The sequence below is a fragment of the Myotis myotis genome, unplaced genomic scaffold (genome assembly GCF_014108235.1).
Source record: "Myotis myotis isolate mMyoMyo1 unplaced genomic scaffold, mMyoMyo1.p scaffold_m19_p_8, whole genome shotgun sequence".
Taxonomy (NCBI): Eukaryota; Metazoa; Chordata; class Mammalia; order Chiroptera; family Vespertilionidae; genus Myotis; species Myotis myotis.
The window spans coordinates 90,414,694-90,486,782 of record NW_023416390.1 but is presented as its reverse complement, the minus strand read 5'-3'; the positions used below and the strand labels follow the sequence as shown (position 1 = coordinate 90,486,782).

The 72,089-nt window shown below is 40.0% G+C and overlaps 1 protein-coding gene and 1 pseudogene across 1 annotated transcript; both read left to right on the top strand.

The window, feature by feature from the left end:
• Positions 1 to 58,270: 58,270 nt before the first annotated feature.
• LOC118662118 (ubiquitin-conjugating enzyme E2 variant 1-like) lies at positions 58,271 to 58,588 on the top strand. The gene has a single exon (XM_036320703.1). It carries the CDS (start codon positions 58,271 to 58,273, stop codon positions 58,586 to 58,588), a length of 318 nt encoding a protein of 105 aa, XP_036176596.1.
• A 9,699-nt stretch (positions 58,589 to 68,287) lies between these two features.
• On the top strand, positions 68,288 to 69,188 carry LOC118661099 (annotated as a pseudogene).
• The last annotated feature ends 2,901 nt before the right edge of the window (positions 69,189 to 72,089 follow it).

Here is a 72,089-nt window from a genome sequence, read left to right as displayed (position 1 = left end):
GGAACAATTGTCAGGCTGATTATTTAAATAAATACAATAAAATCCTGTTGACCTATGACTTGAGAAAAATATCATGGCAGAGCAGCTTTGGACAGGGTTATGCTGTTGGTGGCAGACTGCCAATCTCAGAACAAGGTTTCCCCATGATTTTAAATTCAGAGTGAAGCTACTTTTTTGTTATTATGCATTAATCTCTTAAGTTAATTTTAATGTCCTCAAGATCTAAATCTTTTACAACTTAGAGATGAACTAATATAAAATATTCATTGGTTCTGAATAGAACTGAACAATTTCAACTCTGTCCTACAAGCTTTTGCAAATGGAAGAACATCTTAGATACCATTCTGAGTTATAACTTAAAATAATTTCATGCATATTTAGAAGTTGTATATCCGTGACTGTTTTTTTTTTTTTTTTGGAGCAACATTTATTATTAGCTACAATAGGTTTCAGTTAACAAAGCAGCCCTGCATTGTGACTTAGCAGACTATTTGTCATCAATTAAAAAAAGTTAATCTTGCTGAAGTCTTTCAGTTTGCAAATGGTTTTGATACCATTGTAATGAGCTAGATTTTAATAAGAGTAAAGGAGCAAAGGGGATGTCAGACATTATAGGCATGCCATTTGGGCAGCTTCACCAGGAAGCGGCATTTCATCACACTTCCCAGGGAACTGGACAAAGGGAAGATAGACACATGTCCAGTAAAGTTGGGGTGACTGGGGAAGGTGACTGTCAGTCACAGGTGGGGACAGAAATCATCGGTCATAATGGGCGTGGCCAATGCAAGTGGGCAAACGTTTGGGGAAAAGTAATCCCCTAAACAATGGAGTTCTCTCTTGCTGCCCCTGGGTGCTCTGGGTGCTCTTGGCTTTTGGCTTGTGGGCTCTGGTGCCCATGTTCCCTCCGTAGCCGTGTGGCCCTGTGCATACCACATGCAACGGACTGATGGACAGCAGCTGGAAACACAAGCTAAGCCAGTCTGATGCTGGACTGGACCCAGTTTCAATATGAAAAGGAAACTTTGGATGCTGGCTCTGATTTTAGCTCTGCTGACGCCCCAGCTGCACTTCTTCTATAAATGGACTAAGTAGATGTGGCTTTGGAAACTCAGGGGTGTGTTTCTATGAAAATAAAGCTCTCTGCTATATTACATCCTCCCGTGGGAGTCTCAGAACATTCCTTTTCTCGGGACAGGCAAGAACTCCACCCCCGGCAGCAATTGGGGGACACAGGAGATCCAACAAAGGGAAGAACTATTAATGGGTAGGAGAGGGGCTCGTTGCTACTGGAGGCATGCTGCCCACCGGCCGTGAGTTTGACTTGCTTGGAGGGGATTACTTATTTCCAAATGTTTGCCCACTTGCATTGGCCAAGCCCATTCTGACCAATGATTTCTGTCCCCACGTGTGATTGACAGGCACCTTCCCTGTCATCCCAACTCTACTGGGCATGTGTCTAGCTTCCCTTTGTCCAGTCCCCTGGGGAGTGTAAAATGCAGCTTCCTATCATGTCTGACCATCCCTTTGCTCGTTTCCTATTATTAATAACTAGATAATTACAATGGTATCAGTTTTATATACAAAAGACCTTTATTTTAATTGTATTTAATACACTTACTCATTGCTATTTTTACCAAAGAATTAACAAAAAATAACTTTTTTTCAATAGAAGAAAATATATATCAATTTCAGATATATTCATTTAAAATATGTAATTTACCTTATTTCCAAAATTTAGGACTAGAAACTTTTCCATTAGTGAAATCATTGTGTCATTTTACTCCATCTAAAGTGTTATTTTTCATATATTATCAAATGTATCCCCCCAAATCTCTATTAATTAAGTATTACTGTGTGACTCTTTTACGAATAGGAATCTAAGGCTCCAGCTCTTCTCTGCCTAGTGTAGAATCGCACAGCCTCAGTTTCATTAAATATCTTAACCTCCCGCCCCCTAAAGTGCTCAGTTTCTACTGCATTTTATAAAAGAGAGCCTGTACTTCAGGTGTGTGTGCCCCAGTAACACAACTTACAACTGAGTAGATGACTCCACTAATTTTTTTCCTAAAATAAACCTCTTCAGTTGCTAGAGACATGACACTCTTTAAAAAATTGTATTGATTTTTAGATAGAGAGAGAGGAATGGTGAGGGAGAAAGAGAAATATCAATGAGAGAGAAACACTGATCAGCTGCTCCCTGTATGCCCCCTACTGGGGATCAAGCCTCAACCTGGGCATGTTCCCTGGCCAGGAATCAAACCAGCAAGCTCCTGGACACTCACACAACTGAGCCACACTGGCCAGGGTGAGACGTGTCATTCTTAAGCAGGCATCTCCAAGAGACACATGGATCAAATTGTTTTCATAAACTGTTTTTTCACACACAAAAAATTACTCTTTCTAGTAAAACCCTTTAGGGGACAGCCTTGTTCTCCATGGAGCTATGAGAAACTTTTAGTGAGATTAAAAACAAGCAAGCAAACAAACACGATTTTCTAAAAGTCTGGGTTGCAAGACTTTTTATTTCTTAAAAATAAAAAACATGCTCTTGAAAAATGTTGAGTGAGGACATTGTCTCAATATTTACTAAGGAAATAATTATCTAAATTAGTTTTAGGATTCTGTGAGGATTACACAACCACTATCAACACTTCCCAATAATTTTGATGACAACCCTAATTAGTTAATCTACACACTTTTTAAAAAGTGAGCCAGACATTTATATGTTGTCTTCCTATATAATAACAAACAATTGCTTTGGCTAGAATTGATCATTTATAACATGTTTGTCTCCCCTTTTTCATTGTGTATAAATATCTCAACTGACCTTAAACTGAGTCCATGCTTCTTTATTTCTCACAAAATCTATCCTGGCTAGAACTGGCAGAACTTTAGCTATTATTCTTTTTTTTTTAATATATTTTATTGATTTTTTTTACAGAGAAGAAGGGAGAGGGATAGAGAGCTAGAAACATCGATGAGAGAGAAACATCAACCAGCTGCCTCCTGCACACCTCCTACTGGGGATGTGCCCGCAACCAAGGTACATGCCCTTGACCGGAATCGAACCTGGGACCCTTCAGTCCGCAGGGCTACGCTCTATACACTGAGCCAAACTGGTTTGGCAGCTATTATTCTTAGGCGATACTCAAAGCCTGTTTCAATGGTCAGAATGTTTAAAAATAAAGAAAACAAATAGAAAAAATGATGACAAAAATGCTATGAAAAGGATAGACATCACAGAACACAGAAATAAGATCTAACTATCTTCTGGAACCATTTTCCTAGTCTTAACAATGAGTGTTTGCCCCATTACTTCCCCCGGTTGTGCCCTGTAAATCATGCTCTCTCCTTGGCGCTGGCACTCTTCAAGTGCCATATGTTGTTCTCATTATTGTAACTTGCCTGGGGCTGTTATGAGAAGAATCAGATACATGCAGAAATGGAATGAAATAAGAATGTTTATGGATAGTTTTCCCCTAGCTATTGCTAGGTCATAATAAACATGTTAATTCTTTCAATTTTACTTCATGAACACCATCCTTCCAACTTCCACTCAATCTTTTTTGGTGTGAGTGATCATCACAGCCATTACCATCCTCAAGCACTTACTGGATGCATGCATGTGAATGCAATTTGTTATTCAAAGCAAATGACACAGCCTAGAGTTATTCACCTTGCATTCTAATTTTAGGAGAGGGTCTAAGTGCAGGAACATGCATCTTCCAATGCTCTTACCTATAAAAGAAAGAAAAACTGCGTGATGAAGCTACACATTAAGATGATGGATGTGTGACTCATTTCCTGGCCTTTAGATTTGTAGTTGTGGTCATGTAAAGCACTACAAGGTAACCTTTGTAACTTTAGACAAGGTTTGGACTAGTTAAGTGAATTATTCAGACATTTACTAAGTATTTATTTTATAACTTAGAAGAACAGTTACAATGCAAATAGCCAAAAGAAACTTCCCCTCCCTCAAATTATATACAGGTAAAACCTAAAATAAAGCCATGACCACACAGATAAATCCTATCTCACTCACTTATTCTTTATAATCCGAATTTAATCCATACACTTTCCCCACTTTGAAGATTAAAAGTTAGGCTTGGAAAGGCCATTGGAGTGGAATCGCAATGTAGCGAACAGCTCATAGTTTTAAATTATGTTTCCTATCTGTTGTCTCTATGGTGATGACAATTCAAGATGGTAAATAAAAGAGTCTTTTTAGAAGTAAAAGAAATTCACAAACTATGTTGGAAGTTCAAGAGGAAGAAATCACAGAAGGACAGAAGAGATAAACAGAGGAGACAGAATCTGAAGAAATACTGAAGATACTAGGTTTAGAACAATATATTTGGAGAGAGAAGCTGAAGGAATCTTGATTAAGGAAACAACCCTTATAAAGAAAGGTTTGTGTGCTCTTTATTCCGTTTGAAGAAAAATGGTAGTGACAGAGATACGATTTTCAAACCCTGAACATTTCTCCTCTTTCCAGTGGAAGCTGTGTGCTGCTGCTGTCCACCCACCGTGTGGAACAGAAAGATGCGGGTACTTCACGTCTCTTCACTCAGTTTAAAATGGACTTTAAAAGCTACCACTCTGCTTTGGAGCATCTTCAAAATTATGGAATTTAATTCACTTCAATTCTCTTTATACCCACTTTGTAATGTCACTTTGTGTGGAACTTCAGGATCTCCCATTTTACCTAATGGCTTCACAATTTTTAATGTGTGTTTTCAAGTCTGAGTGGAAGCATTATTGGAAACCTACATGTTACTGTAAGGATCAAGTGAAGAAAATAATAACAATGCTATGAGCAGATTTCGGACAAGGAAACCTTCTCCTTTAGCCATGACACAGTAAATCCTGACCTCCTCCATAGGCTGGCCAGCTTCTGTCTGTCAGCATTACACAGACCTTTAAATTGTCACCGTTTAAATATTGAAAAGATAGCTCAAATAAAATTAGAATGAACTTACCATTACTTTTCAAAACAAGTAAATTGTGAGGCCCTGTTGGTGGAACCATTTAACTAGCTCTTGCATCTGCTTGGCTAGTAAATTACCAATGTGACCAAGGTGGCGGCGTGATAGCAACAGCAATGGAGCTCCTCTCCCCTCGGTCAGGGCTCACTAAGTGCCATCTGGTGACCTGGCGTGACATGGAGACTCGAGTCCCCGGGCTTCACATTGATCCAGCAGTCCTCCTTCCTCATCTGCTCCTTCCTGTCTCCTTCACTTCACTGATTTCCAGTGGAAGATGTAATCCAGGCCTATTGGGTAAGGAGTGTGCAGTTCACCATCTACCCCTGTGCATCACTATTACTTCCTTTTGCTCACAAGTCCTCTGTGAGCCTCAGCTTTCTCCCTGCAAAATTCTGTAAGACTCATTCAGTTGGAAGAGCCTGTGAAATAAAACTTTAGAGCCAAATCAACTGGATGAAAACGAAATATCTAGAGATAAGACATTTAGTCATTTGGTACCTTCAATATCAAATTATTATATTAACTAGAGGCCCAGTGCATGAAATTCTTTGTTGTGTTTTTTTTTTTTTTTTGGGGGGGGGAGGGCGGGGGGGTGGTTCACAGGTTTACACCTGATTAAATCTGATTTCTAGGAACATTAGCATTTTAAAATTAAAATTGGGATTTTAAGTAAGAAAAAATGCCTCTGTTGAACTAAGACAGCTCACCACTTTTACCCAGTCTTCCTTTCCAGGTGTGAAGGTAAGGGTTTCAGTGTAAAATCATCTGGGGGGACTGGTGGGCAGCCCTAAGCCTTGCCAGTGATTAGGGCCAACCAGATTCTCTGCCTCCCCACCTCCTTTTTCCCTGGCTCCCTCAGCACCCCACTACCATGCTGGTCACCAGCCATGTTCTGCACCACCCCTGGTGGTCAGCAAATATCATAGCGAGCAATTGAACTCCTGGTCTCCCAGCTGAATTCCTGAGGGGGCACTTTGCATATTAGCTATATATATATATACTAGAGGCCCGGTGCACAAAAATTTGTGCACTCGGGGGAGGGGAAGGTCCCTTAGCCTGGTCTGTGCCCTCTCACAGTCTGGGATCCCTCAGGGGATGACCATCTGCTGGCTGAGGCCTACTCCCCAAGGGATTGGGCCTAAGCTGGCAATCAGACATCCCTCTGGCAGCCCGGCTGCCATTGGGGGATGTCCACTTGCCAGCGGGGAGCAGACCTAAGCTGCAGTCGGATGGCTTTAGCTCTGCTGAGGAGGCCGGAGAGGCTCCCACCACCACCGCTGTACTGGCAGCCATCAGCCTGACTTGTGGCTGAGCAGAGCTCCTCCATGTAGGAGCTCACTGACCACCAGTGGGTAGCTCCCGCATTAAGCGTCTACCCCCTGGTGGTCAGTGTGTGTCATAGTGACCAGTCATTCCCAGTCTTTCTGCTGTTAGGGTCAGATTGCATATTACCCTTTCACTATATAGGATAGAGACCTGGTGCATGGGTGGGGGCCAGCTGGTTGGCCCTGAAGGCTGTCCCGGATCAGAGTGGGGGTCTGGCTTGGGTGCCTGGCCAGCCTGGATGAGGGGCTGATGGCTGTTTTCAGGCTGCCCGCACCCCCTTCAGGGTGGGGGTCCCCACTGAGGTGCCTGTCCAGCCAGGATGAGGGGCTGAGGGCTGTTTTCAGGCAGGCCAAGCCTGCAGCTGAAGCTCCCAGTCTCTCATTTTTTTTCTTTTTCTTTTTTATTCTGGGATTCATTTACCTTCTGTAATTGAAACTTTGTTGCGACTCCAGCTCTGAGGCCGGCTGGCTGAAAGCAGGTATCTGGGATTTGTTTAGCTTCTATAATTGCAGCATTGTTGATTAGAGTGCAGCTCAGAGCCAGGCCGCCACAGGCGGGAACCTTGGCTTCCTCCATCACTGGAGCAAGCAAGCCTCCTGTTCGCTTCAGCTGCCTGGCTGCCGGCTGCCATCTTGGTTGTCAGTTAATTTGCATATCGCCCTGATTAGCCAATGGGAAGTGTAGCGAAGGTATGGTTAATTACCATGTTTGTCTATTATTAGATAGGATAGATCTCAGGTATGTCTTTATTCTCAACCAATCTATTTTTCCTATCCAAATGTTAATTAGCAGAAAATTGACAAATCTAAGTAATATATTTTATTTTCCCAGGTCTAAAGATCTTGCAAAACTACTAGGATACTAAGTAGCCAGTTTGGAGAGGGGAGAGAGCGAGAGATAGATAGTTACCCATTTGTGAGCCCCTCCTATGGGTCATTTGTTTAACATATTGTCAACACATCTACAAGGAAGCTAGGATTATCCTGAATTTTCTAATAAGCTGCTAGAAAGTAGAAATCCTATTTTATTTGAATTTGGAATCCTAGTACTCCAGTGCTGGCACATGTTGGTGTTCATTTTTTAAATAGGAGAAGTGATAGAGTAGGCAGTTGGGCCTGAGCAGAGCAGGAACCACAGTGCAGATACATACTGTCACCAGGGCAGAAAGTCCCAGCTCCCTAGCAAAGGACAAAACTGGGAAAACAAGTATTGTAGCCTAGGACCTCACCCCCAGGGCACTCTTTCTTCCCCTGGTTTGTCTCTATCATGCAGTTTGACCCCTTTAAAAAGGGAACAAGGGGCAGGTGAAAAGCCTCATACTCCCATAAAAGGTCAGGACAGGCCTCGATTGGCCAGCTGGAAGAATGAAGTAATTAGGCCCCCACAGCCAAAAGGAGTGCCAGCATTCTGGAGCAGCATTTTGAGCCACCTGCTCTATTTTTTTTTTTCTTTCAAGTGTACTTTAGCTTTGCTTGATGAGTAAAATTTCTCTTGCATTAGAGCTCTTGGCTCTGAATTCTTTCTTAGCTGAATTCAAGGACAGAGGTCTAACTTCACATTCCCTGTTAACAGGAGGGAGTAGAGTGAGTCATTAAATCGCTTTCTCAGGGCCCTAGAATAACAGGAAGCAGAGAAGGGACAGGTCATCCAAAGCACTCACCCTTAACCACCGCCTTCTAGCCATAGGTTTTGTCTGCACATCTCTAGTCAAAGCCAGCCAAGTAGAGCTAAGCATCGCCCTTAAGCAGAGGGAAAACAAAAGAAAATTGCAGTGTTTTAAACCTTGAACATACTTCATATCCAAACATTTCACTCATTAAAAAATAACTATTTGCTGACAGTAGATCCAGTGAAAACATGAGTAAAAAGTTTTTACAACCAAGTCCCATTGTCTCAGCTCTGTGTAGTTATGTTGACCTATTTTTCAGTGAACTCACTGAAATTAGAATTCACTTATGTCAAATGCACTGTATTTAAACAATGACTTGTTCTACATGGTATTTGGGGACACACATGACCTCCTGGGTGGTACTCATGGTTCAGATAGCAAAATGCTATTAACACCAGCTGGCCATTCTTTAGCAATATCTTCTATAAAGCACTTATCGCTAATATAAACTACTTTTATTTATTTATTTTTATTTTTTTCATCACCATTTATCCACCCTACCCTCTTCTACTTCCACCCCCCACCATAAACACAATCACAACAATATATGGATGATTCATGGACTTGCTGGTATACAGATTAGGTACTCAGAACAGGCAACAAATTGATGAGTCTGTCACTTGACATTGTTCAAATGACTGAAGAATCCAGGAAATGTGGTGACATTTGTCAAACATGAGCAAGCACATTGCCTCTCTCCACATTTCCTCACAAACAGACAGAAGCAAACTCATTCACTCAGTCTCTCACTCACTTTTATTCGTTCTTATGCTTTTATGTTTCCCCTCAAAAAATGAACACTTTTAAACACTGTAACCTATCTTATAAAACTTAGGTATTCAAAGATGAGAAAGGCATAGTCATTTTCCTAAAAACTCAACCTGAACAAAGAAAAAGTGACAAAAAATATATATAGGGTACATTATAGTAAATGCACTGACAGAGATTTTAATATATAAAAAGCCAGGGGCCGTCACTACCAAAACAACCAGAGGAACAACCGAACAGCAGGCTGTGTGGAGTGACAAGGCCGGTAGAGGGGGTTAGTGAGGGACAACCAAAGGACTGAACAGAAGGCTGCATGGGGCAACCAGGCTGGCAGGGGGGTTAGTGAGGGACGACCAAATGACTGAACAGCAGGTTGAGTGGGGCAACCAGGATGGCAGGGGTGGCAGATGGGGGCAACCAGGTTGGTGGGGGGGCAGTTAGGGGCAATCAGGCCAGCAGGCAGAGGTGGATAGGGGTGATCAGACTGGTGGGGGGGGGCAGTTAGGGGTGATCATGCAGGCAGGTGAGCAGTTAGAAGCTAGCGGTCCTGGATTGTGAGAGGGATGTCTGACTGCTGGTTTAGGCCTGATTCCTGGGATCAGGCCTAAACCGGCCATTGCACATCCCCTGAGGGGTCCCAGATTGGAGAGGGTTCAGGCTGGGCTGAGAGGACACCCCATGCATGAATTTCATGCACTGGGCCTCTAGTTATAAATAATATCATAAAGAATCACAGATTAGGGACAAGACACTGAAATCAGCTGGGCTCCTATGGTGTGTGTGTGTGTGTGTGTGTGTGTGTGTGTGTGTGTGTGTGTGGTGGAGAAGCATTAGAGTGAATGGTTGATTTGCAAGATGCTCTGTCAGGGCATGCTTACTGAGAGCATTGATATCTGGATCAGCCTTAAAATACATGCTAAGTATGCAAGGCAAAATGAAAAGATAGATTGGCAATCTAATAAGCACATCAAATGAGGTGACTAAAAGTATGAGATTTCCTTGGAAATATAAGGAGTAACTCTTACAAGAGAATAGTAAGGGGTTTCTTATTGCTAGAACATAACATCAAAGCAAGAATTATTCAAATAGAATCCTGTCTCAGTAATACAGAACCAAAGCACAGGTAATCTTTTGTACCATTTTAGGAGTTTTTATATTTACTACTATTATGTAGTATTTGGGCAGCAACTTAAGTATTGGAAGCAGGGGAGTGGCATGGTCACATTCGGTTTATAGAAACACAAATCTATAATAACTTCCCTATTTGGGTTTACACAATTAAAATATCATACTTTTCAAGAATCTTAAAAACTTTCTGCAAACACATCAATACTAATAAAAGCATAATATGCTAATTAGACCAAACGACCTTCTGGATGTCCTTCTGGACAATGCCGCAGTGACAGAGGCTGAGGCAGATGTGGTTAGGGGTGATCAGGCAGTCAGTGGAGCAGTTATGGACAATCAGGCCATCAGGGGAGCAGTTAGCGATGATCAGGAAAGCAGGTGAGTAGTTAGGAATGATGAGGCAGGCAGGCAGAGTAGTTCGGAGTGATGAGGCAGGCAGGGGAGTGGTTAGGGGTGATCAGGCAGGTAGGCAGATGAGTGGTTAGGAGCCAGCAGTCCCAGATTGTGAGAGGGTACAGGCCGGGCTGAGGGATCCAACCCCCTGTGAACAAATTTGGTGCACCAGGCCTCTAGTTTTATGGTAACACTTGACCTGAAATAATGCAAGCTCCTTATAGACCTTATTTGTCCTAGGTAGAGTGATTGTTAATTTGTTTTGCTGAAGAAATGTTAAAAGGTTCTAATATAGGATGCACTCTAGACCTTCCTGGCTTATCACAAAATAAAGGATACAATAGTAAACTACTAAAGTACTCACGTCTGAAATGTTCTGGCCCACAAGTACTGGATAAAGAAAATATGACTAGACTACCCTAGGAGCTGTGTAGTTAGAGGCAGACAAAATAATCATCAGTTAAGACTGAGAAGATTAAACTCTCTGTCAAAAAATCAGAAAATTGTGCATCAAATCTTCTGAAATATTAAATCAATGCTAAAACCAGAGTAGGCCCTAAGAAATTTGTGGAGTATTTTTTTGGAGTGGGGTACTTTTAATTAAAACAAATACCACCCTCATTATGTGGTGGGGACACCTGGGGAAGGATGGGCCTTGGTGGTCTTGTAATTCTTCTTGTCCCAAGTGAGACAGTCATACCAGAAACTTGTCTATACTGGTAAACACCCACATATTTCTTGGGTTCATATTTATAAACTGTCTAATTATTAAATTTCCCTCAAGATGCCCAGGCAAATGGCTGAGCCTCCTTAACCTTATTGTACTCTTCTGAAAACTGAGTCTGAGTCGGTGTCAAATATGAACCCAAGCCTTGTGTATGCAAATACCTAAAAAACAGGCATTCAAAAGGGTCCTGCCCTGCTTTATACATTTTTGCTCTCAGCATCTAAATTTAGGATGGGGGCACTTTAAAGCATCAGATGATTACTGGGCTTTCTGCCTCCTGTATGGCCTCTCTGAAAACAATTATTTTAGTTATGGGCAGGTTCTGTGAAGAATCGTTGTGTATATTATACTTGGACTTACTGTGTAATTGATCTTGTTTATTTCTTCTGGTCTTTTTGCTCACTTCCCTTTTTTGTACAGTGTCTTTCCATGGGTTCATGCTGATACATATCTGTTTATTATACATCTTGGGGGCCTTCTTTTTGCCTCATTCATTGATAACAGACAGTGGGAAAGAGAAATCAAGGTAATGATCTGACTCAGGACTGTTTGATTATCTTTCATAATCTCTGAATCCTTGTCACAGAGCCTAAACACCTGGGAGCTGGACCCCTCTCTGGACCATCAGGAAATTAATTGGGTTTAAATGATGCCTTTTATGTCACAGGTCCTTTAGGAATCTATTTCGCATTTATTTCTCATTAACAAAATAAGATATTCAACTTGATATGCTTTTTATCCTCAATTCTGCAACTTTCTTCTTGTGCAAATGCAGTGCCTGCCTGTTTCCTCATTCGGGTGCACCTTACCTGCAACGTTAAGAGAGAAAGCTGTGGAATTCTCGGGAAATTTTTCCACTCACCAAACCTGTTGATCTTAACAATGGATTCTTTTTTTATATGTATATATATATTTTATTGATTTTTTACAGAGAGGAAGGGAGAGAGATAGAGAGTTAGAAACATCAATGAGAGAGAAACATCGATCAGCTGCCTCCTGCACATCTCCCACTGGGGATGTGCCCGCAACCCAGGTACATGCCCTTGACCGGAATCGAACCCGGGACCCTTGAGTCCGCAGGCCGACGCTCTATCCACTGAGCCAAACCGGTCTCGGCAACAATGGATTCTTAATAAGCAAATAATATTTGGAGTTCTATGCTGCGAATGGCTCTGTGGCTTGAATTTGTTTTCAGCTTTCTTACTTGACCAATTTTCACTAACATTAGCAGAACTTTATAGATTATGATTTGAAGTTGGTTAGTTTTTCATAGTTCATGTATTTTCTGTTTCTCATTCTTTTTGTTTTCATCTTATTTCAAAGAGAAGAGAGCTTATTTAGGTAACTTTTACTTAAAGCCTAGAGTGACCTTTCTAAAGCAAAATCCTGACTCCGTCCCTCAGGACCTTCAGTGCCCTGCACTCTTCAGGGGATGGCTAAAGCCCTGAGGTTGGCCGTAATGTCCCTCCTGACCTAAAGCGTGCCAACATCCCAGCTTCATTGCTCAAAATTCTCCCATCACATTGTAGCTCAGCACATCCCAAGTCAAAACCATCCTGGTCCTTCTAGGCCTTGTCATCTGTCTGGAATTTCCTTTAAAGTAAGACAAGTCGATTTTAAGCTGCTCATGGGTAAAATGCTGAGATAATTATTGTAAATAGTAATTATTTATAATGGGATGTATGATAAAATAAAAGTTATGTATATTTTTTCTCCAGGGAATTAGTTTTTAAAGTTTTATTCATTTATATTTTAAAAGAAAAAGTATTGTAAAAAGAAACAAGGTCTATTTACTTGTTCATTCTCTCAGTAATCTATAATAATAAAAGCATGATAAGCTAATTAGACAAGATATCCTTCCAGACAACCTTCAGGACAAAGCCAGGGCTGTAAGGGAAGCCAGGGTCCCAGGTGCCAGAGGGAAGTCGGTGCCGGCAGCGGGAGAAGGAAGGTCTATTCTTCCACGAATTTCATGCATCAGGTCTCTAGTGTGTTAATAATAAAATGAACTTAGAGATAGCTGGTATAGAAATTATTTGTCATCACTTAATTTAGTATTAATTAGAGTATCAGCAACTACTCAGTAATTAAACCCCAATTACATAAGTTTCTTTCTTCCTTCTGTAATAGTCCATTGCAGGTGTTCTAGTTTTTTAACTTAACACCATATAGTGATTGAGGGACCTGCCTTGCCTCCATTTTATGGTTTTGAAATCTTTTAATGCTTCAGAGTTTTCCACCCAGATGCAAGATTAATAAAGAGATAGTAGAGATAGCACAGACTCTTCGGAAATACCCCAAGAGTGCAGCAGTGTGTTAACTGTGTGCTACATCCCACCGTAATATCTAACCACAGGAACAAACATGCATAAGAGAGTTGAGAAGTTTCTCCCTTGACTGAGCATCTTCTTCTCATGGGCATGAGAAGAGGAAATGAGAATGTTCACCACTTCTAACATAATTCCATACTCGGTCATATATTTCCTATCATTCATCCTTCAGTAAATTTCTCTGTGGTAGTAAGTTACTCAATTAGAATACCCCAAGTCAAGCCTCCTTTCATCACCATTTATTTTCCCTTTACCCTCTTCTATCTCCCACCAACTTCCTTCCCTCTGGAAATTGCCTGGGCCCATGAGTTTTAATTTTTTGTTGTTGCTTATGGACATCAATTCCATATAATATAGCTTCTCTTTTTAAAGTCACCAAAAAGTTGCAATCTTTTATTATCTATGAAAGTCAAATAAAATGTCCATGCCTGGCTCTATTGATCTAAATGAGCATATGGCCATTCTTGGCCAGTTGCAAGTGTCTCAAAAATTGACCTGCTGATTGGCTTAAGGCCCACAACTGCAGACTGGAGGAGGATCAACCTCTCCCACTTTTGCTTGAGAGAAGATGTGTGGCCCACTGATTTGCTAGGTTGAAATAGTAGCAAATGCTCCTTTAAGTCCACATTTTGTTTCTTTCTATGAATTTTTACATTATGGATAAAGCACAATACCATATACAAATAATGCATTATAGAATTGTATACTTGTATACTTGTATACTTGTATAGAACCTATATAATTGTATTAACCAATGTCACTCCAATAAATTCAAAGCAATAAATAAACAAATAAAATTTAAAAATAAAGAAAATGAGAATTTAAAAGTAAAGTTGACACAAAAAGGTGGTGCTCACGGGGAGGGGCAGTGAGAAAAAGAGAGAGAATGAGAGAGGTAAAGATAGAAATGTGTGTGTGTTGCGTGTGTGTATGCATGTGAGAGAGAAGAGAAAGAGGTAAAGATAGGAGAGAGAGAGAGAGAGAGAGAGAGAGAGAGATAAAGATAGAAGTGTGTGTGTGTGTGTGTGTGAGAGAGAGAGAGAGAGAGAGAGAGGAGGAAGAGGTAAAGATAGAAGTGTGTGTGTGAGAGAGAGAGAGAGAAAGAGAGAGAGAGAGAATGAGGGAGAATTGATGTGGTTGACATGTAAATGTTTTGGGCATCTGAATCAATCTCTCCTGATATCTACCAGTTGGATTTTTGTTTTGCTTATTTCTCTCATGATCTCTTTTCTATAATTTCAATTGAAATAATTGAAATAGAAAATCAAATTAATATTATTGAGTTTAAATGAGCTGGTAAATATTCTGGAATCTAATTAGGAAAAAAAGTTAGCTATATAAACTAATGAAACATGAACAAACTATTAACACTTCAGATAAAATTGCTAATGGACTTTCATTCATTGATAAACAAGCGTCCATCTAAGTAAAATGTTGATTGAGTTTTCCAACATCTGATGAAAAAAAAAGGGATGAAAAGAAAATAATGCACCAGAAGTCCTTCGAATTTGGAAGAAATAAAGGGAGTGGTTGATTGTTTTCTATTGGTAGAAAAATAGAGTTAAATAATACCAACAAATATCTTACCTAATGTAAATTGGGTCTAAACAGACTTGATTGTACTTAATTAGTTGGAACAAAACAGAACAAGAAGTTATACTGCCATTATGCAAGATACCAAACTGAATTCTGTGAATGAGTGAGTGTGTATGTATTTTGTATATTACATTTACAAATATCAGATTCTTCTCTATCATGATATGCATGCCAACATGCCATGATATTTGCTGGCTCTCCTCTGGTTTGGAAAAAAGAAATTGATAGGTAATATGAAAACACTTGTATATAATACAAAGCATTAAATACATGACAGATATTATTACCATGGTTATCCAAGATAAAATTAATTTTATCAAAATTCAAGTGTGGGGATAATCACATTCAAATAGACTAGAAAAAAGGAGTAATTTATGAAATAGCATTAAAAAGTCATAACTTCATTATTTTTTTAAAAAGTTATCTCCATGACATGTAAATGCAAAGTTTTCAAAATGCACTTAAGCTTATATAATAAATTTTCCAAAGAGAATTATCTTGTAGATACTGAGAATTATAAATATAAATGTGTAATTACATTATTAACATTATGTCTTTATTTTTTAAATCACCAGCATTTATGCAAAACACTAAACGCTGACAAAATTATGCAGAAGATACAGTGCTGCCTAACCATGTTAGAAATCAGAAAGAATAAAAAAATTAAAAATGAAAAATTATAGGAGGTGTAAAAATATATTTCAACATCCTATAAAAAAGAAAACAGTATTAAAAAATCCCAGATTGCATCCATGTGATTCATATTATATGTGAGACTTTTTCATCATCTGAGTTTCTTTTATTTCAAACCTTTATGCATTGAGTAAAGCAATTTAGCAAACAATTTTAGAGATGGTTGCAACATATCCTGCTAAATTGTCTTGTTTTTCCCTACAAAACACTTATATAGCACAAATACGTTGTCAGATCAATAGTAAAATACTCTCTAAATGAAAACTGAAGACCATTAATCAAACCTAAATCAAAATACATTGGCTTAACTTTACTCTGTTTGGAGATTAAATCTAAACATTTAAATATACACACCATAAAATATGTGGTTACAATATTTTCCATCTATTCAATTTCTATATGACAGCAAGATTGCCAAATTTGAAGGCTTATTTTATTCAGTCTTACAAATCACTTTACAAAGTGTTTTATATGCTTTAATAGCGGAGGCCAATGCTAAAAACGATTCTAGAGGAGGTAAGAAATGAAATGTCGAGGCCTGAGGGGAGTGAGTCACAGTCTCAGGAGGTGAAAGCCTCAGGCTGTAGGATTCCCCAGCTGCAGGCCCCCTTCTCCCAGGAACCGCACATTCTCTCTCCTCCCAGGCCCTCAGCCCCTCACCTTACCTGGAGTAGGTCTCTTCAAATAGAAGGCCACAGAGCAAGTGTCCGACTCAAAACCTACCAAGTGTTTTTGTTGATTAAGGCCTTGCCTTCCTCTCACTCCTGTCCAGTTTGGGAGTGTTTGACTTCTGCTCTCTTTTCCCCCACATGCCATTGTTTACAAGCCTTTTTGCCTTCTTACCCTTTTTAAGCTATATTCTGGCTTTTCAGCTGATGAAAGGTCCATTTCCCCTCATTTTCCCAGTCTTTTCCCCTAGCTCTGAATTTCTTGGTCATAATCTCCTCCATATGAACCAATCTACTTGGGGCTGATCCCAAGCCTCATCTGCCAGTGCTTGTTAGAGGATTTCTGGCTCCACATTCCTTTTATTTAAAATCTACAACCTAGAATTAGCTTCCCAGAGTAAACCATCACCAAGAGCATATAGAAATCTTCACCTTCTACTAAAATCTAAGGCACAGCTTCCTTTTTTTTTTTTCTCTTTAAAATTAAAAGAAGGCCAAACAGCAGACATTTACATAAAAGTAAAATAATATTTATCATCATATTATTCAAATACATGCCTCTTATTACAAAAAAAGACTTTCCTAATAATAGTTCTATTCATGATATAAAAAGTAAATTGTCTGAAACTAAGACCTTAAATTTCCATTGAAATACACATTGATGATTAAAGTGGAAGAAAAAGAAAAATGTAAGAGCTATAAGCAGTTTCTATCTAGGAAGCAATAAAACTGAATTTATATTTGAGAAGTTTTCATTCATCTAGAGTTGAGGCAAGCTTGAAATGAATCTTTCAGTAACAGAAAGATCAAACAAGTACATACTTACTCATTGTTATTGACGACCAACATGAAGTAACCCTGAGTGTATGCTGCTGACAGAAGAGTCTGATGTGACTTCATAATGTCCACAGCTTTATATATGGTTTAGCTGTCACAGTTAAGACTGTGTCTACCTGTAGGGATTTTTTATAGATGTGCACAGTGTGCAGTGACAGGTATACTGTTGCAGGATATTGACATGCATGTGCTCTCGTTTGAGCTGTTAGCCTGGGAAATGAGAAGCTGAGATGCAAAATGCAGGTGAAGGGTTTGAAGGAGGCTTCCTCCTTCCTGGTAGAGAAGAGGTTGTGACAAGGAGCTTCAAATAGTTTGCCATGATTCAACCTGGACTGCAATTTCAATTACCTACATGGCATTATTTAGGAAAGCAACGATGTTGGACTATGTATTTTGATGTTATTGCCATACTAGAGGCCTGGTGCAAGAATGCGTGCACCGGTGGGGTCCCTCGGCCTGGCCTTCTCCCAATATTATGTCACTTTCTCTCTGTATCTGCCTCGCTTCTTTCATCTCACGTTACCCTAAGTTTGACAGTAACTGATGACTTGTGAGTATTTAGCTGCAAAGTGCAATTATTTAGCAAACAGGATTTACTTAGCCTGGAACCTAGCTGTCCTAGGGCAGGACCCTGCTCAATGTCAGGCTTCTTCCCAGGCCCTTCTGCCCAGGCAGAGTCCTGTGGCAGCAGAACCTCCTTCTTCCCACCTGAGCTGCTCCTTTGCCTCCTTCCCTCCCTGGAGGTTGCCTGCTGGCACTACTGTCCACCTGCTCAGAAGGAGGGAAGCTGCTGCCGGTTTCCCAGTCGAGAGCGGTAGTGGAAAAATTGGCTTCCTTCACTGGAAATTAATAGTAAGCAGAGAGGCTGGCATGGGCACCAGACATCAGGGCCACAGCCAGTAGGTCCTGCACGTCTCATCATTTAGCTAATCGAGTTGAAAAGTTTCTGTGAGGGCCATACCCACAACCTCTGCAATGGGCTAGAGGCCCTGAAGGAGCCAGACCCGAAGTGGGGAGCCAATGGGCTAGAGGCCCAGTGCATGGATTCATGCACCGGTGGGGTCCCTTGGCCTGGCTTGCGGGGATCAGGCTGAAAGTGGCTCTCTTATATCCCCGAGGGGTCCCGGATTGCAAAAGGTCTGTTCTTACGTGTCGCACCCCAAAATTGTCATCCCTCCTCTATGGTTCCAGGTGCATCACCTGAGAACTGCAGCTGCCAAGTCACTGTAGCTCAACAGTTCCTGCATTGAGCATCTGCCCCCTGATAGTTAGTGTGCATCATAGCTACTGGTCTAAACATCTGCCCTCTGGTGGTCATTGTGCATCATAGCTAATGGCCAGCTATATATATGTAGCTATATATATATATATCTCCTATCTAATAAAAGACAAATAGGGTAATTAACCATACCTCCAATACGCTTCCCATTGGCTAATCAGGGTGATATGCAAATTAACTGCCAACCAAGATGGCGGCTGGCAGCCATGCAGCTGAAGCGAACAGGAGGCTTGCTTGCTCCAGTGATGGAGGAAGCCAAGGTTCACTGCCTGCAGTGGCCCGGCTCTGAGCCTGAAAGCAACAGCTCCGAAAGCAACTATGTTTCAATTATAGAAGCTAAACAAACCCCAGATACCTGCTTTCAGCCAGCCAAGGTCTCAGAGCTGGAGCTGCAAGTGTTTCAATTATAGAAGCCAAACAGACCCCAGATACCTGCTTTCAGCAGCCAAGGCCTCAAGCTGGAACCGGGCCTCAGAGCTAGAGCTGGCTCTCAGCTCCAATGACAGCCATAGAAGGTAAATAAATTCAGAATTAAAAAAAAAAAAAGAAAAAAAGGAGAGGGTGGGAGCTTCAGTCGCCCACCAGCCTGAAAATGGCCCTCAGCCCCTCACCCAGACTGGCCAGGCACCCCAGTGGGTACCCTTACCCTGAAGGGGGTGCAACCAGATGCAAACAGCCATCATCCCCTCATCCAGGCTCGCCAGGCACCCAAGCGGGACCCCCAACCTGATCCGGGACACCCTTCAGGGCAAACCAGCTGGCCTCCACCCGTGCACCAGGCCTCTATCCTATATAGTAAAAGGGTAATATGCTAACTGACCCTAACAGCAGAAGGACTGGGGATGACTGGTCACTATGACACACACTGACCACCAGGTGGCAGACGCTTAATGCAGGAGCTGCCCTCTGGTGGTCAGGGTACTCTCACATGGGGAGCTCTGCTCAGCCACAAGCCAGGCTGGTGGCTGCCAGTACAGTGGTGGTGGTGGGAGCCTCTCCTGCCATCTCAGCAGTGCGAAGGATGTCCGACTGCAGTTTAGGCCTGCTCCCCATTGGCAAGTGGACATCCCCCGAGGGCTTCTGCGCTGCCGGGCTGCCAGAGGGATGTCTGATTGCCATCTTAGGCCCAATTCCCCGGGGAGCTGGCCTAAGCCAGCAAGTGGTCATCCCCCGAGGGGTCCCAGACTGCGAGAGGGCACAGGCCACGCTGAGGGACCTTCCCCCCCCCCCCAGTGCACAAATTTTTGTGCACTGGGCCTCTAGTGTGTACCTATCGATGATAGATAGATAGATAGATAGATAGATAGATAGATAGATAGATAGAGATAGTGGCCTGGTGCATGAAATTTGTGCATGGGGGGGGGGGGATTCCCTCAGCCCAGCCTGCACCCTGTCCAATCAGGGACCCCTTGGGGGATGTCCTACTGCTGGCAGTCAGACATTCCTCTTGCAATCTGGGACTGCTGGCTTCTAACTGCTCACCTGCCTGCCTGCCTGATCACCCCTAACTAACTCTGCCTGCCTATCTGATTGCCCCTAACCCCTCTGCCTGCCTGATCGCTCCTCACTACCCTCCCTGATGGCCTGATCTCACCACAAACTGCCCTCTCCTGTGAGCCTGATTGCTCCTAACTGCCTCTGCTTTCGCCCCCACCACCGTGGCTTTGTCTGGAAGGAAGTCAGATGTCCAGAAGATGGCCAGTTGACCTGGCCTAATTAGCATGTTACCCTTTTATTAGTATAGATAGATTATATAGGATAGGATTGCTTAAATGGTGGGGGGCGGGGGGGGGAAGCCTTTTTCAGCAGGAGGCCATGCTCTTGGCAGACAAGAATACATAATTCCTATATATGGACTTATAGCCAGCCATATGCACTATACTGCCAAACCGGTCATTAAAAAATTGAACCACTTTCTTACACTTTACACCTAACAGCTATTGGCCTTAAAACCCCTCCTCAGCCCCCTCCTTAGGTTCTGCCTTCACAGTTCACCCAGATTAGGTTCTGATTGGTTGGTTTCTATGCCAGTCAGTGTCAAAAGCTCCGCCTCCTAGGCTGCCATTGGCTCCTTCCATTTCCCCTACATTTGGTTCTGATTGGTCGGTTTCTATGCCAGTCAGTTTCTACGGGCCTATCTCCAGGCCTGATCAAAGAGGTGGGGCTGATCAGCAGCCCCTGTGGCTGCTTGCAAGGCTCAGAAAGAGAGGCAAGGACTGATCAACAGCTGCCACAGAGGCTGTGGATCAGACCCTGCTTCTCTCTCCTGGACTCTCTCTGGGCCTGATCCGCAGCCCCCTCAGCAGTCAGTGCTGTGTCACTTCAGCGACCCAGCACTGAGTGCAGGACTGACTTCCAGTGTTTGGTCATCCATTTGGTTATTTTGGATGTTATGGACCCTGGTTCTTCATATGTATAGATTGGCTTAGAATAGGATGAGGTGACTTATGGATTAAGTTTTCCCTGAAAGAAAGTTATATTTCCAACATAAATATCCTTGATGAAACATAACTTTGAATGGGAAGTGGGAAATAGGGAAACTATCCATAAATTAAAGGAAGGGAGAAAAACCTTCCACCTTAGGGATTTAAAGATAATTGATTTCCTTGAGTGCAAGTATTCATAAAAAAAATCACATTGCGGGCATTAGACAATTCTCCCAGAAATTGAAATGATTCATTTAAAACAATTCCAGATATTTCCTATTCCAAAACTTACTTGTGAACAATGGCAACTAATCCTTTAAGTAGCTCAGGCCAAAGATCTTGGAGCCAGCCTGGATCCCTTTCTTTTGCACACAGCACACATTGTCTTCAAGCAGACAATGTGCTACGCAAAGTATAAACACTTCACAGCACTCTCACTTTGCACCTGTTGCTCACAGTCTGTTGTGGTCACATGTCTGTCAATGTATTATTGTCATTTTAATCTGTCCAGGTGAGTGTGCTGCTCCAATACCCACAATGTCTCCCATTTCTCTCAAATTAAAAACCACATCCCTTACAATGGTCTACAAAGTCCATTATCTGGATCCCCATTACCTTTGTAAACATAAATTCTATTATCTCTTTTTTGTTCATTCTGCTTTTACCACTTTTGCCTATTTGCTTTTGTTAAAAAAATGCTAATCCAGGAGTGATGTTTGCAAAAAGTGGACTAGAAACTCCAGCAACCTGGTTTCTCCATAGAAACATTAAATAAGCAATTAGACACTGATTAAAATAACATTATAGAAGCTTTGAAAATAAATTTAAAAAACTCACTGTAGGAACCAAGAGAATGCTCAATTTAAAAACTATACAAAGGGTAAAGAATTTTGTTGTGTTTTTATTCATCCTTGCCAACCTCCTCCCTGGCAGGACATGGCAGTGTGAGAGTAGCCGTAGGCCGATCCCTAGTTCTCATCTATGAAACACAGAGAGCAGAAGAGATGAAACTGTAACTTTATACCCTGAGATCAGGTTGCCTGAGTGATTTGTCTGTGGCACCAAAATCAGAGCTCAAGTGGCCATAAGATGTGGGTGGCAGTGGGCCTGGGCTATAAAAATAAAAAGGGGACTTGGACCTGCAGAAACCTGGGAAAAAGGGGTTATACTTCACCTAAAAACACCAAAACACACATTTTTCTCAAGTGAATGTGTAATATTATCTAGTATAGACTGTATTTTAGGCCAAAAAAACAAATCTTTTTTTTAATCTTTTTATTTTTTTTATTGTTTTATTGCTTAAAGTATTACAAAGGGTATTACATATGTGTCCTTTTTTTCCCCCCACCCTTGACAATCCCCTGGCCTCCCCTACCCCCCAGTATCATATGCCCATTGGTTATGCTTATATGCATGCATACTAGTCCTTCGGTTGATCTCTTACCCCCCTCCCTCCTGCCCCCTAACCCCCCCCCACCCCCCGGCCTTCCCGCTGCAGTTTAACAATCTGTTTGAGGCAGCTCTGCCTCTGTATCTATTATTGTTCAAAAGTTTATAATGGTCTCTATTATCCATGAATGAGTGAGATCATGTGGTATTTTTCCTTCATTGACTGGCTTATTTCACTTAGCATAATGCTCTCCAGTTCCATCCATGCTGTTGTAAATGGTAAGAGTTCCTTCTTTTTTACAGCAGCATAGTATTCCATCGTGTAGATGTACCACAGTTTTCTAATCCATTCATCTACTGATGGGCACTTAGTCTGTTTCCAGATCTTAGCTATGGTGAATTGTGTTGCTATGAACATATGGGTGCCATAAAATAAAATCTTAATAGATTTGAAATTATGCACAGTATCTATTTATATCACAGTGGAATGAAACTAGAAATCAATAGCAGCAGAAAAATAGAAATTTAGAATATGTGGAAATAAACAATACACTCTTAAACAACCAACAGATCAAATAAGAGATCATAAGGAACATTTTAAAAATATTTTTTTATTGATTTTAGAGAGAGAGGAAAGGAGAGGGAGAGAGAGAGAAACATCGATGTGAGAAAGAAACATTCATCGGTTGCCTCTCATATGCACCCTGACTGGGGATGAACCCACAACTTGGCCATGTGCCCTGACTTGAAATTCAACCAGTGACCTTTCAATGCATGGGACTAAGCTCAACCAACTGACCCACAGCAGTCAGGGCAAGAAATTTTTTAAATATCTTGAAAAAATAAAAATGAAAATGTGAATGATTCTTGGAAATATCATGTTAGGAGAAGTAAGTCAGAGGAAAAAAGTCAAGAATCATAGGATTTCACTAATATATATATGCCTAATATGCAAAGTGTCCCCTCAGGAGTTTGACCAACTGGGAGTTCAATCACTCTCTATGACATGCATTGACCACCAGGGGGCAGCGCGGAATGAAGGAAGGCCCTGGGCAAGCAGCAGGCAGCCACTAGGAAACTTACCCATGCATGAATTTTGTACACTGGGCCTCTAGTGTTGGATATAAAACAGAAAGCAAAAAATGAACAAAAAAATAAGCTAAAGCTCATAGACATAGAAAACAGTCTGGTGATTATCAGAGGAAAATAGGTAGATGAGGGTATAGGGAGTCAAATATATGGTGATGGAAGGAAACTTTATTTTGGGTAGTAAACACACAATCCAATATAACTAGTACAGATGATGTATTGTGGAATTGTACACTTGAAACCTACATAATCTTATTAAGTAATATCACCTCCCAAATTTAATAAAATTTTTAAACTATGAAAACACAACATATTGAAACATGGGATACAGTAAAGACAGTGCTAAGAGAAAAATATATAGATGTAAATGTTTACATTGACAACAACAAAAAAGGAAACCTAACTCAAATCAACTTAATTTTATACCTTAAGGAAATAAAAAGTAAACAAATTACATCAAAATCTAGCAAAACAAAGGAAATAATAATAATTTAAAAATTAGGCAGAGATCAATAAGAGAATATAAAATAGAGAAAAAGCAAAGGAATCAAGTGGGTTCTTTGAACAGAGCAACAAAATTGACAAAATTTTAGCTAGATTGACAAAGAAATAAAGAAGAAAGACAATGAAATACATAAGAAATGAAAGAGTAGATATTTCTACCAATTTTACAAAAACAAAATGTATTTCAGGAGGCTGTTATAAACAATCAAATACCATAAATGAGATTACTTCAATGAATAGATAAGTTCATAGAAAAACACAACCTATTAAGACAATCAAAAATATGTAGAAAATGTAAGTAGATCTTTGACTAGTTATTAGATTGAATCAGTGGTCTACAATCTCATAACAAAGAATAGCCCAGGACCAGATAGCATTACTAGTGAGCTCCACCAAACATTAAATAATAATAATAATAATAATAATAATAATAATAATAATACCAATTCTCCCTTAGCTCTTCCAAAAAAAATGTAATGGGGGAATACTCCCAAACGCCTTTATGAGGCTAATATTACCCTGATACCAGAACCAGACAAGCATATTATAAAAAAGGAAATTATAGTTTCTGGTTTCAAAAATTACCTCAAAGTTACAGTAATGAAAGCAAAGTGATACTGGCATAAATGTAGAGATATGAGCCAATGAAATAGATTAGAAAGTTTAGAAATATACCTGCTCATATAAGGTCAAATAATGTTAAGCAATGGTGTTAAAACCATTTAAAGAGGAAGAATGGTCTTTTCAACAAACAGGGTTGATAAATTGAATATTCATCTGCAAAAAAGTGGTACCCTTATTTTATACCATAGTTGAAAATTAATTCAAAATGGGTTAAAGATAAAAAAATCTGCAAAAGCTCTGAAACTCTTAGAAGAAAAGATAGGACAAGATGCACAGCATTTACTTTATAAATGACTTTTTGGATGTTATATCAAAACACAGGTGACAAACGTAAAATATTTAATCAGCAGAAATTGTAAGAAAAGTGAAAAGGAAACCATAGGATGGTTAAGTACTTGTAAATATGGTGATGTGTTATTATCAGAATATATAAAGGAATCTGACAAATCAATAGCAAAAAAAAATATTTAATTTAAAAATAGGCAGGGACTTGAATAAGTGTTTTTCTTCAAAGATGATATACAAATAGCCAATGACTACATGAAAAAGTGTTCAACATTACAAATCCCAGGGAAACACAAATATAACCTATTATGATGGCTATTAACAAAAAGCAAAACTGAAGAAAAGGCAAGTGTTGGTAAGATTGTGTAAAAATTCAAACCCCTTTGCTTGCTGTTGTGAATGTAAGATTGTGAAACTACTGGGGAAAATACTATAAAATTAATCATGGGGTCACCATATGATCCAGCAGTTAAAATTCTGGGCAGATACCAGAGAATTGAAAGCAGGGAAGTGAGCAGGTGTTTGTAGTCCCACACTCATCACAGCATCACTCACGATGGCTAAATGTGGAAGCAACCCATGAGTGTCCATCAGTGGGTGAGTAGTTAAATAAAATGCGTAAATATATACAATGAAAAATTTTTCAATCTTAAAAGGGAAGGAAATTCTGACATATAATAAAACGTGGAATATTCTGGATGGTACGCTTATGATATGCCAGTCAGGAAGAGACATATACTATACTATTCCACTTACATGGCATACCAAGAATAACCTAATTCACAGAGGCAGGAAGTAGAATAGGGGATGTAGCTCAGTGGCAGAACATTTGACTGCAGAAAGTAGAATGGTGGGTACAAGAGGCTGACACGAGAGGGGACTGGGGAGTTGTTTAATGGGACTGAGTTTCAATTTGAAAAGATAAAAAATGTTCTGGAGATGGATGGTAGTGATGATAGCACAACTTGTGAAAATACCTACTGTTATGAAATCATATATCGGAAAATACTTAAAATTTTCAATTTTATGTTATAAATATTTTACCACAATTTTTGAAAAGGTCAGCAAGATCCCACCTCAAAGTATTTGCACTGTCATTTGCCTCTGTATGGAGCATTCTTTTCCCAATTTATCTATACAATAATTTTGTTAGCTCTTCCACTCTTTTTTTTTTTTTTTAAGGTTAGCCTTTTTTTTTTTTAATTAAATCTTTATTGTTCAGATTATTACATTTGTTCCTCTTTTTTTCCCCCCATAACTCCCCTCCTCCCAGTTCCCGCCTCACCCTCCGCCCTCACTCCCCACCCACTGTCCTCTTCCATAGGTGCACGATTTTTGTCCAGTCTCTTCCCGCATCTCCCACACCCCTTTCCCCCCCAAGAATAGTCAGTCCATTCCCTTTCTATGTCCCTGATTCTATTATGATTACCAGATTATTTATTCACTTGATTCTTAGATTCACTTGTTGATAGGTGCATATTTGTTGTTCATAATTTGTATCTTTACCTTTTTTTTTCTTCTTCCTCTTCTCAAAGGATACCTTTCAGCATTTCATATAATACTGGTTTGGTGGTGATGAACTCCTTTAGCTTTTCCTTATCTGTGAAGCTCTTTATCTGACCTTCCGTTCTGAATGATAGCTTTGCTGGATAAAGTAATCTTGGTTGTAGGTTCTTGGTATTCATCACTTTGAATATTTCTTGCCATTCCCTTCTGGCCTGCAAAGTTTCTGTTGAGAAATCAGCTGACAGTCGTATGGGTATTCCCTTGTAGGTAACTGGGTTTCTTTCTCTTGCTGCTTTTAAGATTCTCTCTTTGTCTTTTGCTCTTGGCATTTTAATTATGATGTGTCTTGGTGTGGTCCTCTTTGGATTCCTTTTGTTTGGGGTTCTCTGCGCTTCCTGGACCTGTAGGTCTATTTCTTTCACCAGGTGGGGGAAGTTTTCTGTCATTATTTCTTTAAATAGGTTTTCAATATCTTGCTCTCTCTCATCCTCTGGCACCCCTATAATTCTGATGTTGGTGCGCTTGAAGCTGTCCCAGAGGCTCCTTACACTATCTTCACATTTTCGGATTCTTTTTTCATTTTGCTTTTCCAGTTGGGTGTTTTTTGCTTCTTCGCATTTCGAATCTTTGACTTGATTCTTGCGCTCCTCTGGTCTGCTGTTGGGTGTCTGTATAATATTCTTTATTTCAGTCAGTGTATGCTTAATTTCTAGTTGGTTCTTTATCACAACATCGAGGGTCTCATTAGATTTCTTGAGGATCTCACTACATTTATCGGCGGTCTCACCAGTCTTTTCGAGGGCCTTACTAAGTTTATCGGCAGCTTCTAGACAGTTCTTAAGAGACCTTAAAAGTGTGGTTCTGAACTCAATATCCTCCATTGACAGTTTTGTCCTGTTTCTTCGTCTCCGCATTTTTTATGCTTTCTTGGTGCACCCCCTAGTGGTCTTTGTCCGCAGTCTTGTTGCCTTTAAGCCTTGATTGATGTCGGCAATACCGGGGTGATTTGACCTCCAGGCTAACTGGCTATAAGAGTCTGCTGTGTCTGTAGTGGGAGGGCTTCTGTGCTGGATCTCTAGGGCAGTGCTAATCTAGCCTTTGCCTGAGGCTATCCGGCAAATGGTGCTGCGCAGGGCTTGGGCGGGGCGGGTCCCCCGGGATCTACAGGGCGGGCGGAACAAGCAGTTATGGCGACTCTCAGTTCCTTCCCCAGGGGCTCTGCCTCTCAGAGCCCCAGCAATGGCTGCAAACCTCGGAGAGAAAGCTGTCTTCGAGTTCCGACCGAAGCCAGACAGTCCCGTTTCTCCCGTTTGAGTCTCGGTCCCCAGAGACTCGCCCAGATCTGGAGCTCAGAGTCTGAAACTCCTTCCCGATTGAAAACAACAACCGCGCCCTCCGCCGCCAGCCCGCTCCGAGCGCACACTCCGCACCTGAGTATTTCACTTCAGCACTGTGCCTCCTCTGAGTCTGGGTATGATATTCTCTTTCCTCCTAGTTGTAGAATTTCCACTCAGCCAGCCTTCCCGTGGTTCTGGGTGATGTCCGTTCTGTCCTTTAGTTATATCTCTGAAGTGGTTGAGGCAGCGATCTCCGGAGTTAACCTATGCCGCCATCTTGGTTCTCCTCCAGCTCTTCCACTCTTTGCTCAAATGTTGTTTTGCAATGTGTCTAACCCTGAGCATGCCATCTAAAATAACAGCATCCTACCCAGAAATGCCCAAAGTACCTAAACCAAATCTATTTTTAACAATTTTATTATATGAAACCTAATCAGTGATTTCTCTCCCCCCCCCCCAAGGAGATAAACATGAAAAGCTGTTCTCCATATGATAGCAAAGATGCTTATCTATTTGCTAACACATACATCTACAGCATCCATGACAGTGCCTAGCCCATACTGGATGCTTCTTAAACCTTAATCCTCAACATTGAAAGAAAATCTATATCATAAAATGCCTGTGGTCATCACGCCATAATGACGGAATGACCAACCAGTAACCAGGAGGTGCATGGAGCATCTCTCGAGGGCTAGGACTCATGGCTCACGCAGCGAGGCTCACATGGGGCTGGTGGGGCTCGCGCAGGGCTGGCAGGGCTTATGTGGGGTTGGCGGGCTGGCGTGGAGGAAGTGCGGTTCGTGGCTCACATGGTGGAGATGGGGTCTACGGCTCACACAGGGTGGGTCTGGGGTCTAGTGAGATTCCGTGTGCTGGACTTCTAGTCCTATATAATAAAAGCCTAAAATGCTAAGTGTCCATTCATCCAGTCAGCCATTCAACCAATCAAAGTGTAATATGCTAATGATATGCTAAGGCCTCTCAATTGCTCACTATGACGTGCACTGACCATTAAGGAGCAGTCAACCAGTTGACAGTCGTTATGATGTGCACTGACCACTAGGGGGCAGACGTTCCAACTGGTGAGTTAGCTTGCTGCTGGGGTTGAGCTGATCAGGATTGAGCGAGACAGGCTACACACCCTGGAGACTTCCCACAGTCCCTCCCTGGCTGGACAAACTCCTGCGTCCTTCCCCAGATCTGATTATGCACCAGTGGGGTCCCTCGGCCTGGCCTGTGCACTCTCACAATCTGGGTCCTCTTGGGTGATGTCAGAGAGCTGGTTTTGGCCCCATCCTGCAGGCCAGGCTGAGGGACACCACTGGTGCACAAATTCGTGCACCAGGCCTCTAGTTGCTGTATAATTAACTACACATGTGGGGTCATGCTTGACCCATGGGTACGGAGACATACCAAGTCCACCTATAAGCTACTGTGTAGGTTTTACATTCCATTCTCATTGAGACTTTATCATAAATTTTATCAAGACTTTATGATATCAGCTGATTTGAGGAGGCAAAAAGCAAACAATATCTGTCCATGCTTGAAAATAGTATAGGAAATAAACAATATTCTAATGGACTAGCATTCTAGGACAGCAGTTGTTAAACAGTTGTCTGTGGACCACTGGTGGTCTGTGAGGTCCGAGAGGCTGGCGACCGCTGGTCTAGGAAGTCTTAGAGATGCTCTCAACAAAGCAAACAGAAGACTGTCAAAAGTACAGAGGTCAGTAACCAAGGTGTAAACAATAACGATTTCATTTATGACTGTCTCCAGGGGGTACCCAGATAGTTCTGGTATTATGGAACCTAGTAGAAAACTGGTTTCTAGCAGTTAAGAATGTCATCCCGTCTTATGTTTAAGTCCTTTATCCATTTTGAGTTTATTTTTGTGTATGGTGTAAGTTGGTGGTTTAGTTTCATTTTTTTGCATGTATCTGTCCAATTTTCCCAACACCATTTATTGAAGAGACTGTCTTGACTCCATTGTATGTTCATGCCTTCTTTGTCAAATATTAATTGGGTCGATTTCTGGGTTCTCTATTCTATTCCATTGATCTATATGTCTGTCCTTGTGCCAGTACCAGGCAATTTTGAGAACAGTGGCTTTGTAATACAGCTTGATATCTGGTATTGAGATCCCACCTACTTTGTTCTTCTTTCTCAGAATTGCTGCAGCTATTCAGGGTTTTTTTTTATTCCAGATGAATTTTTGGAAAGTTTGTTCTAGGTCAGTGAAATATGCCATTGGTATTTTAATGGGGAGTGCATTGAAACTATAGATTGCTTTGGGTAGTATGGATATCTTGATGATGTTGGGTCTACCAATCCATGAACACAGGATGTTCTTCAATCTGTTCATCCCAAAGTCATTGTGTTTTGTAATATTACCGGTAAAAAATAAAATAATCCACTTAATCTCTTAATAATGCTAGTTTTTTTTTTTTATAAATGGGAAACCTTAAACCCATAATGTCCTATTATTTTCTCAATTATGTTGAACTCCCATCTATCTGATTTCAACATAAAATTCTCCAAGTTGAAAAATATAGATTTTCTTTTTTTTTTTTTAATATTTTTTTTAAAATATATTTTATTGATTTTTTACAGAGAGGAAGGGAGAGAGATAGAGAGTCAGAAACATCGATGAGAGAGAAACATCGATCAGCTGCCTCCTGCACATCTCCCACTGGGGATGTGCCTGCAACCCAGGTACATGCCCTTGACCGGAATTGAACCTGGGACCCTTGAGTCCGCAGGCCGACGCTCTATCCACTGAGCCAAACCGGTTTCGGCTAGATTTTCTTTTTTAATTAAAAAAAATATAAAATTTAGTTCTAGAATATCATTTTACTTTCATGGTAGTAAATATTAAAGAAAAATTATAATACTAATAAAACTTGATGAATCAGTTTATACACTCTTGGATACTTTACATGCAAAGGTAACAAAACAGTCAACAAAAGAAAAATATGTAAAATATATAAAAATATATTGAAAACAGGTAACATAATTCATAAGATATATCTTTCAAAATACATAATATTTAATGAACATCTTTTGAATATAGTCAATTAATTTTTAAAACATTTATCTCTAAGATTGAAATAAAATGTGATATCACCAAATAAATATTTCTGTTGCAGAACACAATGCATGGGGGTATAATTTGATGATTTACATATTAATTTTCTCATATCATTCTGATGAGTAGAAAAATGGTTTAACATAAATGCAGTTATAAGTCTCATTTTATATCGACTCAATATAGTTCCCAAAATTTATTATTGGTATAATCAAATTGTTCCTACCAATTTCAGAAGCATTTGGGAAAGAAAAACGTATCAAGTTGAAGAGGAAATAAAACTTCTCTCAACATAACTAATGTCAACATATTTTTATCTTTATTGTATGATCGATTATTTTTAAAGGCTACAAGATAATACAATAATATTTTTGATTGATACTCTTAGCCAATTTTGTAGCAGTTTGGGAGGTAAGACAAATTTCAATAAAAACAATTATAATAAATCCTACCAGCAAGGAAAAAATAACTAGTTTAACTGAGATTTCTCACTGGGCTTAAAAAGGCATGAAATTAAAGGCAAATGAAAAAGCATTGCAAACTATGGCTATAGGGTACCCCCAAATTTGATTGTTTTACTCTATTCAGGACAAGTTTTTAAGCTGATTACTTCACCTTGTGTTACACAAAACAATTATTTTATGTGAATATTTCTGGAGATTGTCTAAATGGTTGAATATAAACGTGCCTCCTCTGGTTAAAGACACCCTTTGGCTTATGTATAGAAACTGTAGCTAAATATTACCTTAATCCTAATTCAAGTGCCTATTTATAGTTCTGTTTTTGTCAATTAGGTGGACTTTGCTATCTCAATCTGTGATGCTGGGCCTTCCTAGACATAATCATTCTGTTTTAAATCCTCTTACGTTTTACAGCTAGTTGTATGAAATCGGGTATAATTCTGTATATGTATACATAAATACTCTAAGAAAATAGTTCTTACAGTTAGGTAAGCCCGTTTGAATAATAAATAGGTGCCTGTTGAATTTTTTTAAATCCACATCTATACTACTAATTACAGAACATATAAGTAAAGATATATTATCCAAACAATTTAGGCCTTTGCATGGCCCATCTCTGATGGCAAGGTGCAGTAACCAGAGGGTCAGGCAAGTTGTCTATAGGAAGCAGTCTTGCATAGTAAAGGCACAATGGGAGTTAACTGATTGAGCAAAGGACAGGGTGAGAAAGCAGTGGATGTAATTTCCAGCAAAGCCATCAGAAAGAAATTGCACAGCACACACCGGAAGCTAATAAAGTGCTTTAAAGTTGCTGACCAATAAAATGTAAGGCCGGAGGAAGATAAAGCAGGAGAGGTAGGAGGTACCAGAGAAGCAGAGCTGTGGAGGGAGCTCAAATTACAACTGCGGGCCAAGCAGAGCCATTGAAAGGTTTCAACCAGGGAAGTTACCTCATTGGACAAAAATAAATTTATTAGGTGAAGCAAGAAAACAAACAATCAAAACTTCCTAAAATATCCATTAGGAAATATGAAAAACATATTTTATGATGTGATTTTATAATTCTTAGAAATTTTTCTCTGCTGTGTAGCTGTTGCTCTGATCATCTATAATAATAAAAGTGTAATATGCAAGTCGACCCAATGACCAAACAGCAGAACAACCATCCAGACGACCTTCCAGATGACCACGCTATAACAGCCACAGGTGCCAGGCCAGCCAAGGTGGGTGTGATGCAATTGGTCAGGGGCCCGGCCATTGCCCCATGATTGCCCTGCAGAGGGAGGCTCAGGCCACTGGCCAAAGGGGCAATCAATCAATCAGGCGGCTCCACCATCACCCCGAAGAGAGAGGCCCAGGCCACCGACCAGCATGCTGTTGCAGGTGAGCGGGGCCTCCCTCTGCAGAGGTGCGATCAATCACATGATTGCCCTGCAGAGGGAGGCGCAGGCCACTGGCCAGCAGGGCAATCGATCAATCAGGGGGCTCCATGATCACCACAAAGTGGGAGGCCCAGGCCACTGACTGGCAGGCTGCAGTGGATTGGCAAGGCCTCATTCAACAGGAGTGATCCATCACAGAGCCCCAGCCGGGTGGGTGTGGCCTACCTCTTTGGGGCAATTGATCGCAGGGCTCCCAGACTGTGAGATGGCACAGGCCTGGCTGAGGGCCCCCTCCTGAGTGCAAGAATTTTGTTTACTGGGCCTCTAGTCCTATATAATAAAAGCCTAATATGCTAAGTGTCCGGTCATCCAGTCGGCTATTCAACCAATCAAAGCATGATATGCTAATGATATGCTAAGGCAGCACAACTGCTCACTATGATGTGTACTGACCACAGGGGCAGATGCTCTCACTGGTAGATTAGCTTGCTGCTGGGGTCTGGCCAATTGGGACTAAGTGATACAGGCCGGACATGCCCTGGAGCCCTCCTGCAGTCCCTCCCTGGCTGGCCAACCTCCCACGTCCCTCCCCGGCCCTGATCATGCAACAGTGGGGTCCCTTGGCCTGACCTGCACCATCTCACAATCTGGGCTGAGGACCCTCCCCCCCCCCCCCCGCCACTGAGTGCAACAATTTCATGCACCAGGCCTCTAGTGTGAATATAATTGCTAGCTGTCAACTAAAAGATCAAGAAATCAAGAAAAGCTCTATGAAGTAGGTAAAAATTTCAGCTATATCTTAAAATCTGCACAGAATAAAGAGGCTCAAAGGACAACTAAAATGAAGTTTAAATGGCTATATATTCCTTAAGCCATTCATTGAAACTCCCATCCAACCATTCATGCATCCAAGTGTCTATCATTCCTAATTTTATTTAAAATACCAAGCTCCTCCTCATGTTCATGCCCTGTACATGCTTTTCCTTCTTATTGTGTTTAATTTTATCCTCATTTTGAGGTATAACAAGTTATCCCAGGCTTATCTAGTGTACTTCTTGCTCCTCATCTGGTAAATTGGGTTATTGGACCCAATTCCACCAGGGCATTTTCCCCACAACAACAAACAATTCTCTGATATTAACGTGGAATCCAGAATTCAACTCAATCCTGACACTATTTACCCGAAGGCAGTATGAGAATGCAGGTTAAGGGTTCAGTTTTAATTCAGTCTAACAAGACTGCCCCCTGTCCTATCCCCCAAATACACGGTAAACAATAGCCACAAGCCCAGGTTACCTGTGCTTCTGACTTGATGGTCACAGATTAGAGGTTTCAATGATATCCTCCAATTCAGAATGTCAATAACAAGCCCAGCTTGTCACCTGTACTTCTGACTGACTGGCTATAAATCAGATGTTTCCACAACTCCCTCCTTGGGTTAAATTAATTTTCTAGAATAGCTCACAGAACTCAGTGCAACCTGTTACTTACTAGATTGTAAAATGATGTAACACTGGAACAGCCAGATGAAAGTGTGGAGTCTCCATGATCTCTCCAAATGCACCACTCTCCCCAAATGTACTCACTGATATGGAGGCTCAAAAATCCATCTTTGTGATTTTATGGAAACTTCATTACATATGCATAGTTGATTAAATCAATTTTATTGCAGATTGATTCAATCTTCACTCCCCTCCCCTTCCTGGAAAGCAGGAGGTGGGACTAAAAATTCCAACTCTCTAATCACATGGTTGGGTCTCCTGGCAACCAGTTCCCATCCATAGGTTCTTCCCAAAAGTCACTTAATTACCATAAAAAATACATTTAATACTTTTAACCAGCAGGAAATTCCAAGTATTTCTGGAGCTATGAGCCAGGAATTTTATCTGAAGACCAAATATACACAAGATATATATTTTGGTCCTCCAAATGGCCAAACATGTATTTCATATATATATAGCATGACTGCACTTATACAAAATTTAATAACATGAAAAATTAAATAGTTTCATTTGTGGATGCATTATAAGGTGGTAAGCCTGGAAAATGAAGCAAATAAGTGATTTCCATTCCAGGCAAGATATGGTTACTTCTGGAGGAGGAGAGGTTGTAATCCAGAAGTGGAATTCAGAGTCCTCTGACAGTGCTGACAAGCTTCTTTCCTAGGTGGAGGTAGTTACATAAACTGCCTTTTTTGTACGTCTTAAATTTCACTGTATGAAGTTAATATTAAAAATGTTGCTGTGGACTGCTCTTTTCAACTTTTCTTAAACATCACCAATTTTAGTCATCCCAACATTCTTTTCCCAAGTATGTCAGTACTATTTTTGAATATTGCATGCTTTCAAAATTTCATGCAAAGGGAGATCCAAGATGGAAGCCAATGGGATGGCAGGCTTCAAGATGGCGTGTGAGTGAAAGGATAGTGTGTGGACGTGCAGGGAGTGTCTGTATTTGTGATTTAGGGATAGTTATATTCCACAAGACTGTTGGGGACTGGCGGACCAGGCTCACCTGGCTGGGCAGCATCTACTACTGTGGAAATCTCTCCCAGCGCTGGCTCTGCTGCAGAGACTGTGCCATCTTGAAGGGGAGAGCGGTTGTGATTGGAAGCCTTGCCTTACTTTCAACCAGGGAGACCTCATATGCCTCCCGGGACCCTACAACTACAATGCCCAGGGATCAGCTCCCTCAGCTGTGAACCCACGAACACCAAGACTCCAGCCTCCCCTGCCATGGGCGCCTAAAAAGTTTGTCCGGAGGATACAAATTGGCAGCTGAATATGTGGTCAGGTCCTGGGTCTTCTGACAGAGCAGATGGATGGAAGAGCAGAATCAAATAACGGAATTGGTGAATTAAACACAGTTGGTGAGGCAATCCATGAATAGAAAGGTCAGAGATCACCTGGAGAGCCTCAGTGCAGGAGAGAGAGAGCTACATAACCAGACACCTTGAGAGGAGCAAACATGAGGAGACAAAGAAACAGCCCCCGTATAAAAGAAAAGGAGGAATCACTGGAAAAAGAAGTAAATGAAATTGAGGCAAGCAATTTGTCAGAGAAAGAATTCAGAGCAATGATCATAAGGATGCTGAAAAGGATGGAAGACAAATTCAACAATATGTGTAAGAATCAAGAGGAAATGAAGAAGAACCAAGAAGAAATGAAGAATGACATCACTGCAATAAATAACACAATAGAAAGCATCAACAGTAGACTAGAAGAAATGGAGGACCACATTAGTTTGCTAGAAGATAGGGTAGTAAAAAATACCCAAGCAGAGCAGCAACTAGAAAAAAAAACAACAACAAACAAACAAAACCTAAAAAACAGGAGGAGAGCCTAAGGGAACTTTGAGAAAACAAAAATGAAACAACATTCTACATTGTAGGGGTACCAGAAGGAGAGGAAACTGAGCAAGGAATAGAAAACCTGTATGAATAAATAATGACAGAAAACTTCCCTGATATAGGGAAGAAAAACTCACACAAGTCCAAGAAGCTCACAGAGTCCCAAACAAGATGAACCCAAAAAGACCGACACCAAGACACATTATAATTAAATTGGCAAACACCAACGACAAAGTAAGAATCTTAAAGGCTGCCAGAGAGAGACAGAAAGTTACCTACAAGGGATCTCTCATCAGACTATCAAATGATTTCTCAATAGAAACACATAAAGCCAGAAGAAAGTAGAATGAAATCTACAAAGTCATGCAAAAGAAGGATCTAAATCCAAGAATACTGCACCCAGCAAGGCTAACAATCAAAGTTGAGGGTGAAATCAGGAGCTTCACAGACAAAAACGAGTAAGGGAGTTTATTACCACCAAAACAGCAATGGAAGAAATGCTAAAGGGTCTCCTATAAAAAGAAGAAATATCAAAGGGAGAAGGAACGCAGGCATAAAGAATAAAAATGGCAACAAACAAGTATCTATCAATAATAACTTTAAATGTAAATGAATTAAATGCCCCAATCAAAAGACACAGGGTAGCTGAATGGATAAGAAAACATGACCCATATATCTGCTGTCTATAAGAGACCCACCTCAGAACAAAAGACTCACACAGACTGATTGTGAAAGGATAGAAAAAGGATTTTCAGGTGAATAAAAATGAAAAAAAATATCTGGGGTAGTAATACTTATATCTGACAGATTAAACTCAAACTGAAGGCCATTACAAGAAATAAGGAAGGCCACTTCATAATACTAAAGGGATCAATTCAACAAGAAGATATAACTCTGGTAAACATATATGTACCCAATACAGGAGTGCCCAAATACATAAAAAGAAAAATTCTGAAAGATATTAAGGGAGAGATTGACAACAATACAGTCATAGTAGGGGACTTTATTACCACACTAACACCACTGGATAAATCCCCTAAACAAAAAAATCAGCAAAGAAACATCAATCGTAAATGATTCACTAGATTACATGGCCTTAATTGACACCTTCAGAACATTTTACCCCAAAGATATGGAATGTATGTTCTTCTCAAGTGCACATTGGACATTTTCAAAAATAGATTACATATTGGGGCACAGGAAAAGACTCTTCAAATTCAAGAAGATAGAAATCATATCAAGCATCTTCTCAGATCACAATGGCATAAAATTAGAAATCAACTACAATAAAAACAATGAAAAAAAATTAAGCACATGGAGGCTAAAAAGCCTGCTATTAAACAATGACTGGTTTACCAAAGAGGTCAAAGAAGAAATAAAAAGCATCATGGCAACAAACAACAATGAAAACACAACAATCCAAAATCTATGGGACACAGTGAAAGCAGTCTTGAGGGGGAAGTTCATAGTTCTACAGACGTACCTCTACAACAACAACAAAAAATGGTAATAAATTATCTAACCATACAACTTAAAGAGTTAGAAAGAGAGCAACAGAAAAAGCCAAATGTAAGCAGAAGGGAGGAAATAATAAAGATCAGAGTGGAATAAACAACATATAGACCAATAAAAAAACCCACAAAACAAACAAACAAACAAAACTATACAAAAGATCAACAAACCAAGAGCTGGTTCTTTGAAAGGATAAACAAGGTTGATGAACCTCTAGCCAGGCTCATCAAGAAGCAAAGATGGAGGATCCAAATAAACAAAATCAGAAATAAAAGAGGTTAAGTAACAACCGATCTCACAGAAATACAAACTATTATGAAAAAAAAATACTATGAGCAACTCTATTCCAACAAAATGGACAACCTAGACAAAATGGACATATTCTTAGAAAAATACAAGCTCCAAAAACTCAATCAGGAAGAATGAAAACACCTAAATAGGCCAATAACCACCAAAGAAATTGAAGCAGTGATCAAAAATCTTCCAGCAAACAAAAGCCCTGGTCTGGATGGCTTTACAGGGGAGTTCTACCAAGCATTCAAAGAAGAACTAAAACCTATCCTCCTCAGACTATTCCAAACAAATTAAGAGGAAGAACACTTCCAAGCTCTTTCTATGAAGCCAGCATTACCCTAATTCCAAAACCAGATAAAGATACCACACACACACACACACACACACACACACACACACACACACACACACAAACGAACTACAGGTCAATAACCTTGATGAATATAGATGTTAAAATCCTCAACAAAATTCTAGCAAATCGGATCCAGCATTACATTAGAAAGATCATACACCATGACCAAGTGTATTTATTCTGGTGATGCAAGGATGGTACAATATCCGCAAATTAATAAATGTGATACATCACATAAACACATTGAGAGATAAGTACACATAATCATACCAATCGATGCAGAAAAAAAAACATTTGACAAAATCCAACACCCTTTCTTGATTAAAAACTCTCAGCAAAGTGGGAATAGAGGGATCATACCTCAACATAATTAAAGCCTTATATGACAAACCTACAGCCAACATCATACTCAATGAGCAAAAACTAAACTTATTTCCCCTAAGAACAGGAACAAGATGCCCACTTTCAGCATTCTTGTTTGATATAATACTGGAAGTGCTAGCCATAATGATCAGACAAGAAGAAGAAATAAAAGTCATCTAAATTGGAAAAGAAGTAAAACTGTCCTTATTCGCAGATGACATGATACTATACATAGAAAATCCAAAAGACTCCATAAAAAAAAAAGCTATTAGACCTAATAAATGAATTCGGCAATGTAGCAGGATACAAAATTAACACCCATAAATCTATGGCCTTTTTATACACCAATAATGAACTCACAGAAAGAGAAACTTTTTTAAAAATCCCATTTACCATTGCACCAAAATAAATAAATAAATAAATAAATAAATAAATAAATAAATAAATAAATAAATAAATAAATAAATAAAATGCCTAGGAATAAACTTAACTAAGGATGTAAAAGACATTTACTCAGAAAACTACTGGACATTGAAAAAAGAGATAGAGGAAGACTAAACAAATGGAAGAACTTACCATGTTCATGGATTGGTAGAATCAACAAAATTAAAATGTCCATACTACCCAAAGCAATCTACAGATTCAATGCAATCCACATTAAAATACCAACAGCATATTTCAGAGATCTAGAACAAACTCTCCAAAAATTCATCTGGAATTAAAAAATAAAAAGACCCCGAATAGCCTCAGCAATACTGAGAAATAAGAACAAAGTTTGAGGCATCACAATACCAGATATCAAGCTATATTGCCAAGCCATGGTTCTCAAAACTGCCTGGTACTGGCACAGGAACAGATATATAGACCATAGGAACAGAACAGAGAACCCAGAAATTGACCCAAACCATTATGCTCAATGAATATTTGACAAAAGAGGCATGAGCATACAATGAAGTCAAGATAGTCCCTTCAATAAATGGTGCTGGGAAATTTGGTCAGATACATGCAAAAAATTGAAACTAGATCACCAACTTACACCATACACAAAAACAAACTCAAAATGGTTAAAGACTTAAATGCAAGATGGGAAACCATAAAAATCTTACAAGACTCCATAGGCAGCAAAATAGAAGACATATGTCATAGCAATATCTTTACCCACACATCTCCTAGGACAATGAAGACTAAGAATAAAATAAGCAAATGGAACTACATCAAAATCAAAAGCTTCTTCACCCTAACCGGTTTGGCAGACTGTCGGCCTGCAGACTGAAAGGTCCCAGGTTCGATTCTGGTCAAGGGCATGTACCTTGGTTGTGGGCACATCCCCAGTAGGAGGTGTGTAGGAGGCAGCTGATGGATGTTTCTCTCTCATGGATGTTTCTAACTCTCTAGTCCTCTCTCTTCCTCTCTGTAAAAATCAAATATATATATATATATATATATATATATATATATATATATATATATATATATATGGCTTCTGCACAGCAAAAGAAACCATCAACAAAACAACAAGAAAGCCCACTGCATGGGAGAACATATTTGCCAATGTTATTTCAGATAAGGGTTTAATCTCCAATACTTACAGAGAACTCATACAACTTAACAAAAGGAAGATAAATGATCCAATAAAAAATGGGCAAAGGACCTATGTAGACACTTTTTGAAAGACATAGAGAAGTCCAAGAGACATATGAAAACATGCTCAAAGTCACTAATCATCTGAGAGATGCAAATCAAACGACAAGGAGGTACCATCTCACACCTGTCAGAATGGCTATCATCAACAAATCAACAAATGGCAAGTGCTCACGAGAATGTGGAGAAAAAGGAACTCTCCTGCACTGCTGGTGGGAATGCAGACTGGAGCAGCCACTGTTGAAGACAGTATGGAGTTCCCTCAAATAATTAAAAATGCAACTGCCATTTGACCCAGTAATTCCATTTCTAGGACTATATCCCCCCCAAAACAGAAACACCAATCAGAAAGGATATATGAACCACTATGTTCATAGCAGCATAATTTACAATATCAAATATTTGGAAACAACCCAAGTGCCCATCAGCAGATGAATGGATTAAAAAACTGTGGTACATCTACACAATGGAATACTACACTGCTATAAAAAAGAAGGAACTTTTTCCATTTGAAACAGCATGAATGGAACTGCAGAGTATTATGTTATGTGAAATAAGCCAGTCGGAGAATCATAAATATCACATGATCTCACTCATTTGTGGAATATAATGATCAACATAATTTGATGAACAATAATAGATCCAGAGACAAATGGTAGGGGAGGTGGGGGTTAGAAAGCAATATGCATGAGTATTAGCATAACCAATGGACACAGACACTGGGGTGGTGGGGGCTTGCCCGGGGTGGAAATGGTTGTGGGGGGTCAATTGGGGAAAAAGGAGACATATGTAAAACTTAAGATAATTTTAAAAATAATGCATAGCATCTGGAGATTGTTAGAGAAATGATAAAGACTTCTAATAAATAAGTATGCTTTGGTTTGTGAGATTATCTTTATTATGACTTGTTTAGCACTATTGGTTCCCATCCCACTTTCTCTCATTAACTGAATTATCAAAGTTCATAATTCTTGCCTCTACTAATTTAATTTGCATTTAATTTATTTTAAACCAAATTATTTGCTGGCATTTTATATGTGCCCAGTACTATTCAAATTCCTTCATAAGTAGTACCCCTCACTCATCCTAAGGATGTTTTGAAATGCATTGTTGATGAAATATATTGTTGGGAAATTGGACTATTGGGAATTTTTTTTTCATTCAAGTTTATAACCAGCTAAAATGTATATGCTATTTTTATTTATTTGGATTTGAAATTATAAGAAATAAATCTGCTTTGTGACATATGTCTTACTTATAATATATGTATGGTCCTTTAAAGCAAAGATAAATATTAGTTTTCACTGCATTAAAGAGACTCAGAGGAGCAGATCACATATTTTTGTTTGTTTATTATGTTGTTGATTAGAAGTAACTGGTGGAGCTGGGATTTTAACTCAGGACATAGTTATCTTCCTTTATAAGAACATATGTTTTTATTGATTTTAGAGAGAGAGGAAGGGAGAGAAAGAGACAGAGAGAGTTAGACATTGATGTGAGAGAGAAATATCTATTTTTTACCTCCCATAAACATCCCAACGAGGAATCTAACCTGCAACCTGGTCATGTGCCCTGACTGGTACTTAAACCTGCAAACTTTCAGTTCAAAGTATGATGCTCAACGAACTGAGCCACACCAGCCAGGACAATATTTATTTTATTTTAAATCTTATTCATTATTAGATTTTACTCCAACTTCTTCTATTAGCCGTGCCTGTTGCAACTATCCTACTAATTACCACAAACATGACCCAGTCCAATTTGAAAGCCAAGCTTTTGCCAGCATCCATTTAGTGTCTCAGACCCTTGTTACTACCGGAAATTGGGAAAATTGGGATTTCAAATAGTGGATATATTCCAACATACTGACTAAAGCTGGAAACATTATCGATAGATATGAAAGCCAAGAAACTGGAATGATGGAATGACTGGAATGACCAGAAAGACCAGAATGACCAGTCACTATGATGGGCACTGCGGAGGCCAACCAGCCTGATCCGGGCCTTGATTGTGAACTCGAAACCTCTCGCCCTAACTGGCCCTGCGCCCGATCTCTCCCCCCTCCAACTTGGGGTGGGGCTGGCTGGACAACCACCCAAAGCCCCTCCCCCCAGCTGGCCCCACTCCTGATAACGTACTCTCACCCCAATGGGGGTTGGGGCCAGCCGACAACTGCCTGAGTCCCCTCCCCCCCACCAGCCCGGCATAATCGGCCCCCATCAGGGCGAGCTTATAGGACCCCATCCATGCACAATTTTGTGCACTGGGCAGCTTTGTTAGGGCCTTCATTGCCGTTAAAAATTGAATAAAAGCTAATATTTTTTATTTTTTTTATTTTTGAGTCAGTATATAGTAGTAGAAGAAACTTTGGTTTGAAAGTTGGGGAATATGATTGTATCCAGTCCAGGTACATATGTGAGGCAGCAGGTAGGCGGGCACCTGGGCAGCTTTCCACTGCCCCAGGTCCAAGCCTCCACTTCTCTGCATTCTTTTCCAGCCTTGCTTTCCAGGCTAACCTGTCTTTCCTGTTCCATAAATTCTGTGTTCTCCCCAGCCCTTCCAACACACACACACACACACACACACACACACACACACACACACACACACACACAAACACACACACCACTCTGGATAGACAGTGCCATAGTGTGAGCTTCCCCCAGAAGCTATTACTTAATTTCCTCTTAAGTCAGCAAGACAGTGTTCTACTATTTTGGTTAAGTTTACACACACGTGAAATAAACTGACCTAAACTATTTAACTCAAATGAAAATGGAAGCAAAGTATATAAGGGCTGTTCAAGGAATAAAACTCACTTTGGCCTTTTGGGAACATCAGAAAGGCTGAATATGTGAAACACTGAGGGATGTTGACCAGTGTGGTGGTGCTGGGGTAGGAAAAGCTAACGTGTAATTTTCTAGATGCTTGAGTGGACAAATCTGTGAGTTAAAAACTCTAAAGGGTTGGGGAAATACTTTTGTGAGTTTTACTCCTAGTGCTCCACCAGGTCCTCACAGTGAAGGCTGGAGAAAAACCCCCACATGCTTCTAGAAGGATGAAGAGAAAAGTGGCTATGGGAAATATGCTAGAGAATTCTGTCCTCAACAATGTCTGTCCCAGAGGGAGACTATTTTACCCCTGCCCAACCTACTGGGGTTTGACCAGAGCCTGCCGGACCTGAGCAAAGGAAAAGGTCTGACTCTAGCCTGTACTAGCCTCCCACATGGAGAAAGAAATGCCCCAGTTCCCTGCAGTCCCTCCATCCTCTCTCAACTAAAGTGCTGAAGGAGGGGGTGCAGGAAAGGGGACACTGGATGGTCCGGGGGAAAAGGGGGCAGAGTCTCTTGTTAAGTTCACACGTGAGAGGCACAGGGTCACCAATCATAGACCTATGCAACACTTTCTCTCTCCCCACACCTCTCCACCACAATGGTGAAGGCCTAGTTACCAGAATTCCTTTGACCCAGTACATCAAGTTGAGCTTTTGACAAAAATTTAAAAGGCACACTAAAAGATACACAATTTGAAGAGAAAGAGCAAGCATTAGAACCAAGACTCAGATATGGCAGAGATGTTGGGATTTTCAGTCCAGGAATTTAAAAAGCTCTGATTAATATGCTAAGAGTTCTAAGGTAAAAAATATACAACATGCAAGAACATATAAATAATGTAAGCAGAAAGACAGGGATTCTAAGAAAGAACCAAAAAGAAATGATAAAGATCAAAACCATTGAAACAGAAATGAAGAATGCCTTGAGGAGCTCCTTGGTGGACTGAGCATGACTGAGGAAAAAAAAAAAAATTGAGCTTGAGGATATATAAATAGAAACTTCCAAAATTGAAACGCAAAGAGAAAAAAAAGTCAAAAATGAAACCTAAAATCCAAGAATTAAAAGATAACTACAAAAAGTATTTCATTGGACTACCAGAAAAATAAAAATAAAGAAACAGCAGATACATTTGCGGCAATGACTGAGAAATTCCCCATTGAAAATTAGAAACCAAACCCAGTGAACACCTAATAAGATAAAAAACAAACAAACAAACAAACAAAAAAACCTACACCTAGGAGTGTAACACAGTCAAACTCAGAAAATCAAAGAGAAATAAAATAAAACTGATAGAAACCATAGATAAAAGATACATTGCCAATAGATAGGTAAAGATAAGGATTACTTCTGACATCTCAGAGTTGTGCAAGCCAGAACAGAGTGAAATAAAGTGTTAAGAGAAAAATCCACCATCCTGGAATTCTGTATTCTGAAAAGTTATCCTGAAACAAATACAGTATTATATGTCAACTTCAATTGAAAATTAAATATTATTTTTTAAAAAGTGTAGAAAAAAACTTTTCAGGCAATCAAACAGTGAGGGAATTTGTTGCGGGTTGATTGACTTTTCATAAAATGTTAAAAATAAATTCTTCAGAGAGAAGGAAATTAATATGCATCAGAAACTCTAAACTATTTAAAGAACATTAGAGAAGGAATATCTCTTTCTTTTTAAGTGATTTAACTGATGACAATTCATGTAAAATAATAGTAGAAACAATATATTTATTTATATGTGCTTGTGTATATGTTTGTTGCTTGTACAACATATATGTGTGTATATATATATATATATATATATATATATATATATATATATATATTTCCATAACTATAAATCAAAGGAATGACAACAGGTACTTATGCTACCTGTGAAATGGTATAACATTATTTGAAAATGGATGAATATTAAGTACATAGAAGTTTTAGGGCAGGGAAATAATTCTATATAATACTATAATGTGGATCCCTGTCATTATATATTTGTCAAAAGCCATAGAATATACAAAGCCAAGAGTAAAGCTCCTTGTGAGTGATGGAATTTCAGTCAGAATGGTGTGCCACTGTAGTTAATCAAATACAGCAATCTCCGTGAATATTTAAAATGCCCTAAAAATAAAGTACATATGAAAAGAAAACTTAAGTAAAAACAACCACTGAGCTTTCTCACTGTGGGCGCGATATGAGGCCCAATGCCTGCCACTGCTGCTGGATATCTGGCTAGGATCTAATCTGATCTGATCTGATACAACCAGGAGCTGTAATCAAGGCTGAAATTTTAAATTAAAACTATTCAGATGTTTGTTTATTTGTTTGTTTGTTTTAAGTAGTAAAAATGAGAGTAAAAGTCCATCTTTTAAATAAAGACAGTAGTGCCCTAGACTGCTCTGGCCTAGGTTCTACACCTGATGGGCAGGTGCATCAAGCAGATGGCCATTTATTCATTCAGTAAAGACAATTGATTTGCTGTCTATGTACCAGACACTGCTTTGTGGGGACACAAACACATGAGCTATGATTTACTTCTAAGGATTAGCTGGTTTACTTTGGACAAATCCCCTTCTCTCTGTTGGTACTCACACTGAAACGAAACTATTTAGAATCAAATCCCAGCTCCGCCTCTTTCTATTATGTGAGTGTATGGAAGTTAATTTGATCTTGCACAGCCCCAGTTTTCTCATTTGTGAAATAAAGATTATCTACTTCATTCCCTTGCGTTGTGTTGAGGCTGAAATTTAGATAGTCAACAACTGGTACATAGTCCTCAACCTGGGGTGATTGCTACTGGTTGGTTGGTCGGTGGAGCTTGGACTCTCTGGACCGGGAGTGGCAGGCCAGCCCAGAAAGCCTGGGGTGGGACTCACAGCTCCTTTTCAAAGGCGGAGGAAGTGTGTGGGTGGAATTTGTCAGGTCAGAGTCAGTTGCCCAGGCTTCCTAAGGTATTGATCTGCACAATGTGGCTCCATTCAGAATGTGGCTCCTCATACCCAGAACGGGAGCATGGCTGTTTACCAGCATCATTGAGTTTTATGTGCTGCACACAACTGCATGTGCTAGCCTTTTCTAAGATTGGCAGCACAGTAGGTTTGTTTGCACCAACATCGCCACAAACACCTGAGCATTTTTTTTTCCTATTTCCTTTCTTATCCTTATACTGTTCATGGGCTCTGTAGTGATACCTCACCTTCTTTCATTAGTAATCAGTAATGCCTTTTTTTTTTCTAGCCTAGTGTCAGAGACAGCAGGAGCATTGCATGACATTGCTGCTCTGAGTTGCTCTGAGTCCATATATTCTTCTAACTTCTTCCTGACTACGCCAGGGCAGGTCCTTCTTGAACCCTGCCCACTGTACTAACTGTTGGGAACTTACTCCAAGTTCCCCCTTTATCCTCTGCTCACTAGTTACAGGTGTCAGATCTGCCTGGGGCTGGACCTCCTAGGACACTGGGTCTCATGTGGAGAAGCCATGAGAGGTTGTGGGTACCTAAGAATGAGTCTTTATTGCAGAAGCCAGTGGCCATATAGGCATCAGGCAAGACAATTCTTCACAGCAAAGTCCACACAGGCAGGCAGCTGGACACCGGCTGGTGAATACATATCTTTTCTATAAAGCAGCATCCGTCTCTGTACCCACAGCTATTATCTGAGCTGCTGCACCTGCCCCCTAGACTCACTGCCTCACATGGTAGCGGCGCCTGAGCTCTCCGGCTCAGCAGCTTCTCCTGTCTCCCCTGCCCAGCACACTGGCTGGTTAACATGGCAGCTACATCTGAGCTCTCTATGAGCTCCAGCTCTCAGCTCCATCTCTCCAGCTTAGTCTTCACTCCTAAGCTACTCTCTCCTGCACACATGGGAGGTGCATTCTCTGTGCCTACCGCCTCTGCTTCTTCACATTAGCTCTGCCCAGCTGCTCTCTCTAGCAGACTCCTGGTCAGTAACCTGTATATTAATACCATGTATTTCCTCTTAAGCACTGCTTTTGCTACATCCTACAAATTTCAATAGGTTATATTTTTATTTTCATTTGTTTTAAATGTTTTTATCTCTCTTCAGAGTCCTTTGCCTCATGCTTTATTTAGAAGTGTTATTGTTAACTAAAGTATTTTGAGACTTCCCATCTATCTGTCTGTTATTGATTTCAAAATGGCTACTGTTTCTCTTTCCTGGCCAGAGCAAAGGATAATTTTTTTTCCAGATCTTTACTGTGAGAAACTCATGGAGATCCTGGAAGCTAAACTCATAAAACCCCTATTACTGGTTCGCCATGTGGTTTCCACTCTTACTCACACTGAGACTTCCAACAATCCTTCAATTATTGTTCATGTTTTCCTTAACTCTTACTGGTTTCCATGAGGTTTCTGGTTATGGAATTTTGCTTCACAAGGTTGAGGTTCTCTGTATTCTTCTATCTTTATTTTTGTAGCAGTATTTGCCCCATAACCCCACATTTCTAATGGATCCTAGAAATAGTGTCTATTTTGTTCAGCTTTTTGCTTGTTAGTTTGGAGCTTCCACTACGCATACATGCTGGACAAGAAACTGGCAACTTCACCTTTGTACTGGAGAGAGCCTCCATTTACATTCAAGTAATTACTTATTAAGGATTTATTGCTTAAATTAGATTTTTAAAAATGTGTCTTTCTGTATATATTATAGTATTTTTTCTCTCTTATTCCCTACATTATTTCCTTCTTTTGTGTTTATTTGAATTGTTTGTAGGGAACCCTTTTGTTTTCCTTTTCTTTAGTTTGTTGGTATGCTTTAGATATTTTCTTTATGGTTACATTAGTGACTACATTTAACAGCTTAAAATTAAAACAATCCATTTAAAGCTGATATCAATTAATTTCAGCAGCAAACAAAAACTCTGCTCCAATACATCCTGTCCTCCCCCACAGGTATTGTTGTCACACATTACATCTTAAAAATCATCTGCCTAATAACATGTTTATGATTATTTTATATTCATTTGTCTTTTACATACTGTAGGAAATAAAAAGTGTAGTTTCATGTAAAAAAATGAAATACTGAATTTTATATTTTTCTGTAAGTTTATCTTTACTGAAAATTTATATTTCTACATCTGGCTTTAAGTTTCTATTATAAATTTACTTCAATCTAAAGGACTCCTTTAGCACTCTTGAGAGAGCACATTTTTTGATAAGTAATTCCCTTACCATGTGTGAATGTTTTAATTTCTTACTCATTTTTGAATGATATTTTACTGGTTATAAACTTTTTTGTTGCCCCCCCCCCCACCTGCCAGCTCTTTATGTATTTTATATCACTAACTTCTATTCTCCAAGGTTTTTGATGAGAAACCAGCGGTTCATCTTATTAAGGATCCCTTGTACATGATAAACAAAGGATCATTCTTTTCTTTTTCTGCTTTTAAGGTTCTGTCTTTCATGATGTCATTCAACACTTGTTAATGTATCTAAGGTTGGATCTACTGGAGGTAATGCTACTTGTGGTTTGTTTAGCTTTCTAGGTGTGTAGATTTATGCTTCTCATCAAATGTGGGGTGGTTTTATATAATTTCCATCTTATTACTTACATTTCTAGCTTGGACACCTATCAATTTTATTCCATTTTCTTTGTTGTCCATGTTTTCAATTAGGAGGTTATAGGTAGACAGTTACATGCCCACTCATTTTCCAGTCATCTCACTTCCTCGGTTAAGTAAATGTTCTTTTGCTCATATATAGTTTCCAAAAAAGTTTCTAGTATGGAAACAGTGGAGAGTGTGTGTTTAGGGTTTTTGGAATATCAAAAATTTACATAGGCTTTTAAACAAAGCAGAGTAAAAAAGTGAATAAAAATCACAAGTTTTGCTAATAACTAATACCTATTTGTATTTGAAATCTGATGTAAAAATCTCTTTAAAAATGAGAAAGTATCTTATTTGAATATCATTCCTTCACTTGTATACATGTACGCTAACCTAGAGTTAATGGATAATGTTCCAAAATGGGCAACATGAATTAGGAAACCAGATAGCCTGAAACTCAACCTGGGCTAAAGAGATAGAGGTGAGTAGGAAACCCGAGGCAGCTAACATATGTAGGACACATTACCAGGTGGAAGAAAGCTGCAGCGGACAGAATTCTGTAGCTCTCCAGAGAGTACTTCTTAAGTATTCAACAGAGTACTGACAAGAGCATTTGGGCAAAAAATTATCTAAGACTGGAAAAAGCACCACCTAAACTATTAAAGGCAATAGTGGCAATAGTACTTGGTACTTACACAAGGCTGTTAATTGTGCCTGTCCCCAACAGCAAAAATAAAAACCCCATTCATCACAGAGCACTGGGTAGAATATGCAGTACCATGCAGGTCATTTCTAACATCAAAGTCTGAAAGGTCAGACTTTCCTAGTAATTTAACTGCATCTCAGAGAAAAGCCCTAAATTATTAATAGAAAAACAAAACATCTGACACACAACTAGCTAAACTTAACAATATCTGGAACACAATCAAAATGAACAGAAATGATAAAATAATGACTTCTACTGAAGGAAAAAAAAGTAAATGAAAATGGACTCAGTTTTTCACACAGAATTAGCAGACATTAATCCTATATAATAAAAGCCTAATATGCAAATTGTTTCCTCAACCTGGAGTTCAACCAGGGGCAGGGCTGGTGGCAGGCAACTGGGGGAAAGGAGGCGCTCCAAGCTGGCAGACGCTAGGGACCCTACCTGTGCACGAATTTCAGGCACTGAGCCTCTAGCATTATTATAATTGCATTCTCTATGTTTAGAATATTAAGTAGAGATATGAAAATATTAAAGGCACCTAATATACTTGTCTAGAGTTAAACACTCTAGTGTTCCAGATGAAAATATAATGAGTGAGATTAAATAACTTTTAAACATTTCAGGAAGAAAAATTAGTAATTTGAAAGATAGAGTAATAAAAACTAAACAAAATGAGGGGGAAAGAATTATGGGTAATAAATAAATAGAGCTTTATTAATTAATAAATAAATTGAGCTATAGAAAACTTCAAGCAGCCTAATATACAAGCAAATGAAGTCTTCAAAAAGAGTTGAGAGAAAATATATTTGAATTTGAAAATTGGATGAAAAGTGTTAACCCAAATATCCAGGAAGCTCAATGAACCCCAAGTGCAAGACTAATGAAGAAAACTATACTAAAGCACATTATAATCAAACTGCTAATAGCCAATGAAAATGAGAAAGACTGAAAAGCAGCAAGAGGAAAGCAATAACAATGAGAGGAAATTTCTCACTACAAAAGTGCAAGTGAAACAATAGTAAAGAAAGATCTTTAAAATACAAAAAGAAAAAATAAAACTGTCAACCTGAAATTCTATATCCAGTTAATGCATTAGCAATGACAGAATATTTAAGTAAAATTATCAAGTAACTTAACCTAATTTACATTTATAAACACTCTGTACAAGAATAAGCAGAATGCACATTTCTCTCAAGTGCACATGAAATACTTATTATGATAGAAGATATTCAAGAACAAAAATGCCTACCCTCAATAAATTTAAAAGGATTAAAGTCACTCACCATGGTCTCTGACCAATGTAGAATTAAATTATAAATACAAAACAGAAAGATTTCTGGAAAAAACTAAATATTAAAAATTAAATAACACATTTCTAACTTAACCATAAGACAAAAATGAATAAATCAAAGTAAAATTAGAAAACATTTTGAAGTGAGTCAAAATGAAAATGCACAATATTAAAAATTTTCTTACCACTAAAACAATTAATAGAAGAATTTTACATTACTCAATGACAGTAATAGAAAAGAAGAAAGATCTCAAATAAATGTCCTCAATTTCTAACTTAGAAAGCTAAAACAAGAACCCTAGTTGAATGAAAGGAATCAAACAAAAAGAAATAATATGTATCATAGGAAATAAAACAAAACAAACATGTGTAGAGAAAATTAATAAAACAAAAAGCTAGGACTTTGAGAACATCAATAACATTGATAAGTCTCAAAAAATACTGATCAGAAAATCATAGATAAAACAAATGGAAGACTCAGGAATGAAAGAGATGATATAAAAATAGGTTCTAAAAATATTAATGCTTTTCAAACTTTATGTCAATAAATATGAAAGTTAGAAAAAATAGGCAAATTCTCTTTAAAGACAAACTATAAAACTACCTCAAGAATAAATAAAGTGAATATTCTGATATCAACTAAAGACACTAAATATATAATGCAACTCTCCTAGAAACAATAAACAACTTGAAGTATACCAAATATTTAACTAAGAAATAATACCAAGTCTATACTAAAGCTTTCCCAAAAGTGAAGAGGAGGAATTATTTTATATTTATTTCTCCAAGAAGAATTGCCCTGGTAGTAAACCAAATAAATGGAAATAGAGAACATTATTTACCTTAAGAATGTAGGCAAATATCCTAAATAGAAATTTAGCAAACTGCCGGGGTCCAACCCCAGCAGGTCCAGGGGTTCCCAAAGGCGTAGACGGAGTCGGCGAAGAAGGAAGGACACGGAGACAGTGTTCAGTTGATCAGCAGCCTAGCCAGGATCTCCAGCCAGGATCTCCAGCCAAGTTCTGGTCTGGATCTCCAGGGAGGTTCTGCTTAGGATCTCCTGCCAGGGTCTATGTCCATGTTCTCTTGCTAGGTTCTCCAGCCAGGTTCTGTAGCCAAGTTCCCTCGCTAGGTTCTCCAGCCAGGTTCAGTTACCAGGTTCTAGTCAGGTTCTCTTGCCAATTTCTGTAGTCAGGTTCAGTCCAGGATCTTTTGCCATGTTCTCTCGCTAGGTTCTGTCTCTAGGTTCTGAGGCCAGTTTCTGTCCAGGATCTTTTGCCATGTTCTCTCCAGCGAAGTTCTTCTGTCTCTAGAGAACGTTCTGTGTAGGTTCTGTGCCTCCTGGTTCTGTCTTCTTCATTCTGTGTTCTAAGTTCTGTGTTCTAAGTTCTGTATTCTAAGTTCTGTGTCTTGCTGTCTTATTACATCTGTATTTATACCAGTTGATTCAATCCTATCAATCTCTATTACAAAGGTTAGGGCGTTTCTTATCTCCATTCCAGGGAGTAAAGATTATGTAGCTTAAGCATGATTGTTCATAGTTAAAGTGATTAATTACCCACCTGGCACTAGTTAAGAGGTTTTATTCCCTTCCCTAACTTCAGGGGAAAATCCCTACCTGGGGAAACAACCTTTCTCAGAGACCTTGGTTAAAACACATAGTGCCAAGAAGGTGAGCAAACATATTAAGAACAGTATGCCATATATGCCAGGTCCCTTGAAACAGCAAGGATGGACCGGCTCCCGGCAGCAAACCAAATCCAACAATTTATTAGAAGGGTTTATTTTCCCATATAAATGTTTTGTCTTGGCTCATGCTGAGAACTTTTCTAGGACACATTAGCATATGGAAGAACTTTTCTAAAATTTCTCAAATGTTCAAAAGCTCCAAACAGATATCATCTGGTCCAGGTTCATCACATACCTCTTGCTAAGTGGCCCCAGAGCTGGAAGTAGTGAAAACCATCCTGGGTTTCAGCTTGTCATCTCGTGGGTACCTCCAAGCCCAGCACAAGTAACAGCCATCTGCAGATCATCCTGTAGCTCATGCCAGGTGTCCATAAGTAAGTGACTAACCTTGACCTGCACCTCCTGGGAGTCTCCAAAGCAAGCATACCATTGGACAGCTTCAGACCACCCTGGAGAACCACCCAAGCATCTCCACTAGTGACACATTCAAGGGCCAAGACATGCTGGCCACCAGAGCCCCACTGAAGAGAGTCTTGCTTTTCTGGAGTCCATAGCTTCTCTGTTGCAATTGTGGCCAGTCCTCCAAGCAAATTGTCCTGGCGGGAAATCTCTCCCATCTACATGCCAATTACAAAGAAAGCTCAACTAGAACAGGTGGGTGCACAAGCTGCCCACACAGGGGTGCACTTGGAGTGCCTGGTACCAGTGACCAGAGAGGCTGAGCCTCTGGGACCTACGGGAGACCTTCTAAATAAGTACAAACTACCAAGCCCAGGGGACATAGAAGCTCTACCCAATACATAGAAACACAGGGAGGAAACCAAAATGAGGAGACAAAGGAATATGTCCCTAATGAAAGAACAGAAGAATTTTCCAGAAAAAGAACTCAATGATATGGAGACAAGCAAACTACCAGATACAGAGTTCAAAAGAATGGCTGTAAGGATGCACAAGGAACTTAGTAAGAACTACAAGAGCATAAAAAAGATCCAGTCAGAAATGAAAAATACAATAACTGAAATAAGTAATGCATTATAGAGACTCAACAATAAATTAAGTGAAGCAGAGAACTGTGTCAGTGATTTGGAAAATAAGGTAGCAGAAAATACCCAATCAGAATATCAAGAAGAAAAATAATCCAAAAAAATGAGGACAATTTCCGGGGCCTTTGGGACAACATCAAATGCACCAATATTCATTTCATAGGGGTACCAGAAGGAAAAGAGAGAGAGCAAGGACTTGAAAACCTATTTGAAGAAATAATGATGGAAAACTTTCCTAACTGGACAAAGATAATAGACATACAAATCAAGGAAGTACTTATAGTCCCAAACAAGATGAACCGAAAAAGGCCCACACCAAGACACATCATAATTAAAGTTCCAAGAATAAAGACAAAGAGAATCTTAAAAGTAGCAAGAGAAAAGCAATTAGTTACCTACTAAGGAGCTATCCTAAGACTCTCAGCTGATTTCTCAACAGATTCTTTGCAGGCCAGAGAGATTGATATGAAATATTTAAAGTAATAAAAAGCAAGAATCTACAACTAAGTCTGCTCTATTCAGCAGAGCTATTATTTTAAATTGAAGGAGAAAGTGCTTCTTAAGCAAGAAAAAGCTCGAGTTCATTTCCACCATATGGTATTTGAAAAAATGTTAAGTGTCTTCTGTAATAAAAACAAGAAAAAGAAATATCAAAACCAAAATTAATAAAATGGCAATAAATATATATCTATCAACAATTACTGTAAAACCAATGGGTTAAATGTTCCAGTCAAGGACATAGATGACTTAATGGATAAAAAAAACAAGATCCTTACATATGCTTTTGACTCACTTCAGATTGTAAGTAAAAGGATGAAAAAATATTTCACAAAAGTGAAAATTTAAAAAAAAAAACTAGAGAACAATACTTATATCAAAAAATAGACTTTAAAACAAATGTTATAACAAGAGACAAAATAGGACCCAGAAACTCCACTCTGCGTATTTATCAGAAGAAACTCAAAATACTAATTTGAAAAGACATATGCATCGTATGTTCATTGCAGCATTATTAATAAAATGATAAGGAAGCCTCTTAAGTGTCAAACAATAAATGAATGTATAAAGAAGTGGTGATATGTACAATGGAATATGACTCAACCATAAAAAAGGAATGATATCTTGCCATCTGCAACAAAATGGGTGGACCTAGAGGGTGTTGTGCTGAGTGATATAAGCCAGACAGAAAAAGACAAATGGCAGATTATTTCACTTATATATAGAATCTAAAAAACAAAATAAACAATTGTAAGAGAAACAGACTCATAGATACAGAGAACATTTTGATAATTGTCAGGTGAAAGAAGGTTTAGGGGGAACAGGTAAAAATGGTGAAGAAATTAAAAAGTACAAATTGGTAGTTAAATTATTGTATACAGTCAATAGTGCCATGGAGTCACCCCATTGGCCAAGATGACGATGGAGCAAAACAAAGGCTTGAAAGGTGAATAGATGGCCCAAAACATCAAAAGCCAGCAGGGTGATTGGATAGGGAAAGAAAGCCCTCACCTCCTTATCACTATAAAAACTGCAGGCTTGAGCAGGAAGGCGAGATTGTCTTTGAGACAGGAACCCACCATTCTCCCAGGTTGGCTCCTGAATAAGCCTCTTCCCTTCTGAAGCAAAACTGTCTCACCAGTTTGCCATTGCTGCCACTGGCTGCCAAACCCACCTGTTAGGTTTCAGTTTTTGGTGAGCCAACTGGGAAGATGTGGACCATGGTAAGTCCTGGATTGCCCCAGCTCATGTCCCAGCTGCTTGTGGCAGGCTTATGCTAAGAGCAGGCTGGTAAAATGAAAGAGATTCCTAGGCATCAACCACCTGAAATGCTTGGCTGGTGAAAAGAAATTAGTTTCTAGGAGTAGATGGCCCCCAGGACTTGGTGAGTCAAAGCAGCAGCCAGCCCCCTGGGCTTTGAGCCACTGACAGCGGCTGACGTAGTTTTCATGAGCTGGCCATGTGAAATTAACGGGAAGGACACTACTAACTTCTGGAATCTGCTTCGGCTGAGAGATTCTGAGCAGCTGCAGCAAGTTTTAACTCGCTGGTTATCTATCCCTGCCATTTGGGCTCTGTGCCATTTGGGTCCATTTGCAATATCAGTTGGCAGAAGAGAAGAGGCTAGATCTTGCTCATGAAAGCTCATTCAGACTAAGGGAATTATGGATCCAAGTTCTGTCCAGATGTTCCACTTTGTCTGGGGTCTTTCTATGGTTATGGTTTTGGGTTTGTACTTTTGTGCCATTTGGGATTGTTCTGTTTTAAACTCCTAAAGGGAGCCCACTGGGCTGGAATTTATCAGATTGGTCCACATACAGCTATAATTCATTGACTAAAAAGAAATTGGTTTTCTATTGTAAAACTGCTTGGCCTATGTATATTTTAGACTATGGGGGAAAATGATCCCTAAATGGTTCTCTAAATTACTATACTGTCATACAGTTGGTATTGTTTTGCCAATGGATAGGGAAATGGGGCAAAATCCCTTATGTCCAGGCATTTATGCTATTACACAGTGCATGATGAAGAAATGGTCTCCCCCTTAAAGACCAGACAGGGCTCTCAATAAGGCCAGGGAGCAACCTTATCCATACTGGGACAGTTTATCATCCAAACTGGGCAGAAATACAAAACTAACCAAGGGAGGTAGCTGGAGAGTTGGTAACTGGAGTCAGTGGACAGTCACAAAAATAGACGTACCTTCAACCTCAACAATGCCTGCTTGGCGATCAAAAAATAACACATAGTTTCCTCTACATTCAAGACTGCCCCATTCCATTACTGGGCCAAGATTTACTTTGTAAATTGCATGCACAAATAACATTTTCCCCCAAGAAACAGCAATTATGTTTAGGCGTCCGGCCGGGATATGCTCTCTAGCTCCAGGTGCTCCTGGCTTGCCTGGAAGTATCCAGAAATGAACCCTTCCACCCAAGATTTATGAGCAAGTTGATTAAGCAGTATGGGCTGACAGAACCCCAGGTAAAGTGGTTAACATCTAACAATAAAATTGAACTAGAGCTCATGGCAAAAGAATGGCCTCCATGGCAATAGCAGCTTTAAGAAGTAGAGAAATTCACTCTGGACAACCTAATATGATATTTGTACCACACCTAACCCTATTGAAACAGAAAAGAGGGTATTGGCTGAGGGCAGGGGGCATTGGAAAATTACAAGGCCAATTTATCAGACAACCCAAGTGTTTCCTTACAAACTAACACTATCTTGAACCCCGCACCCTATTCCCAGACTCAAAGGGAAATTCAAACCTCCAACATGATTGCTTAGCAATCATTGACAAAATTCATTCCAGCAGACCAGTTCTATTGGACCAGTCACTGACAGATTCTGACTAGGAACTGTATAGAGATGGTAGTAGCTTCATGGAGAATGGTCAACAATGAGCTGGGCATGTGAAAGTCACCTCAGACAAGGTAATAGAGTCACAGGCCCTTGTCTTAGGAATGTTGGAACAAAAGGCTGACTGATAACAGCCCTCACCAGATCCTTAGAATTATCCCAGAGAAAGAATAACATCTTCACAGATCCCTAAATATACATTCAGGGTAGTCCATGCCCATGGGGCAATGTGGAAAGAAAAAGGACTCTTAACCTTGGGGAATAAAGATATAATACATGCAAATGAGATTTCAAATTGCTAGAGGCAGTGAATTTCCTGAACCAGATTGTCATAATGCCATTTCCAGGACACCAGAAGGACAATTCCCAAACAAGTCAGGGAAACCAAACTGCCAATAAAGCGGTAAGACAAATCACCTGAAGCTGCCACTTACTGGGGCTTTAATTCCCCCCTGGACTTGCATGAGGACTAGCCCAAGGATTGGGATTCTCTAGCACTGATGCTAATTCTATATGGGCCTGAAGTTCCAGTACATATATCCTGTCCTCAAACACCTACATGAAGGGATCCATTGTGGAAGGTATGCTTTAATACACCTCATTAGACCACATTTGAAGGGTCCTCGTTTACAAAGGACCATTCAGAAAATTACTCGAGGCTGTCAGATATGTGCCCAAAACAATCCTAAAACAGAATGTTCCCCAACTGCAAAGGTAGTACAATATAAAGGAATATGCCCATTTGAGGACTGGCAAGTTGACTTTACACAGATGCCTAAAACTATAGTTTTTATAGACACCTTTTTTCTGGATGGGTAGAAACATACCCCACTAGAACAGAGAAGGCAACTGAGGTTGCAAAACTTCTACTCAAAGCAATAATCTCTAGAGTTGGATTTCCTCACATCATTCAGAGCAACAGTGGATCATTCTTCACTTCAGAAATCTCCCAGAAGGTCTCACAAGCCCTACAGATTCAATGGAAGCTATGTGCATATTGGAGACCCCAATCTACAAGGAAGACTGAGAAAGTGAGCCACTCAATAAAGAAAACCCTGGCAAAATATGCCAGGAAACAAACTTGGAAAGGAACCAGGCACTTCCTATTGCTCTGGGTTAGGGCAGTGCTCTAAAGCAGGTTTAAATGAAGCCAGTATAAATAGTTTATGGGAGACACTTCCAAGTTTCTGTTTTAGGGACACTCCCTTTAGATTTAGAATATGAATAAAAAATCAAACAATATGTACAACATTTAGGCCAAACTAACAATTTTGCACTAATTTGCTCATTGCAGGTCTATCTACCTGTCTGAATACCCCTTACATCCATTGCAGCCAGGAGACCAAGTTTTAACTAAAGGCCTGGAAGACTCAAGGTCCTGAACAGCAGTTCACTGAGCAATGGTCTCCATGATGTCTGATGACAATACACTCTTCCCTAAAGCCCACAGGAATCAAGCCTTGGATTAATCACACATGATTAATAGGTGCCACCTGAGGAAGACTTGCATCTTGCTGCTAATACTTCAAGGGAAAGCTGCACCTGCACTCATACAAAATAATTTAAAATTCTTTCTTTTGGAAAGGGAAAGCACCTTTTCTTTTCTTTTTTTTTCAATCCTCACTCAAGGATATACTTTTTTGTTGACTTTTAGAGAGATAGATAAATGATAGAGGATAGATAGATGATGATAGATGATAGATTATAGATAGATAGATAGATGATATAGATGATAGATGGATAGATAGATAGATAGATAGATAGATAGATAGATAGATAGATAGATAGATGAAGACATGACACTTATAAGATGGGCAGGGATAATAATTGGGCCTCCAAGAACAGTTTATGAAAACCGAATGTACAGCCTTAAAATAGAATGTGGACCTAAATACCCTGAAGTACCCCCCGTTGTAAGATTTGTAACAAAAATTAATATTAATGGAGTTAATAGTTCTAACGGAGTGGTGGACCCAAAGGCCGTATTAGTGCTAGAGAAATGGAATCGTGCATGTAGTATCAAACATGTCCTGCATGAGCTTCGGCACCTAATGCTGACGAGTGATAACATATCACTCCCTCAGCCACCTGAAGGACAGTGTTACAGCAACTAATCAAAAAGAAAACCACAGGCCCGCCCTGCTCCCATTCGATTTAAGCAGTCTTCATTTTCCACAGTAGTAACCTTTCTAGATACATCTTGTAGACATCAAAGTACTGGAAAGGAAGCTCCTGTTCAAAGGTAGTTTATCTTAAGATGCTGTAAGTGATGCTAATTTGTTGTCCATTTGAAATATATAAGTTGTGCTATAATAAATCATCCTGTTAAGTGTAAAAAAAAAAGATAGATAGATAGATAGATAAACACGGACATGAGAGAGAAACATTGACTGGTTGTCTTCCATACGCACCCTGACCAGGGATTGAACCCACAACCTATTTATGCATCTTAACTAAGGATTAAACCCACAGCCTTTTGGTGTATCGGATGATTCTCCAACCAACTGAAACACCCAGCCAGGGCAGGACAACGCCTCTTAAAGGTCTTACCTTGGAAGCCCATCTGCAACACCATCTCTTGAAATATGAAACAGTCTACCATCTTTGCTTGTTAATCATTGCCATCCTCTGGACACTGCATATGCCACCTTTTGGAGACAGCAATCCTTCTATCTTGTGTAAAGGCTTCCCTCTATTTTTTATGCCCTTCTTCTTTAGTAAATAGTAAGAATCTCTGAAACTGGGATAAGCAAGACTGCTCCTTGACAGCAGGAGGAAAATACAGGTGAGACTTCCACTCATTTATCCTTGTAAGACTACCAGAGTCCAGAGTTTCAAAGGTGAAATTGTGACTGTAGGCAGCCGGAGAGTGTGGGGGATCATCCCATTCACCAGGATGATACAGGGGGAGTTTTTTACACTGAGCACCCCAAGGGCTAGAAAGATGGATAGGTAGTACCAGAGCATGCCTAAAGCTAGCAGTGTGACTGGATAGAGAAAGAAAGTCCTCCACTTTTTATTCCTTTAAGAACTGTAGGCTTTAGCAGGATGGTAAGATGGTCTTTGATATGGGAGTCTACCATTCTCCTAGGTTAGCACTTGAATAAACTTTATTTTCCTTTTGCACAAGAACTGCCAGGACTGACCAGCAGACTCTGAGCGACAGATGAATGATTACTCTGATACACTTATATGTGAAAGAGAGGGCTAAGGGACTGCCTGGCTAAAGGAACCAGATAACCCCATTCGCCTGCCTCCTTAGGCTTTTATTGTAGCAACAGCTTGAACTAAAATTAACCTCTAGATACTATCAGTAGGGTAAGCATACTTGAGAAAACACATGCATCTGTAGTGTTCTTTAAACAAGGTAGTGTCTAAAGCAGCCGTGGGCAAACTATGGCCCGCGGGCCGGATCCGGCCCGTTTGAAATGAATAAAACTAAAAAAAAAAGACCGAACTCTTTTATGTAATGATGTTTATTTTAATTTATATTAGTTCACACAAACACTCCATCCATGCTTTTGTTCTGGCCCTCCGGTCCAGTTTAAGAACCCATTGTGACCCTCGAGTCAAAAAGTTTGCCCACCCCTGGTCTGAAGACTAAACATAGAGATTCCAGTAAAACATCCGGGGCTCAGGCATGTTTGGAAAAGTCAAGGTAGGGTCTGCTGCCTTTGGCAAGAATCCCCTAGAGGCCTCCAACCTTTTGAAGTATCCTCCTTATAGACTTCCCAACCAGGTCCCATGCTTCCCCACAAAGAACCTGTCTCACAAGTTTGGCTTTTGCTGCCACAGGAAACTGAACCCCCTTTGTTTGGTTTCAGTTACAGAATAGTCATGGAGTGTAAAGTACAATAGGGAATATAGTCAATAATAGTGTAATAACTAGACTTACTGGGATGATCACTTCATAAATTACATAAGTGTCTAATAACTATAGTGTACAACAGAAACATATAGTATTATACATAAACTATAATTGAAAATATAAAATTAGTAAAAATGTAAATTAAAAATTGGTAACCTTTAAAAGAATTTAAAAAATAAAAGGATAAAACAGAATGGCCTTGTGTGTTTTATTCCAGGTATGCAAAATTAATTTATCATTTGAAAATCACTGAAGATATCACATATTAACAAATGTTATGATCATCTCAATAGATTGAAAAAAAGTATTTGTCACAACCCAGCACACCTCCCTGAGAAAGACTTAGGGATAGAAGAAAATCTCAGAAGTTCATCATCTGATCATATGTGGACTCAAAGAATAAGATAAATATTTTGACTCTTACTTTGGTGATATAATAGGTTAATGGCGGGGGGGATGATGACCTATGTGACACTTTAAACAATAAAGTTTAAAAAAATAAAAAGGTTATTGTGTAGTTAGAAATAGAGTTAGGTTCAAATCTTGTCTGTTTACTTGCCAAATCAGGTCTTCTCCTTCTTAGATCACAGATATCAGGACCGAAAGTATTTCATACTTTTAATATTCCATTAAGAAATGTGAAATATGCTAGAATAGCAATTTAGCACCCAAAAATAATTTCACATTACCTCAAGCTCTTTGTGTTTCTCAAAAATTATGAAGAGGGGTGGATTCTCTCTCTCTCTCTCTCTCTCTCTCTCTCTCTCTCTCTCTCTCTCATTCTTTCTCCAGTATCTCCCTTCTCTTTCTTTTCCTCTGTCTCTTCATCTCATCCAGTTCCCTCACAACTTCTACATTATCTCTTCATCTTTATTTAATATGTCACAAATCATCCTCCCTACTCCCTAGCCTTACCTCTCTCCCTCTGGTGCTCTGCTCCCCTGGTGTTTCTATGCTAATGAAGATGAGGGGATAATATTTGTTATGCATCCATCCTGCACAGGCAGTCTCCTTGGGGATGGATGTACTCAAGTCTTGTGGCTTATTTGAGAGGATCAGGCTTCTCTGTTTTTATTTGTGCCACTCCCTTTTCCTCCTCCCTCCAGCTTTGTAAGGGTGAGATACTGTGAAGGTGAATGTTTAATATATTGTGAGTACATGTGTTTGTGTAATGATAAGGAGTGAGCAGTCACCAAACAGATTGAATGGTTTAGAATGAATAGCTGATCAATCAGAACAGCTGGGAATCTGATTCCATTGCACACCAACTAGGTATCAGCTCCAAATACAGCACTATGCATGCTTAATGTATAACCATATGCTTATGCACCTAATTCTCTAATTGTATTATATGTATGTGACTTAATTATCAATAGATTTTCTAAAAAAACTTTGTGATAAAAATGCATAGCAAACTTTATCTTAAATTACTTCTAAGAACACTCTTTCATTGTGTTAAGTATATTGACATTGTCTTTTATCTTACAAGACTGCAACTGTGTCCTCATTAACAACTCCCCAGTCCCCACTGTCACCTCTGGCAGCCCCCATTCACCTTTCAATTTGTATGTATTCTATGATCTCTGCTTTTAACTCCTTCACATAACTCGTGTAAATGGAATCATACAGTATTTGTCTTTTTTTTAAGGTGTAGCCATTTTATCGAGGGCCTTAGGAGAGTTGAAGGGCTGGGAGGACAATGAGATTTGACATTCTCAGCCCAGCCAGGATCTCCCCAGATTCCCAGCCACTGAAAAATCTTTTTGTGATTAGTTTCCTTCACTTACGTCATGTCCTCAAGTTTTATCCATGTTGAATAAAATTCCTTTGTAGTATGTACATTTTCTTTATCCATTCAGTTCTCAATTGGAACAAATAGGATGTTTCTATCTATTAACTATTTGAGCAGTGCTGCCATAAATATGGTTTTACATATATCTCTCCAAGATTCTGCCTCAATTCTTTAGGATATATACCCAGAATTAAAATTACTTTTTATTTTGTAGTCCTTTCTTAAAAATTTTTGAGTAACCTCCACACTGTTGTCCATAACAGCTTTACCCTTTTTATTCCCACCAACAGTACACAAAGGTTCTGATTTACCCACATCTTCACCAATACTTTTTTTCATGTGGGGTTCTTATGAATAGTAGCCATCCTAACAGTTTTTGAGATGACATATAAGCTTTCAGTTGTTTTTCTTAACCTGTGTCATGAGCACATAATAAGTATGCAATTTACAAAGCAAGTCATTATTAAGAAATTATAGTGGGGGGAAATATCCCTTTGCTGATAAATGATTTCTACAAAATATTGAAAAATATAATGTAAAAAATTTTAAAGATGTTCTCCTATTAACATGTTGGGAAGTCCAAGCAGGACCACTATCTCTTATTATCTACACATGACCAAGGAATACAGAGCATTATTGATTCTTTATGGATGTGTTCTATGCTAATCCATAAACACATGAGTGCTTAATTTTATCTGGCTTCTCTCCCCTCGGTGATGCAGAGCTTTGCCATTTCTGCTGTCACAGTTGGGGGAGGGGGGGAGCAGTCAAGTGTCACTGACAAAGGAGGCCTGAATAAGAGAATACATTTATGATTCTGACATAATTACCATCTGAAGTCAAATTAATATTAAATATATAAAAGCAATGCTTCATAAATAATCCATTTATTATTTAAGGGCATCCTGGTGTTCCCTCAAGCCAGGACTATTGCTCTGGCAGTGCTGAGGCAGGCTATGAACTGAGAATAAACAAATTGTTCAGTGAAGTTTAATTCTTATGCATGTTTTATACATGAGGATATTGGAACATGGAGATTAGATCACACTCCAGCTGTTTCTTTTAAACTGTGTTGTCCCTTTTATGTTACTCCAAGATAATAAGCACGTTCTTCTCCCTGGGGTTACACACAAACACAGCACAAAAGTGGTGTCGCCCTGACTCATGTGCAGCTTATGCATGTCTCTTCCACAGGCAGTGGTCACCACGGACGGCTCCTTTTGCTGGTCCTTTTGGTTTCTATTGAGTTTATTTATAAATGAGAGAGTCGACAAGGTTAAACCAATCACTAAATGGCACACAGTATGTGAGTGTGTGAGGTCCTACAGTGTTTCTCAACAAAGCAGTTTATTCATATCTTCATTGAATTAGGCTATATTAAAAATAATCAGAAATGCTTTTCTAGATCTTCTAAATAAAGATGGCAGGGGAGGTAAACACAGTGCTCGCCTCCTCCCACAATCACATCAAAACTACAACTAAACTACAGAACAACCATCATTCAGAACCACCTGAAATCTGGCTTAACAAAGACCAACAATTAGGGATATAAAGAAGAAGCCACAGGGAGAGTGGTAGGAGGGGCAGAGACACTGTATGAGCTGGTCCCACATCCACATGCGGCAGATAAAAATTGTGAGGGACATCTCAGCTGAGGAGGTCCCACCTAAGTAGTGAGGGGTCCCAGCCCCACACCAGGCCCCCCTGCTCAGGGTTCCAGTGCCAGAAAGAAGAGATCCCATAATTTCTGGCCATAAAAACCAGTGGGGATGGAGTCTGAGTGAGACCAAGGGCTGCCAGAGTCCCAGGTATTTCCTCTTAAAGGGCCCAAGCACAGACTTACTTGCACTCACTCCCTCTGAGCTCCAACATTTGGACAGCAGCTGGAAAGGCACCAGAGACACACAGGGAGAAACTGAATTGCCCAGCATCAGGGTGAGAATGGGAGGAGCAGCTTTCTCCTGGACAGAAGTTCTGCCAGAGACCACTGTTTCTTTTCTGAGCCCTCCATCCAAAGAGCCAGCCAGAAGGCTATATATGAGTCCCCATCAACCTGGCTAACACTGTTTGCCCCACCCTGATGATTCCCAGAGACCCTGCCCCAAATAACTTTCAAGCCCAACCAAATAGTTTCTAGTGGCTTTTCCATGCAAATGGCCTGCCTTGGTTCATGTTTCAGATTTTCCTAAAATCCCTCAAACAAAAATAAAGCTTTTCTCCTTGATAACACTTTATTTCAATTTAACAACACAGAGACTGTATCTCCCATGAACTTTCTCTATATAAAATACATACTCAAAGACATGGACATAGAAACACTTCAGTCTCACTACAGTAACTTTATTAAATTGTATCCGGAGAATAATTTATACAGGCTAAACAACTTAAACCACATAACAGGTGTTCATTGATTCATATTTCTAACGTACTGTTTACACAATCTCAGAGATTAAAAATCATTAAGTAAGTTCACAGTGTCTACGCAGAAGGAACATGTTTATTGGTTATTGAGAGAGGACATCAAATCAGCCCAAACCCCCATGAAAGGAACATCCTGCAAACAATGTTCATCCTTGAAGATACTGTCTATTCAAGGACTACCCTGGTCAGTGTGCCTGGCTTGTTTTAGCCCCTGCGATCTCCCCTTCCTGTCACCCCTAACTACACTTCTTTATCAAAATATCTCTCATGAGCGGACATCCCAGAGAATACAGATTGACGACCGAGCATGGAGGGCCGTAAGTATGATGCCAAACCTGACTTTTGTCAGCTTCAGGGTGGCCATGCACTTTGCAGAAACTGGCAACTGGTAGACTGAGCTCCTTGGACTCATGTTTGACATGTTGTCAAAACCCACTAATTACTATGTTATATTTTGAATGAAGAGGCTACTGATCACACCCCTAAAGTCAATGAGGCTGCTGCTTAAATATGTTTCTTCAATTTCCTTGGCAGTTACAATAATAAAGTGGCATCTATATGACATTTCCCCCCTTGAAATGTTAATAGACTTCTGCATCTCCTATTTATGACTAGTGAGGCATGTAAAGTACCTTCAGTAAAGCTGTTTTATGTTTTATGCATACAAAGGTCATACTTTTCTCTTCCTAAATGCTGTTTATTTTTTATAGTAACTGGTACTTTTTATTCTGTAATCTTCCTAATGTCTTTGTGGTTACATCTTTGAATACCAGATAATATTTCAAACATCTGGCCTTAAGGAATTGCCATTATATTACTGGAAATACAAAGGTTTACTAAATTGTAGACATTTGCCAAATGTGTACCTTAGTTTGTTGTAAAACTTGGACAAAGGTTAAAATAACAAAAGCATAACCCAAAGATGAGGTGATCAAGGAGGGATTACTTAATATATGTTTGTGGTGACTGGGGGATAGCAATGCATGTTATGGATACAATTGCAAGGACTTTATCATTTAGGGACAGGGTATCATAGGGTTTGCATGAACTGCCAAGATTGAAGGTATATTAGTTCCCTGTCACTGGAACAAATTACCGTAAACGCCGTGACTTTATTGTCTTCCTTCCTGAAGAAGTACAACCTAAGCCATTGCAGTGCTGCCTTTCTTCCTGGAGGCTCCAGAGCAAAAATGTGTTTCCTTGCTAATTCCAGGTTCCTTGGGCTTCCTGGGCTCCTTGGCTCATTGCCCCCCCCTTCTTCCATCTTCACATTTTTCTGTGACCACAGCAAGGAAAGGTTCCCTACCTTTATGGTATAGAATAATTCACAATGATCTCACCTCAAGGTCCTAACTTTACTTACATTTGCCAAATATCTTTTGCCATGTAAGCTAACATATTCACAAATTCCTGGGGTTAGGATATAGAAATTTTTGGAAAACCATTATTCTACCTACCATAGAGAATATTTCTTCTGTTTTATTATCCAATGCTTTCTTATGGACCATTGTGTGAAAGCTTTTATTAGATACCAATAACAATAAATTTACATATATATATATACACACACACACACACACACACACACACACATATATATCCTATCTAATAAAAGACAAAGATGCTAATTGACCGTACCTTCACTATGCCCATCATCCAATCAGAGTGATATGCAAATTAACCACCAACAAAGATGGCAGCTAATTTGCATACTACAGGTAGGGCGGACCAGCGCAAGCCGCCATCCAGGTCCCTGTGTGCGGCCCTGGGTGATGGGGCTTAGGCGGCACAATCGCACCGCCTAAGACCCACCGCCAGCCAGGACCCCCATGTGCCGCCTAAGTCCCGCCACCAGCCGGGACCCCCATGTGCAGCCCTGGGCAGCAAGACCCCCGTGTGTGGCCCTGGGCGGTGGGGCTTGCTGGCACGATTGGCCCGAGGAAGCCCTATTCTTGCAGGAATCTTCCTTCAATGGGCCTCTAATATATATATATATATATATATATATATATATATATATATATATATAGTATTGAGTTTAGAGACAAAGGAAGGGAGAGGGAGAGAGAGAGAGAGACATCAATGTGAGAGTGAAATATCATTTGCCTGCCTTCCCATGCCCCTCGCTGGGGATTAAACCCACAACCTGGGCATGTGCCCTGTCCGGGAATGGAACAGACCACCCTTCAGTACAAGGGATGATGTCCAACCAACTGAGCTACACTGGTAGGGGCTAAATTAATGATTAATGTTTTAAAAGAATATAGATAAAAATAAAAAAAGATAGATGATAGATAGATGATATATACTTAAAGGTATAAAATACAGCTGCAGGTATAGCCATGTGTAGAAATGCATATGGATAATTTATATCTACATACATATATTTACATATAAATTTAAAATTATATATATATAGTCTTTATGTTGTATTTCCTGTCTTCCATGTTTCCTCCAGTACCTAAAACAGGGCTGTGTACAGAAAAGATACTACTGATACATATCTACTGATGAATGAAATGAGAGTTTCCTCTCTTTTTACCATATTTGCATTTTGAACTCCTGAAACTTTAGAAAGTGGCCATCATGGGTGCTCAAGCCTGTAGTGAAGCACTGACGTGGTCCTATTTTATTGATAGAATCATAGACAAAGCATAAAGCAAGCAGCTTATTACATTATGTTCATTGTTTTCTCCCAACTTGAACACGGACAGAAAATACAGACACCAGTCTGCTGACCCAAATGCCTCACAGAGTCTAACCCAAATGAAGCCATTTTCCCCATGGTGCCCTCACCTGCAGATAATGCATGTGAGTCATGTTTATATAGCAGCATTGACAACTGGATGGTTTTGACAATGGGGCCTCACAGGTAAGAGCTGAAAGCAAGATGGCTCTGTTTTGAGTTACAGAGTTTGGCCAAAATGACACAAAAAGCAACAGACCCTGCAGAACTATCATTAACTCAAATAAATACTTGTTAAACAGGTAGCCTAAATCTGCAATCTTTCCCTCTCAGTGTATTACACAAGGGAGTTAACTATCTATATGAATAAAAGGATACTATGCTAATTAGACCAGATGTCCTACTCGACGACCTTCCTGACAAAGCTGGGCTGGGAGGGAAGCCGGGTGCCAGAGGGAAACTGGTGCCAGCAGCCAGGAAAAGAAGGCCTAGTCTTGCACGGACTTTGTGCATCAGGCCTCTAGTTGATGATAAAGTGAGTCTTTCCCCACTGAAAACTTATTCTCTGAGACTATCCATAAAACATTAAACCATCAAAATAAGTCTAACAAATAATAATCAGGTTTAAATGAATTTAAGCAGTCCTCAACAATTAAACCCTTTAGGCCAGCCTTAGTGCCAGGCCTTGTTAAACACATTGTTGAATGAGGATTTAGGTGGGGACTCTGTTCTTAAATTGCTAATAATTGGGTTGATGTACTGACATAAAAGCAGATGCAATGTGTTGATATTCGTACGATATATAAAGAGTCACGAGGAGAAACCTTACCAGAACTTTATAGCTGAATTTCTCATAAAGAATGAAATTGGGGTGCCAGCCTCAGCGGCTGAGGGGAGCGGGACAAAGTCGCGGTGGCAGGAAGATGCTGCACTTTGGCGTAAATTGCAATCTATTAGGGAGCGTCTCTCTGACTCAAGTTAGAAGTGAGAGTTGAGAGAAGTGAGGCCGCCATTGCTGCTTTGAACACCTCCGAAGGGGAGAATGGATGTCAGGAGTGAGAAAGAAGAGCTTGCTAGGAGTCAAAGAAAATAATAGAAACTCCAGCACTAGGGCTCCTTCTCCTACCAGACTTAAAGACCGTTCTGGTGAGAAGCCCAAGGATCGCTCTAAAGATAAAGGGCCACCAAGGAGTCCAGTGAGAAGGCCCGTGGCAGGGATCAAGCTTCAAGGAGGCGGGCGCTTCCAGCGGTAGCAGCAGCACCAGGCCTGGCCCAGCTCCTCCTCCAGCTCTGGCACTGGCCCAAGCAGCGGCTCCAGCTCTTCATCAGCCTCAAGCCGCTCAGGAAGGTCCAGCACATCCCGAAGCTCCAGGTCCAGCAGCTCCTCCGGCTCCCGAGTCCTTCTCGGCTCAGACATGACCACAGGCGGCGTTCCCGCTCCAAATCCAAACCACCCCAAAGAGGTGAAAAGGGAGGAGATGGCGGAGCCCTTCCCCGAAACCCACCAGCGTGCATATCGGCAGGCTCCCCAGGAACGTGACCCAGGATCACATCACGGAGCTAGTCTGCACCTCTGGGAACATGAAAACGATGGACATGCCTGCAGAAAGGATGCACCCCTGTCTCTCTGCTGGCTCTGCATGCGTGGAGTTGGAGAATCAGATGAAGCTGAGAAGGCGCTGAAGCTCATGGGTGGAGGACACGCTGATGGCCGCGAAGTCACCGCCACTGCTGTGCTGGCCCCTGGCCTAGGCCACCCCCAGGCGAGTCAGCCCTCCCAGGAGAATGCTACCACCACCTCCCGGGTGGCTGCGGTCACCCCCACGAATGAGGAGAAGGTCCTGCTGCCCCCGGCACAGGTCCGCTGTGCATCGGTGATCTATCCCCCACTCCCCCCGCCTCACCCCCGGCCGTCTCAGGAGCCGCTCCAGCTCCAATTCCTCCTGATAAGCGAGCCTCCCAAGCCCTGCCCCGAACTGACATGCCATCCGACTCAGTTCTGTCACTTTTCTGGCTGAAGCACAGTCCGCGGGAAAGGAATCCTCAGTCAGGGGCAGGCTTCCTGAGGAGCCTGAGAGGTTTGCTCCGAAGGCCACGCTGGGCTGCTGTGGGTGGGGACTGGGCCTGCGAAGGTGCTCTCCGGTTTCCTGGCTAGAAAGTGCCCAGGGGTCCAGCCTCTGCGAGTCAGTTCAGTGGCGGAGCCGGCAGGAACAGAGCAGGGCTCCAGGGGGCAGGGCCCCCGCTGGGCGCAGGGTTCCATTCCAGAGAGGACCCAGGCCCGTCCTTCAGGAAAGGGCGCGCCTTCTGCAGCTGCTGTCCCTCTTAGCCGGGCTGCTCCCCGGCTTGACTTCTGACTCTAGAAACATCCCATGCTAGCTGCTGTAAAGGGCTCCGTTTTCACATGGACTCGTGTCCATACACCCACATGGCGCACCTGCTTTTTCTCTGGAGCTGGTGAGCAAACTGAGAGCTCTGCAAGGCCGTCACAGGCCTTCCTCCCCCTCGTGGTGGTCTTGGGGTTACCTTGGCAACGTGTACATTGCTTTTTCCTGCTCTTATTGTACCCTCAGTACTAGCAAGTTTCTGTTTGGAAATTTTTTTGTAACTTTGTAGCATTTTAGGTAATGTGTTTATACTTTGTTGTATAGAGTAAAAGAATTGTGTTTAATAAATCTAGGATTAGAATGTAGAAAAAAATAATGAGATTGATAAGACTTTTATCATTTTCTTTTTTTAAAAAAAATTATCTTTATTGTTGAAAGTATTAAAGATGCCCTCCTTTTCCCCCCATTGACCTCCTTCATCCCACACCCCCTTTCTCCCCAGCCCTTCAAGGCACTACTGTCTGTATCCATGGATTGTGCCAAAGGCCAGAGTGGGGGGTGAGAAGAGATTAACCAAAAGACTTTTATCATATTCTTTATTTCTTAGTCATTTGGCACAGTGTTTCTATATATTTTTTTGCCTCAACACCCTTTGTCCTCTCTAAATTTTATTGAGGACCCTGAAGAGTGCTTATGTGCATTGTAGCTTCCAATGAGAAATAAACATTTTAATTTTAATTATTTATTTGTTGTTCAAAAGTAATTGCAAACATATATGTAATGTTTTATGAAAATAACTCTATGTATTTTTAAAACATTTATTGAGTGTGTCATTTGTTTTCATTTTATATCTCTTTAAGGTCTGGCCTAATAATGGACAACCATATTCTCTATCTACATTCAGGAAAGTGAAATATGGTATTTTGGTGTAAGTATATCCTAGATATGTAGTTGGAAAAGATAGAATTTATTTCAAAAGGCATTTTAGATTTTTGTGGATAATCTGTTTTGAAACTTCATAGAACTCAACAAATGTTCCTTTCTTAATATTATTTACAATGCAATATCTAAAAATTTTTTTTAAAGAACTTTGGACTTTGTTAGGCTAATATTTATTGGTCTATCCTGCATTTTAATACATCTTTTGTCCGTGCCTGATTTTGTAATATTGTGATTTGATCATTTATAACATATTAATTCATTAATTTATGCAGATCTCCCAAACTTTGACAGTTTGTATATATAATGTGAAATTATATATAATATGAAAAAAATCACAATCATTAATAGCATCATCAATCTTATCAGAAAATTTTTGTATATTGTGAAACTGTCTGTCATATTCATATTGGCAAATGCACGTTTTCCAAAATCTAATTTTCATTTGAAATCTTGGAATTTATTATTGGCAAAAATACTTTCAACTATTTTCCTTGAAGTGACAATCTTACTTTTCATCAAAATGTCTACAAATACCCAAGTCTGAATAACCATCATTTTTCTCTCCTATATTCATTCAGATAAAAATTGAGTTCCATGAAGAAAGAAGCAATATTAGCCTGCATATCAATCACACATGTGCTTTCCCGGAGGCCTCCACTATATTTCAACATGCAACAGAAATGCTTCATGTGTCTTTGTGATTTTTTTCACAGAAACATTAAAAGGACGTGTATGGTTGAGTCATAGTTAATTTGTATGTGTCCATCAAGTGAAACCAGCATATCATTTTTCCTGTGAGTGCGTGGTGGTGAAGAACACAATGGCAACTAGTACCCAGTCTGGTGCCCATGCTTGATTCATGCTAAGGCCCATCAGCTTTACCCACCATCAGTACAAATATCAACTCAGTGAAAAAGAAAAACACACACATCTGTTTTATTATGAAAACTAGATGCCCGGCACATGAAATTCAGGCGCGGGCAGTCCCTAGCCCTGGCTCTGGCCCCCGCCACCACCCACCCCCTGTTCCCCATTTGCCATCGGGTGGTCAGTGTCTGACGGCTGGGGGAAGGGACTGAGAAGTCAGCTGTTCCCACCCGCTAACCAGCCCTACCCCTGCTGCAGGTTGCCCTCTGTGTGTGGGGTGACTGGCGGGGCAAGGGCCTTGGCCTGGTCCCGCCCGCATACCCCACCATCCAACCCCGGTTTCCCATTCTCCATTAGGCGATCAGAGTCTGCCGGCCAGGTAAAGAGATCAAAATGTGGTCAGTGCGCCTCAGTGACTGGTCCAGTGGTTATTCTGGTCATTCCACTGTTAGGGACAATTTGCATATTACCTTTTTATTATATAGGATAACTTTAACCTTGCAGATCCCTACATTTTCTTGGGGAGTTCAAACACACTATGAAGCACTCATTGAGAGATACTAATTAACACATAGTCTAAATTTAACATAAATAAATAAATAAATACATACATACATAAATAAAGTGTGCTTCACATAGTAACAGGTGTTTAGTAGGCAATAATAAAATACTTGTTGACTAAATATATAAGGAATATCCAGATCTACCTTGACCC

What these genes read in the sequence shown, in the direction of transcription:
- LOC118662118 (XM_036320703.1), top strand. Translation starts at nt 58,271, where the DNA reads ATGACACTTATAAGATGGGCAGGGATAATAATTGGGCCTCCAAGAACA.